The 71470-nt window shown below is 43.6% G+C and overlaps 2 protein-coding genes and 1 long non-coding RNA gene across 12 annotated transcripts in view; 2 read left to right on the top strand and 1 right to left on the bottom strand.

Annotated features, from left to right (window-relative positions):
• LOC115353175 overlaps positions 1-6181 on the top strand; it is a 17715-nt gene extending 11534 nt beyond the window's left edge. Inside the window, exon 4 of the long non-coding RNA XR_003927472.2 lies at positions 6086-6181. This is a non-coding gene — a long non-coding RNA (uncharacterized LOC115353175). The remainder of the gene's footprint in view (positions 1-6085) is intronic.
• The window catches only part of UBE2QL1 (ubiquitin conjugating enzyme E2 Q family like 1), an 18006-nt gene extending 1851 nt beyond the window's left edge, over positions 1-16155 (bottom strand). The window contains exons 1-3 of one of the 3 annotated variants that reach the window (XM_030042169.2): positions 14581-16155; positions 13690-13736; positions 1-7190 (exon numbers count right to left, since the gene is read on the bottom strand). The exon at positions 1-7190 is cut by the window's left edge and continues 550 nt beyond it. In XM_030042169.2, the coding sequence (XP_029898029.1) occupies positions 7151-7190; positions 13690-13736; positions 14581-15414 (921 nt within the window). In that variant the 5' untranslated portion in view covers positions 15415-16155 and the 3' untranslated portion in view covers positions 1-7150. Of the gene's footprint in view, positions 7191-12789; positions 13281-13689; positions 13737-14580 lie in introns of those variants that run through there. The other 2 variants (XM_030042170.1, XM_030042168.1) reach the window with 2 other exon arrangements.
• An 18038-nt stretch (positions 16156-34193) lies between these two features.
• On the top strand, positions 34194-54101 carry MED10 (mediator complex subunit 10). 8 transcript variants are annotated; one of them, XR_005930806.1, is made up of 7 exons: positions 34194-34378; positions 34660-34743; positions 35962-36064; positions 37249-37565; positions 37800-37959; positions 39067-39136; positions 53629-54100. XR_005930806.1 is itself a non-coding variant. In XM_030041993.2 (4 exons), exons 1-4 carry the CDS (start codon positions 34209-34211, stop codon positions 37342-37344), a joined length of 453 nt encoding a protein of 150 aa, XP_029897853.1. In that variant the 5' UTR covers positions 34194-34208; the 3' UTR covers positions 37345-38188. The 8 variants fall into 8 exon arrangements, 1 of the variants encoding a protein (XP_029897853.1); XR_005930803.1 differs by having other exon boundaries at positions 37249-37959; positions 53711-54101; XR_005930807.1 differs by lacking the exon at positions 37800-37959 and having other exon boundaries at positions 53629-54098.
• Positions 54102-71470: the final 17369 nt, after the last annotated feature.

Raw genomic sequence — 71470 nt, 5'->3', positions numbered from 1 at the left:
AGAGGAAGGGGGTCCCCAGGGCCCCCCCCGGCCCCCCGGGGCCAGCAGCTGGGGGTGGAGAAGGAGGCAGGCTGCTGCAAGGGGTACCGGCTCAGGGCCGGGAGGCAGAAAGAGGTTTCACACCGGTTCTGACGCCGGACTCGTACCGTAGTCCCAGGCGTGAGTATCGCGGAGTCGACGACCCTGGAGAACCATCGTAAGGGCAGAGCGTTTCCGCGTGCTGCCCGCATCTCCCCCCCGCCACCGCCAACGCGGTACGTCACTAGAAATTACACCCATCCCACAGAACGCGCTCCATTCTTCTTTTTCTAATCTGACCCGTGAGAAATGAATAGCCCTGGCATCGCTTAAAGGCAGGAGCACCTTAAAACCAACTTGCTTCCAACCTACGTGAAAAATTCTAATTCGTTTATTACCCCTTCATGACAAGTTTGATAACCAACGAAAATATACACATTTAAACATGCTGCATCTTTATTACTTTGCAATTAAATATTGCTTCTAAATGCACAGCAGTATAGAATTTCAGATCCTCATTCGGCAACAGAGACATTTACTGAGTTATTAATAGCTCTCCTTATTTTTCACATTGGTCCATGACAACTACCGACTAGCAGAGACACAAGAAAGAAATACAGCTGCAGATTTACTCCACGCTACAGCAATAACACCCTTTAAAGTATTTAAGCCTACTGGATTTGTCACAAAATAGAAGTTTATTAAAGTCACAAGTCTAAATTTTAATAACTGTTTGATAGACTGCACTGAAAGCCTTTTTTTAGAATAAATGGTATTTGATAAGCAGATACCATATTCCAGGGTTACAATCATTAAGAACCAAGTTAGTGTGTTCTCATTTTTTCTATTCTTTTGCTCAAAATGATGCATCAGGCTGCATCTTTTGCCTCCCATATTCTACTGTCAATTTGGAATTTAAACCAAAAATTTGTCATTTGTAATCGTGTGCAACAAATAATACTGAGAAAAAAATCACGTATATGGAGGGGAAAAAAGGGAAAAAAAAAGGTGAAAAAAGAAAATAAACTCTGTCCTTGGAGCATCAAAGTTATTTTTACAGACTAAAATGAGTAAGATTAGTCTGCAGTGTGGACAAATGATTTCAGTCTAGAAAGGTGTCACAATATTGCACAGATAACACTTCTGTGTTCAGCGCCACTCCTATTATAACAAAACTATGGACACATGAGATAAAAAAGCTGTTTCCTACTCCTGTTTTAGTAAGTCGTTTTTCTGTGCAGTTTGACTTCTCTTTCAGAGCCTACCTTAACTAAAGATTAGGAACAGCCTCTAATTCCCACCTCGATTTATTCACAGCCAATTTATACCCACTTGGTTTTCAGAAAAATAGCTATTCTACCTTTCGATGCTTTTCCTTGCCTTTCTCCCTGGTCGCCATTTACAGACTAGCAATGTATTTCTTCTTTAAATACCTCTTGATAGACTAAACAGCAAGACACCTTCCCCATCCCCATACTAATTTGGCAATTAATAGTTCCCAAATAAGGATGATCTGAATGGTACTCAATTTAACCCCACCAATAAATTCTCTTAGAAAATGTTCCTTTTTAGTTGTGACAAAAGGAATAATTAAATAAAACTGGGTAACATATTTTTAAAATCTCATTGACTAATTACCTTACACATCCTGCAGAAGTATTTTTGTTGTTACAAAACATGTTCTGTATTTTCTTCCTAATCTGAGCTTTTGTTGGAAGCATACTTAGAGAAACATAGGAAAGGATAAAGCAAAGTGCAACAGAAGATGAAATCAGCACAGAAAATGCTGTCCTCAAAATCTCACCAATGAAATACTTTTGAAAGTAATCTATAAACTTACTCTAGTACTTAATTTCTGGATTAGGTCCATTTGCCATCTCTTGCCTTATACATATTATTTTTTATCATTTAATGCTTCGATACTTTTCTGAACGGTGTGCATAGCACCTAGCACAGTACGATCCATGTCTTTCCCAGCTTCATCAAAGTATTAATACTAATCTGTACCTAGAAATAGGATCTTTGCATTGAGCACAGCTATTGCTCATGTTCAGTGTCAGCTGCATACTGCTTTCAAACAAGGAAAGTAAGAATTCGTTGGTGTTGCAGTAATGCAGCGAATATCATCACATCATCTAAAATGTTACTGGAGCCACAGCAGATGAAATGAGCATCGTTCCATGAGTTTATTCTCATACTTCTTTGTTATTAATGTAAAGGATCATTAAATCCACTTCTAAAACACATTCTGGTACCATCTGCAGGTTGTATATAAACTGCATCATCAAAGACCATCGAATTCTACCCCACTGTAGTCCGTGCATTTCTATGTTTATACAGAAACTATGGGTGGCATGGTTAGCACTGTCTCTTATTAACCAATATCCTGCCAGGTGTTTATAATTTGGATAAAATTTAACCTCGTGGACTGAAATTTTCCCTTGTTGGTGCCTCAAGTAAACCTGAGGTAAAAAGAAAGAAGGGTGGAATTTCAGTCGACACAGTTCGGATGCTTTTGGGTCTATCCTTGGGTGGTATCTACTGTCGTAATGATTTTTAGCTTTTTGCCATTCCCACAAAACTCTTTCCAAGTTTAACTAAAAAATGGCATTTTGGAGGCAATTATAAAAGAAAGTGCCAAACATTGTAACAGGCACTGTTACCAGATGTGACTACGGTTTATTTTCAGACTGCTACTTAAACATGCAGTCATTTTAACTCTGGTCAGGAGACTATGAGCTGCTGCATTCTGTAAATATGGTAAATACAGTGCGTAAATACAGTGCTGGCCATAGGTCAATTGCGCACAACTGTATTTTGACCAATCTCTAAACCACCCACATCACTACTGCCACGTAAGGAATACAGATCATTTGCAACACCAATGATTTGATGTGTCCAGTACCAAATCAAGAAAAGATATCAAACCGATAGCTGAACAATATCAAAACATTCCACAGAAGATTAAAACCAACAGAGAAAACCCAAGAAAGCCTTTCATAAAGATACTAATGTCGACTTTCGCTCTGAGAAGTCACACCAGGAGCTTATTTAAATACTTGCAATACTTTCAGACACTCACAGAGTGCTTTTCATAAAGGGATAACTGAAAACCTAATTAAAATAAAGAGTTGGAGAGAACATTTCAGATTTTGCCATCTGCTGTGACTTCATGTACTTATCCAGATACAATTTTAACAAGCTAGAAACATATGAAAGGTGAAAGTAATGCCGCAGCATCCAACTGGTTTACACAGCCATGCCAAAACACAGGGGGACGTGTGCTGCGCTCAGCCTCCTCTCTCGCTTGTGCTCTCACTGCGCCCAGTTTGTGTGGCACGGTGAGCAATTGCATGCCACTCACCTCCTCTTTGCCCAAACTAATAAGTTGGAACAAACAGCTGATAAGGATCCAGTCTATAGCCCTGGGAACTGTGAGGAGGAAGACCTCCTCCAGCAGAGCCTGCTGCGAGTAGCCTTCTCGGGACCCTGGCCATACCTAGGGATGGCTCCCTCCTGCCATATTCAGCAAAAGACCCGAGGTAAACCTTGCACGTGATTTGGCACCCACATTTACAGACCACTGTGGGCAAATCTGGGAGCTTTTCTACTTCTCGGTGATGCCGCAGTAGCCTCCACATTTCTCCACAATGATGAACGCATCAGCGTGTCCTCCCCTTGAGAACACTGTGTGACGCTGAAGCACATCCTCAAAAATATTCAACTCAACATCTAGTAGCTCTTTAAAGTCCTTCAGTATCATTGTCAGCAATGCACCACATCTCTTCTTCCCCAACAACACCGTGTCACGAAGTGGTCCAAAGACAGAGCTAAGCCCTGTACGGAGATACCGAATAGGAAGCCCGAAGCTCTTTAGCCCTGCAATCCCACTGCAGCTGTGGACCTGCCCTCGTCTGGCCTGCGTGTCATGAAAAACAGTCCTGACGCTTCTTCTGGTGTTTCCAGAATCAGGATGGCCTCAAGGGGTTTTCTTTGGCAGCGATGAAGGGATTTCTCTCTCTCGTCAAACCAGCTATAGCAGCTCCCAGACCAAAACCCAACAGTTTTGGCATAGCACACAGCATCAGGTGTCGCATCACTTTTGGCACTACCTGGAAGGACAGGACTACGTAACGGTGGCTGGCCTTTCAGAGGATCATACAATCCCCGAAGTGCTGGCTGGAAGGGACCTGTGGAGGTCTCTAAGTCCAACTTAGATACCTGGAGCTGAACTGCCAACACAGGTCAGCTGTGGCACTGCCTAGCCAGGTCCCGAATCCCTCAAGGTTGTGCTCAGTCCTCTCCTGATGCAAGTCCCTGCATTACTAGGTCCCAAATTTACAGAGATTTATTGTGCGCAGTCATCAGCCCTTACAGGACTGAGGTTTGTTCTGGAAACAGCTTAAGCTCCTGAGCTACACGTCTCTTCAGATGCCACAGCAAACCCTTCAGGCACACCCAGATTTCTTTCCGGGACTGGTTAACAAAAAGTTGTATTCATTGCAAACAGTACACAGCTAATAGACTCAAAAGCAGGCAAGCCTTCACGTTGTTAGCACTGGTCTTAACACAAACTCTGCAGCCCTGCATTCCTTTCATTAATCCTGGATATGCAAATAACTCAAGGTTGGTCTTCCAAGGGCAAATCATATCTGCCTTCCACACATGGGGCTAAACGTGGCCCATCATTTAAGCCAGCATAAGGGTGCACGGGTACAATTTAATTTTCTCCCTTCATCTCTCAAGAGATCTCTATAGCAGGCTCTAGTGACCCACTTCTAGGTAAATGTCAAGAGACAGAAAACAAGCAAAGGTTTAGAGCAGTACACAAAAGACTGTAGGACGTCACTGTGCCACACGCTGCATCTGTGGTGATCCCTCCAAGGACAGGAGGGAGACCCACAAAGATATGCCCATTTTCCAAGTCTGATGTCCCAGGCTTCTCCATGGATGATGCAAAAACTGTGGATTTTTGAAGAGCTGGAGCACACTGTGAGTCTCCAGTATGTAGCACATTCCACTAACGTGCCAGCCACTAATGGCTTTGGGCCTCAACTGTTCAAAGCCACATACTACGCAAACATATTCAAATCTTTTCTGATAAGTAACAGAGGAATCCAGTGCTTAAGCCTGAACCAGTCTTATTCTGGAATATTTAAACAAGTTGACAGAGAAAAATATTTCTGCTGGCTTTAGAGAAGCATTCAAAAGTAGAGCAATGCTAAAGTGAGCTACCATCATGCTCTCAGTGCAATGATCACAATGTGTCACATCACTGTTAGAGTGCAATATACACAGTCTCTCCTACCAATTACACGGCTTATAATTTTTTTCCTTCATGTACTGATGAGGCACAGTTAATCACGTCTCAAAAACTGCACACAATTTATATTGCACTGTATATAATTATTAGCTATAGCTCAAACAAAGCAGTATAGAAAATGATGCAGACAAATACTGTCAATGTTGCAGCCTAAGTGAATTAAAAATAGGATGTTTTCCTGCAAATGTGTAATTTCTGAAGCAGTATTTCCACGCCTTTTTTGGTCTCCTTTTTAAAAATAATCCATAGAAAGAAGTGAAAACTCAGCAAGTTCCGGCTTTAAAGCATCCTATAAATTGCTCCTTCTGGGATTGTGACTGTTCTTTGTCCAGGAAAAAGAAATCTGTGTTCCAGCTGGGTAATTATTAATGCTCACTTGTCTGTGTGCAGCCTGGTGCAAGTAGCTCTTGACTGAGATGAACACCTTGCAGCCCCCGTCCCTGTTTGACAGCTACGGAGCACCGCGCTGCTCTTCCTTGCCTCTCCCAGAAGTTAGCACAGAGTCAGCAGCGTGATTTCAGTACAGGTGAGGGTTAAGAAACTCCCTTCCTGCATTTTTTGGGTGGGACAAACTCTGCGTTGGCAAAAGAACAAGAAAATTTTGGCAGCCCATCACATTCTTGGAAGGTGCCTCTAGCATATCCAGGGCCAAAGGTGCTGTCTTACAACATGGTGGGCTTCTGTCAAAAGAGATGGTCCCTGTCCATCTTAGTCTAGACAGCAAAGGGACATTTTCTCTTTCAGCCTCCTGCTGAGCTCCCTGGACTACCTCTCTGTGGCATCAGGTACCAGCAGAGTTCCTGAGGGCAAGTCCAGGCAAAAAGGCTGGGAGCAGGACAGCCCCTCTTGGCATCAGCCCACAGGTCCTCCACGTCAGGAACCTGAAGTTACCCAAGTTAAACACAGCCACGGGTGTAAACCTCACCAAAGCAAAGCAAACCATCCTTTACGACAGAGTGTAAAGACAAAGGAGCTACAGTCCAGACAACAATGTCTATCTCCACATTTGCCAAAGTTTCACCATGCTAAAAAAGCAAACGGGAGTAACAAGCAGGCTACATCTGGGAACATTTAATCAAATTAAGAGCAAATTTGGTAAGATTAGAGTCACAAGCCAATGCACTTTTTCCCCTGCTATTTACACAAATGTGTCAATCTCTTGACTACGATATGTCTCATACTGATGCACGTGAACAGCTACTCATAGTCTCCACTTCCGAGTGCTTTAAGTATGTATCCTCAAATGACCTTTGGAAAGAGGATTATCTGTAGTTCACAGGTGGGGAAGAGGAATACAGTGAAGTTATATGACTTGCCCATGACTGTATCTGAAGTCAGCAGCAAAACCTGGAAGCTAACTCAGATCACCTCCCCTCAGCCTAAGTGCTCTAACTGTGAAATATCCTCCTCCCCTCAATAATTACAGAACACTTCAATACTAGGTATATTTTAATAGAAATAATCTTGTCAAATTTATAGAAAATCTGACATTTATAGAAATTCATAGAAAATTTGAAAAATTAGTAACATCAATTTCCTCTGCTTTGTGATGCTTTAGGGTTTTTTTATGGGCACATGTAATGGAAATAAGCCCTACATTTCTCACTGCAGCTGGGGTTTTGTTACCATTTGTAACACAAACCTAGAAACAGGAGAAATATCTAGTCATTCCACAGCTCATAAAGCCTGACTATGAGAAGCATCTGAGCTCCAGGACATTTTATAACGCAGGCTTACTCCTTCTTCCTCCAGTTTATTTCCACTCATCTTTGCGTGCAGATTTGGGATTGTGACTGACTTGTAACTCTATTAAGGAGTCACAGCAGAGGTTCCGGGGGTTTTGGAGAGCCTGCGCAGAAGAGGATTAAATCAATGAGGACCATTGATTTTAACAACACACACAAAATCACAAAGCAGATAAAAAGACATTTTCCAAGACAGACTCTGCACGTGCACAAGGCAGGCACGCATCTGCCACACATGGTTGAGGACAGGCACACTTGATGTACCACTCCTCAGTTTGACTTTTAACTGGAATGGGGCAAATCAGATTGGCTGGCACCTTGATCCTCTTTCAGAAGAGGAATCACCTCAATGTCCTAGGTGTGGTGCCCATTTACTTGTTCCGTGCAGACCAGTAGGGACTGCAAATTCATTTTTGTCAAAGCACACCTACACTTCTCCCTAGTTTACGCTCCTTCAATTCTCAGCGCAGTGCTGGTTTCACAGCCAGCCAGGTTAGGTGGCAGTACCATGTCCTTCCCATGCAGCATGTCCTGCAACTTCCAAACTACTCAATTACCGCTGTGCCCAGCCGGAGTTAAAGACCAACACTGCGGAGTGCCCAGCACCCTCTAGAAATGACTGCGTGGAGTACGATTCAGACCAGCCCCAAGCCACATGCTTTTCAAAAATACAATGACATTCAACAGAAGCCTGGTATTCCACTTACAAGTGAGACAACTGGATCCTGTGCACGTTAAATTTAAGACATATTTTGAGCCGTTCAGACAGCATAATCACCGCACCCCCTGAAGTTCTCCCTGTTTAACAGCGGAGTAATTGCACCTGGCAATCCTTCCATCCTCCCATCTCCCCTCGTGCCTAGCGTCAGCGTTACCTTTTTTGACAGTTACAGGAGAAGATAATTTGTAAACTGGAAATGGCATGTGAAGGACTGAATACGTCAAGGAAAAGATGAGATTTTCACTGACTCTCATCAGCCCAAAGGAGCTTAGATGGAAAAAAGAGACACAGCTAATATTACATTACTTAACCAATGTCCCACTTTGTGAGAGCAGATGCCCAGTCGGGGGACATGCCTTGAATCATGCCTGGCAATAAGGCTCCCACGATATGAGAACCAGAATTACTGTGGAGTTACAAATCCTCGATCTGGAAGTCTCCGGTCATGCACGGAAATCCCAGGGCATTGTGTAGATGTTAGGAAATCTGCATATTTGCAAGGCTAGCCTGTATGAGGAAGAGTAAATCTTCCTCACAATAGAAAGTGGGTTATTTAGGTTACTCCTCCAAGAGGACACAACGTCACCCCTTGGGACTAGGCTTTCTGCACTTGAAAAAACACAATTCTTCAACAAAGTATCTGACAAAAAACCCAAATGCTACACAGTTCTCTATCTGACCACTTCCACTGAAGAAAATAAGGACTTCTTTTATAATTCAGGAAAGAAGAATCTTGCTCTTTTGAGCAAAGTCAATTTTCTTACGATCCAAAGTGGCAATTCTTTTAAATTCTTATTTAGGAGATCAGCCAAGTATTGCCAGAAAGAATTAGTTCTACCTGCCATAAAACCATGTTTTAAAATAAGCAGTTTGTTTCAATTTAGTGATTTAACTTATCTGATGACTATTTTAACACTAAGGATGATTGTTGAAAGTATTTTAAAATTTTCCTTTTTATGCTTTGAAGAGGTAAAATGGAGATTATGTTCGCCCTGCTTTTTCAGAGAATTAAAACAGCCTCCCACTTCAATGAGTTGGAATCCCTGTGTCTTCATTCCTCTCAGCAGAATATATTTGCATAATAATAGTGGATAGTCAGAACAGCAATATACCAGAGTACATATGAACAATATTTTTTCCAGCCCATTCATCAATCCCAGCATCTCAACATAGCAAATGTATAAGGTGCCATGTAAAACTTCAGCTTGAAAATCCTACTTTTCTCAATTGCAATAAAAGAGACATCTTAGAAGGCCAATATATCTGATTTTCCTCTGTAGCTAAACAATATTCTGTTACCTCTTTGGCCCAGCATTTATACCTGTTCATGGGGAACAAGCCCTGTAATACATTCTTTGTCTCCTCTGTTATCTTTGTATGTGAGTCAATGTGTTTTTCAACCACGGACTTAAAGCAACGTTTCTTCTCTTGGTGATAACTGGCATCATTTGCCCGGGCTACTAATAGAAAGCAAAAAGCAAGCCGGTTTTATTTTTTAAGGCCCTAATATGATACAATGGCTCCAAATAATTTAGAGACCACTGTGTTCTCTATACATTTCTGCAGCCTTTGAGATTAGCTGATTTATTCATGGCTACAGTCCTCAAACCCAGCATCTGGAGTATGAAAACCCATGGATTTGCAATTAATTTCTGCTATACATATTTGAAAGACCTGGAGTCTGCTGACCTCCTGGACACCATGCAAGTCCCATCTGCTATCTGCTCACTCATGCTTTTGTTTGAAAGGATGAAGGAGGAGTAATTTAGACTATGATTAACAGCTACCTTCTGTATCTGTTTTTCATAAAATAAGACCATTTCTCCTGCTTCAGTCTGGTAGAAGTCAGCTGGGATACTCATATTTTTAAAATGGAAAGATAAATCAGTCCAACAGTCATACAAGGCACATACCTCTTGAGGCAAACAAACGGGATTCCACTGAGGTATTTCTAACATTACGGGGGATGAAAGTACTATATACCAACAACTGTTACTTGAATTCAGGAAATTTTCCAATAGAAAATTAAATCTTAATTACAAATTATATTTTGATTCTGATTTAAATCATTATACAGCAGCATTACAGCTGAATATACATTACAGCAAGAACGCTCATTAACTATGGGGTCCCTGTTCCTATTTTAGTATGTCCTGACAAAATGTTTACGCTTTTTCTATTCGCTGGAAGAATAAGGGAGTATTTTCCTCAAAACGAAGAACTTTTTCCATGACATCACCTGCAGAGTCGCCAGTTACCTGACAAGCTGTCTTTGGCCAGCAGTCCTGTCCCCAGCCTCCAGGGAGAGAACAAGGGACTCGTAAAAAGGAGGACAAGGCAGCTACTGGTCAGCACCAGTGCAAGCGTAAGCCCAAAGTCCTCAGGGCATCAGGTGCAGCTGCATTAGTTGTTCTCAAAAAAAAAACATTCCTGATGCATTATTTGGACATTGGCATACATAGCTTTGTCCTCTTTTCAACCAAACCGGCGTCAAATCATTCCTCTCCAGTGAGAAACAACACGTCTATCACAGGACACAAAGTCCTCTGCCACTTTTGGACAAACTCTGCTCCTTTTCACTTGGGATCATATCATCCACCATGTTTTCAAATGAGAGAGATGACTCCTCCCCAAAACGCAGGCGCTGGCCTCAGCCGTGTGCCTTACTCACGGAGAGCCACGAAGGACCTCCCGCTGCTTCATCACCCTCCTACGACCGGCACTGCTCCCCCTTCCTTCCTTCCGTTAATTACTACTATCGCGACAATGGCACCGTTACCAGGAAGCGGAGAGCAAGAGACTCATTTTTAAATCTCTCTCTTAAATCATCAATAAACCATTTTAAAGGGTGCTGCTAAGGAGGAGTAACGCTCAGCAGGCCACTTCCACAGCCTGGGCAGGCAGACAGACAGACAGACATGGATGCTCTGCCCGGACAGGCACGTCGAACAGTTGCCCCCAGGACAACAAACAACCGGCAGCTCTGCAGCGGCTCACGGCTACCATTTCGAGCTTTCGCCCACGATGACGGGAGCCAGCGAGCAGCTGACTGTGCAGGAAGCAAGTACAAAGTCATCCCCTTAAAACCAAGGCTACCGTTGAGTTAAGGACAACACCAAATTTTTTAAAATAGGACTCCGGATCCCAGACAGATAAACAGTCTTAGGCCTTTGATGTACTGAGAATTCCCCTCAAGATATTGACTAGAGCTGTGTGAATAATTGATTTTCTCAGCTGAATAGCTGAAGCAACCGACCAAACAAACCCCAACTTGTTTGTTAATTAACTTTTTTTTTCCCTTGAAAACTAAAAAAATAAAAAAAGAAAAAGAAAAAAAGCATAGTTTGGGACGGTTGAATCATTTCATTCAAACAGAAATTGTCTCTCTTCTATTTTAAACATTTTGTTTTCCAGACAAAAAATATCTAAAAATGCAATACTAGATTCGTGACAGGAAGCAAGGGTATAGGTCCCATAAGGTAGGACTTTTCTCAAGCAAGGTCACCTGAGGCATATGGTTCCTGCTTGGTGAAATTGGGAGAAACAGCCACCCTGCTTTAAAATCCAGCCCCTGGGAGACATGCTCAGGTTTGGGAACCCGGACCCAGGCTTCCCCGCATACGAGGGCAATGCTGAAAAGTAACGGAAAAGTCCTACCTCTTAATTTCTGCGTTGCGCACTTACATCTCCTTACGGACATAACTCCTGAGTGAAATGTTTCACGTGTGACATGTCAGAATGTCTTCTCTCAATTTTTCTTTTACTCTGCTAAAATGCCTGTGAAATCCATTAAAAAAAAATCTGAATTTGTCAAGAATCATGACTGCCCAAAAATGTATTTTCAGTGTTAGTTCCATCTGCTTTTTGATCACTTCGTCAAAAAAAGAAGGTTATGTATGTTCATAGGTCACTATTAGCTCTGACAAAATCACACAACCGAGAAGCGCTGCGTTTCTCTCCGAAGAACCGGCAGAGAACAGCACCATTACAGTTAGCTCAGCAAAACGGGACCGATGAGAAACGCTGAGTGAAATCAGCCACCTCGGTTTTATCACGCAAATCGCCAAGAGGAGGAACGTACGCCAGCGGGAAGTTCGGTCCTGCCTACTCACGCCAGCGCCCGCGCTGCCGAGGCGCGCGTTCGGATGCGTCACCAGCTCCAGTTTTCACAATGACTTCAGGCTAAATCACGGCGCTGCGGACCGGCGACACATCCCTGGAAGGTCCCGTTTACCGACTGGCACCGGCAGCGCCCCATCTCCCGCTCGGCCTCATGGCTGCCGCCGTTCGCTCGCGCAGGGTCGCTCTGGGGCGGCGGCGAACGGACCTCACCCTTCCAGCCTTTCTGATTAATAGCAAGCGTGCTGACTATTTCGTGCTATTGCAGGGTGCAGGCTGCTTACAGGAATTACACAATTAACCTGGTGTAAGCCATCGCTATTTGTTCAGGCCAGCTCCTTGCAGGCACCGAGACTACCCTCCGCACGGCGAGAGCTGCCCAAAGACAGCCCCGCAGCCCCGGGAAAAGCAGCGCCTCGGCTCTCAACGTTTCGGCGGCTCTATTTTCGTTTTCAAAAAAATACGGTCAAAAGTAGATTACCTGTAAACTGAGAAAGGAAATGGGGATAGGGGAGCGCCTGTCGTATTTTGAGCCCTATTATGCAATGGAGTCGAGATTACATAACGAGGGGAGTGCGATTACAGAAACGTGGCTCCCATGACGCGGAGCCCGGCTACGATGACAGGCTGACAACCCGTCACAGGCTCTGTAACCCAGAAATTACATTTATTGTCAGTATTACCTATCAACCTTCCCACTTGGAATGAACAAGCCAAGAGGTTGAACGGTGCACGTTACAGCTATTTAACTACTAAGTTACTGGCAGCAATTTATTTCTGCCCTTTTTTTTTTTTAATACCACACACATTCTCTTTTTTCATAATCAACTTTGTAAACTTCTGGAAGAACGTTATTGAAACTCTTGCATTTTAAATGTGTTTATTAATGATGCACACAGAAACATCCTCTGCTATCAGAAATTACCACTACTTTCTGGAAACCTCTTCAGTGGTTTAGGGAAGAAAATTGTCAGATTACATAGCTTAACATTTATTACTAATAAAACAATCTAGTGCTTTTCTTCACTGAGCCATTTGAGGATCCCAGTAAATCTTAACTTAACCCTTTTGCATTCAACATTCAACACTGCAGAAAGATGCTGAATTGTTAAAAAAATTGAGAGAATCTAGCATTGTCCTTCTAAATCCTTGTTTAAATAACGAGAACTATGATGTCTATAAAAAGAGATGGGTTAACAAATAGTGAGATGCAGTAAGAGTAGCTACAGAACTTCAACATACCCCAGGCTCAATGTAAATTAAGGCTCTTTTTTTTTCTGGTAGATGTTTTTTGTTCCCCAAGGTGACCTAGGGAAGTTGACCTCTTCAAATGAAGTGCAGAGGAAAATACTACCTGATTAAAAAAAGGAGCAGTAGGCCCAAATCAAACAGAGAAAAAGGAGGAAAAGCCACCTACAAAAGAGCCCATTAAATAACCAAAATTAATTTTCAGTCTTAAAAGAAACCAAGCCTTTACTTCTGCTCATCCAAGCAGTTCCACAGAGGCAAACAGGAGTAACCTCATTTTTAAGCAAATGAAAAACATGTTATTATTTACTCTTCCCCCCCCCTCTTTGCCAAGATATGTATTTAAGAAGTTACTTAGCATCATTTACTGACAGACGCGGAGATGTGCATGTCCCCTGGGTTCAAGGGCATTCACGAAGTGAACAGGAAAATCACCCTGTCACAGCCATGTGTATATTGCCCACTACAATAACCATAAAGAAGGACTGGCTACGAGTTTCACCAGCAATATTTACCCATTTATTAAAAACGGCTCATGAAATACTTCTCTTCTAAGGATATTCTGCAGGAGAGAAAGAAAAAAAAGCATAAAACGCATTGATTCAGCTCAGACGAGATCCTCTGCCAGGGGAACCGGGTACCTCCTCCGGAGAGGAGAGCTGGCAGGAACCGTCTAGCTGCTGCAACCGCAGTGCATCCCCGAAATTACTTGTTCCTTTCAGGCAGGGAGATTTTAAACTGGTACAACTTTGCCGGCAGCTCGGGCAGCAGTTCCAGGCGCAACGCTGTGCCACAGCTCTGCCCTGCGCGCCAAGGCCCAAACCCGGGAGCCCGGGGGTCACCCCTTCTCCCCGAGGGATGCTGTGCAGGGCGGCACCAGACAAAGACCCGGGGGCAGCAGCTCCAGCGTCGCGCCCTGCGCCAGCGGCAGCCCTTCACGCTGGAGAGCAGCCAGTATGGCCGACTAGTTGGTGAAGGGCAGGAGGCGGAGGACTCGGATCCCAACGCCACTGGAGCCTGAAGAGCCCCTTCTGCTTTGGGGTGAGGGAGATGCCCCTCGGGGCGGGGGGCAACGGGCACCACGTCTCGGTGCCACACGCAGCAGAGCCAAGCACGGGGACAAAAGACAGGCAGGAGGACACGCCTCGCCCCTCCGAGCTGCCCCATACCTCTGCTGCACCTGCCTGAGAAGGGACCCCAGAGCAAAACACGTGTGTCCCTGCCTCCTTCCCACCAGTGACACCAGGCCCTCGGGGGCAGACCTGTCACCCAGGCCTGGCCAAGGTCAGCCACAGGCACGGCTTGACCCGCCGCCCTTTGGGGTTCCTCTCCGAACACGTGCGCGCGCACACCCCCACGCACACCCGCCACACGCACGCGGCGCGGGAGAGCCCACGGAGCCCTACCTGCCCCTTGACCAAGCTGGCCGCAAACTGCCTCATGACGGCCTCCACGGTGTAGGCGCTGGACCAGCCACGGGGGGTGAGCAGCTCCATGCAGATGGCTCCGCCGTCCAGGACGTAGCCGTTCTCCAGGCGGGGGCTGAGCACCCTCATGAAGGGCGGCGAGAAGGGGAAGTTGTCGGGGAAAGTGAGGTTGAGCAGGATGTACTCCGTGTTGGTCTCCTTCATGTCCTGCCACAGCACCGAGTCCTTGTCCACCTGGTGCAGCTTCACGTTCCAGTCGAAGAGGCTCTCGTCCACCAGCTCCACCGAGATGAAGCGGTCGCTGAGCCGCGCGATGTCCTGCAGCTCCTTCATCAGCCGCCGGGTCCGCACCTGCGTGCAGTGCTGCTGCCGGCCCGCGGGCGCCAGCGGCCCCGACCCCGACGGCAGCGGCACCAGCGGCGCCGGCCCCGACCCGCACCCGGGGCCGGGGCCGGGGCCGGGCCGCTGCGCCGCCTCCTTACCGGCGCCGGGCTCCCGGGCCGCCTCCCGCGGCTTCTCCCTGCCGCCGGCCGAGCGCGGCTGCGGGGGCTGCTTAGCGACCTCCGGCGCCTTCTTGTTCTTGTGGCCCCCGGGGCTGCTCTCGCTGCTGCTGCAGCCGCCGCCGCCGCCGCCGCCGCCCCCGGGGGGGCCCTGCGGCTGCGGCTTGTTGCTGCTGTTCTTCTGGTTGCCCCTGCCCCTGAGCGAGGAGCCCTGCTGGCTGCTGCTGCGGTGGTGGTGGTGGTGGTGCTTGGGGTCCTCCGTGTCCCGGTTGTGCAGCCGGATCAGCCCGATTTTCCGCAGCAGAGTGGCCATGTTGTGCGCGGCTCCGCTCTCCCTCTCGCCTTTATGGGTCGGTGCGGGTTTACGAGTGTTAATTTAAAGCCCCGCTCGCCGGGTTTGCTGTTCGCGGGCGGGGGGGGGGGGGGGGGGGGGGGACGGCGCCGGGCGGGCGGCGAGGCCCCTCTCCCGCCGGTCCGGGCGCGGGGGGCGCGGGCGGCGGGGAGAGAAAGGCGGCGGCGCTGCCGCGGGGAGGATGTGCGGCCGCCGGTCGCCGCTCAAACGCCTCCCCTCGCTAGAGCTGCGGCAGGCGGCATTGCAGCAGCGGGGCCGCTCCCGGGGACATCACGGCCCCGCTGCCGCGGCCATGATCCCGTGAAGAGGAGAGGAAAAAAAAAAAGGGGGGGGGGGAGGAAAAAAAAAAAAACCCAAACCACCCGCAAGGGAGAGCCCCCCGCTTCCCCCCCCCCCCCCCCCGCACGGCGCTCGGAATCGCCTGCGCTGCAGATGGCTTCCCCCAGCACCTTCGGCTCGCAGCCGGCCGAGCCAATCGCCGCCGGCCCCCCGGCGGGCCGGTCCCCGCGCCGCGCCGGCCGCCTCCCCCCGGGGAGGGCGGGAGAGGCCGGCAGCGGAGCGGGAGCCCCAGCCCCTTCCCCAGCCCCCGCCCCTGCCTCCGCGCTTCTCCCGCGGCGGCGGAGCGCGCTCCGGCCCGTTGTTCGGCGCCGCCGGCGGGGGGAGAGGCGCCGCGCGGGGCGCCCCTGCCGCTGCCGCCGCAGCCCCCGCCGCCCGCCCCCCGCGCTGCCTCCGCGTCCCGCGGCACAGCCGCTGCGGGCCTCGGCGGAGCGGCGGGCGGCGGGCGCCCGTCGCGCAGCGCCGCCGCCCGGCCGCTCCGCTCCGCTCCGTTCCGTTCCGCTCCGCTCCGCTCCGCGGTGCGGCAGCGCGGGGTGCGCGGGCGAGGCGGGCCGGGGGCGGCGGCCACGGGGAGCGGCGGGTCGGGGCGCGGGCCGCCGCCACCCCGGGAAGGAGGCAGGGGTACGTGGGCAGGTGCGGCAGGCCCACGGGCACGGACGCGTGTGTCCTCGCTCGCGGGGCCAGAAAATGACAGACCGGCCCACTTGGGGCTCGGTGCGAACGGGCGCACGTGTGCGTAGCACATACACAGTGCGGGTGTGTGAAAACTGTACGGTCATGTGTAAGGACGTAACCGCATTTAAAGGCATCTGTGTGTGTGCATTTACCGTGCGTACACCTGCCCACCTGAAGACTATCTGTAAACGCGGGTTGAAAGCATATGCCTATAAAAATCGTATGGAAACGTGGTTGAAAAGCAGATGCAAATACATGCATGTATTCGTGTATTTTTTGCGTTGGGAACGATGTGAAGATCTTTGTTTCACCAGCACGGCAGATACACGTCCCCTCCCTCCGACACCCGCTCGCCTACAGACCGGGTAGAACCTGTAAAGAAAGGTCAGGAGGTACCAGCGGAGCTGACCCACGTGTGATACCTGGTGCATCTCTCACTAGCCTGCTTTGAACAGCAAGAAGATGAAGAGCTGTGAGCTAACTGGAGACGATGGCCCGGGAAGCACAGATGCTACGACGCTGTCCTGGTTCGCTCCTGCCCTCCACGCTAGTGACCTGCCCAGTCCAAAAGCCTGGCAGCGTGATAACCCTTGGGGTTGCATTGATCCTCCCCTGTGTGCAGATACCCGGGGTCTGTTGCAGGAGATGTTTGCTGAGCTTCCTACCCTGAGAAGATGTGCGTGTGACAGGGTGTCTCCCAGGTGGTCAGAAGTCCTGGGGAAGGTGAGGTGGGTGGGCTGAAGCATCTGGGAATGTTCTGTCCGTCTCACATTCCTCTCCTACCTTCCTTCTCCCTATAGCCCACCCTGCCTGAGCGAATGAGGAACCTCCAGTTTACAGGATACTGGAAAGCACGTCCAAGCCTTCCCCTAGGAACCTTCTGGAGTGCCAGACACGCTGCCCCCCACCCCCACCCCTGAGCTATTGACAGCCCATCCATGGAGCTGGGAAGTTTCTGGAGTGCAGACAAACTGCATGCAGACCTTCCGTGGTGCTTGATGCTTCCAGGTGACAAGTAATCTGTGCTTTGATGGATAAATGACTCCAGCAGGGCTTGCAGGGAGAGAAGCTGAGGCACAGAAGGAAATTTCTGTTCCTCTTGTTAGCAGATGGAGCAGGGCACAGAGAAATGTAATGGGACAGGTCGGGAGGCTCCTCCTGCTCTGGTGCAAAAAGCTTGAAGTCACAGAAACTTCACCTGCAGCTTCAGCCCTGGCAGGCGGTCGTGCAGAACAAGGCGTTCAGTGGTTGTCCCTTGTTGGGTATCTAGCGCAAGCCAGGATGGTGGGGCACATATGCTGAACTGAACCAGAATGCCAATTAGCAACTCGAGCCTTTGTGTGGGCTACATTAATGTTTTAAACTGAAAGGTCTCTGTGTGGAGTTCCTGTGACAGTTGGCAGCAGGAGCCGCTGTCATAAATTTAACATGATGAAAGTTATTTACCTGTCTCATATAACTGCTGAGGTATCTACCCAGCGGTGAAGCCATAAAAAAGAGCAAGGTCTCTGCAAAGGGAGACCAGAGCGAAGCGGCCCCTCCGTGGCCTTGCGCCATTGTTTTGTAAAATGGTACGAGGTTAACGATGGAAGTGGTGAGAAAGCTCTTCCAGTGACGTGAAAGGTGGTATAATAGGTCTGCCCGGCCAAACATTGTTCTGCTGTGACAGGGGACTCTGATTGTGCTGGAAGTAGTGAAATCTGGCACAATCTGTGTCTGTACTGTCCGCAGGGTAAAAAAGCTGAAGTGGTGTAGTGAACTCCTCTTTTTCATACCCAGGCTTTCTCAGCGAGGGAATTAGTTGGTTAGTCCAGGATGGACTCCGGATGGCTGCAAGTGTAGGGCCTTGAAGCAGAACGGAGTAAAACAGCTTGCAGGGGAGACTCCTCCTGTGTCATCTAGACTGTCCTCATTCACACATTCATTGACTGACAAAAAACTCTGAACAAATTTGGGCCATGGTCTCTCTTTACAGGGATCCTCATCAATTCTTCTTCCATAGTATCTTACATAGTAGAAACATGTCTATTAACTCTGTTCATTATTACACACTCTCACCAGTTTGCCAGGTGCAGGAGTCAAACTGAACTAGTCTGCCATCTCCCAGACACGGCCCTCTTACCCTTGCCTTGGAGCAGGCCTGGCTGACCCACTTCCGGTACATAAAGGCAACCCAGAGTGATGCAATGACTTCGGAATCGGGGAGGTAAAAGGGCATCTGGGTATGAAAAACAGACTGACCCCTGGCAGATACTTCTACATATTTAGCTGGAGAGCTGCTTTCAGCCTCAGCCGTTGTATGCTGATTAGTGAAACAGGACAGCGCTCAAAGCTCGGGTCTAGCAGCAGCCTTCAGCTTCACGTAGAGCAGACTGCAGCTGAGGAAGGGCATCCCAGACTCTTCCTGCAGTAGAAAGGCATCTGTCACTAGCTGGAGATTCAGAGCTCTGAACTGCTATTGCAATGCCAATTTGGTGTTGTTTGGGGCTACCAGGAAGGTGTGGGGGTTTTTTTCTAGCAGGATAATATTGGCCAGTGATTTTCTCATTTTTGCAGGGTTTGCAAAAAAGGAGTTACCTGGGTCTCAGCAAAAAGCTTAAATGTGTGTTGCTTGCTTCCACCTGAATGCAGCAGAATTTTAAGGCCTGAGTGTGTTAGAAAATGTTACTTAAATTGAACAAGTGCAAAGAAGCATTTCTAGGGTGGTTAGGGGAACAAAATGCACATCTTCTTAGGAGAATCAGAAGATCTTGTCTTGTTTAGTATAGCCCAGCAAAGAGTGAACGGGGGTGTGGTAACACTTTATAAATATATTTGAGAAGTAAATGTCAGAAGGGGATATTGACTCCATCACATGATCAAATGGCTGTATAGTGAGTAATCCTGAATACATTTGGACTGGAAATCTAAAGGCTTCCAGCTATCTGATGAATGAAAGGCTCGAATACTCTCCCGAGCACTGGAAGCAGTAGCTTTCAGTCTTGTAGGATGGAACCTGAGAAGCTTATGGACACAATTGTACAACACAATAGAATAGGAAAATGCCTGAAGATAGAAAATTGAGGCTGTATTATGAGTCCCTGGGCATCTGATATGTCAGTATCCCCAAATGTGTGAGAAAATAGATTAGATCACTGACAATTTGCATTATACTTATAATAATTCCATGCCTCAGGGCTTCCACTGGAGTTGGGAAAGATTTTATTTTATTCCTCTTGATGCATGATTTGTCCTCTACTGGTCTTTCTCGCCTTCCTCTGCAGGTCTGCAGATAGACTGTTATAGGTGGCATTGAAATCTTAGGGTTTGTGTGTCCTGCTCATATACTCAGGATTCAGCCAGCCTTTAGACGTGGAACTCTTTTAGAGTTATTTACCTAGATCAGCTTGGTAGGCACCATTGATTTCCTTTATAGCATGGGACACAGCCTCCTTCCTAGAATCAAATGGAGTTTTATTTAGCAAATTCCTTGTAAACCTGCAAACACACACCTCAACAAGCAAGCTATTTATTCATCTCTCCCTCTTTTGCCTGACTGAGTTGTCCCAACGCTTACTAGTATCTCACTGGGCACCTTTGATTATTCATTATTTGTCTGCCTCCTTTTATCCTCCAAAGTGACAACATCACTTATTTTTAAAAGGATATTCAGAGGAAAGGCATTTCCAGCAACAAACATCAAGAATGAGGAAACACACAAAAATGTTCACTCCTGGAATGTAAAAGCCTGTAGAGCTGCATGTGCAGTCCCTATGTTAACTGTTGACACATTCTCCAAAGTTACCTTCCTCTCAGTGTTGGAAGTCCATCTGGCATTTCTAATCTCCTTCACTGAGTTAGATAAACAAAATGCTTGAGGTAACCTCTGCTCCACGGACATGATAAGCCCAGGTCAATGCAAAGGATACCTGGGTAAGTGAATAAATGAGGTAAATGAATAGCCATTATATCACAGCAACAGCTTTTGAGAATGAGCGAGGTAAACAATATCCCTGAAGAATATGATTGTCTGTCTGCTTTTTGAGTCTGCACAGCATTGGAAATGTTCAGGAGAGGTTTTTTATTTTCATGGGGTTCACCTTCATGTGTTGCTACTTACCGACTACAAGAGATTTGCATCCAGGAATTCTGAATCATGGAACTTTGTGCCAGAGGTGACCATCTCATACACACACAGGTATTTTTAAACTCTTGCACTCATACACAAATGCAAGATGTGGTCAGTAATCCTGAGAAAAGTCTTACTGTAAAGCACAGAAATCACTCATAAATTTCTCCCGAAATAAAGGTACAATGCATCCTTTATCTTGTTCCACCTTCAGCCTTGACATCTTCTGGCCAAATTTTCATCTTACAGTATCACCTTTACAGTCATTCTGTAGCTGCTCAGTGAGGAGGCTGTACCTCACGGAGTGGTTGGAGGAATGGCAACTATATGATGGTCGCTCTACTCTGGATGCAAAAATTCTTGTTTGTCATGGCAGGCAGTGCCTGTCTGGATTTTCTGGCTAGAACTTCTAAAGGTCTGAGATCACGAACCTTTCTGGGCTCCTGCATCTCTGGCTATCCAGAGAACCAGGGCCATCACAGAGGCCTTACAGCTCCCCTGCTTTTGACTGGGGACAAACAATATGCATCTGAACCCTAGGCAGGCCCTTTTTTGCAGAGCGTCCAGCTAGTGACGGGCGGCTCTGTACTCCAGGAAGAGTCTGACGGCTGTCCTGCATCAGCTGCAGGCTGCTCCACACCAAGTTGAGGGCTGCTGCCAGACCTGTTTCACTAGTCGGTGCACGGTGGCTGTGCCTGAAAGCAGCACTCCATGTGCTCCAGTACTCTGGTGCACAGCACCAAAGGACACACACACACACACACATGGCTTATTACCAGCTCAGAGCGCCGGGCTAACCCCCAGCTAGACAAAGGCACTAAGACTCTAGGTCACCTAAGTAACAGGTGGATGTCAGTGTGAACCACACAAAATTAACACAGGGGAGCAGAATGCTGGAATTTTGGTACTTTGGTCTCAAATACTTTATGGTGCCATCAAGTAATTTTTGGCTCCTGAAGTCTTAAAACAACTGCATCGCAGACCTCCTGCTCACCTGAAGTGACAGCAACAGGATAAAGTACAATAGTACAAAGTACAAAGTCATGTGCTGAGGGGCCAACGATAAGGAATTTTTATGTAAATCTGGAGGAGCACACAAAGAAAGAAGACATAAAGAAAGAAGAGTGCATCGGTAGAAGGGTTTAAAAAGGATGTGCTGCCAAAGTGAGGCAGCTTTAAAAAAAAAAGGCTGATGTGACTGAAGACGGCACTCAGTGAGGTACTTTTAGTAAAGATGGGGAAGTATTAGCGCCTTTGTATAAGATGACGGTAAGATCATATTTGGATCGCAGAACAACACACTCTCATCTTTGATGCCTGCTAAACACACTTGCTTTGACTCTGGTCAATCCTTTTACCTTTGTGTTCCCCTAAATCTCACTATATACTCTCATTTTCCTCTTTACAGCACACAGCCATAAGAAAGGTCAGTTGCAACACATTTACGGGTAATTAATTCTTCCTCCTTTTTCCCAAGATCTTAACATCAGCATTGTCATCACAGTAGTAAGAGACATGCTTTAGCTTCCTGTTTCTCAATGCCAATTATAAATCCCAAGCTACTACGGAAAAAGTTCAAAAGGGGTGACAAAAGATTAGAGAAGCTAAATTCTTTAAAAAATAGTTAGATTAGTTGCAAGGTTACTGGCAGTGGCTCAGTTCCTTAAAAGTGAGGCATGTGTATTTACATACACTGTCACACACTGTCGCCAGGAACTGTGACCAAGTCCTCACACCCTGATCCTGGAGAAGCAGCTGCTGCCACCAGCTGGTAGTTCACTGGTCCTCGGCTGGAGAGGTGAATACACAGCTTATTCGAAGTCCCAGGAAGACAGGTAGGCCCTGAAGGAGGTCACATCTACAGAAAGTTACGGAAACATTGCTCCAGCCCAAAGTACGTTTTGGAATTTGAAAAGAGACAGGACCTGTATTACGTTAACAGGACCAACCAGTGACAGCATTCACAGGCAGCAGTTATCCATGGGCATGGCTAGAATGGCAAGCATACTAATTCACAGCATCAGACATGCAACACTGGTCCATTTTACAATTGGATGACGTTCATGTGCTTCACCACTTAGGTTCCAGAAATACATTTTGGGGTGGCAGATCTTTTGTACTCTGGATCTAGAAATGGCAGTTCCTTGCATGCTTCATTGCTGCTTCTGCAGAGCCAATGTAAGGAAGAATCTAGTGAGCACTGTTATACACCATGCAAAGAACAAATGGTTCATCACCCTGCGGCTGCAGTTACAGATGTAAGAGAAGGGCTTTTGCCCCACCTGTGGGGTCAGTGCAGGTCAGTGGTCCTTTCCTGCCCACTCTGCACACACAAAGATGCACACACAGATCAGGGATTATCAGAAGCTGTATACCTGGTTGTAGATCAGTTGTTGCTGCGTTTGTCCTTAGCAAGCCAAAAGATGGAGGCTTCTCTCTATTAGGTTGAGCAACAACATGCACTTTCTTCTGCAACATCCTCTACAAGAGGACAGTAGGAGCAAAGCTGTGCTTGAGTCCTGGAGGCACCGGGAGGTACCACAGTCACTGGGCTGCTGTGCTCTTCGGAAGATGTTCACCAGGACTGGGATGGCTGTACTATAGAGCAAATCTCAGCTGGCTGTTTCATACCTGGTTGCCCCTGTGAAAGCTAATATGTTGCAATTAACCATATTAGAAGAAATCAGTAACTTCTCTGGTTTCTAAAGAATACTGCTGTATCTGGATGTCTGAGACAGAATGGATGACCCCAGATATCCTTGTTTCCAGACTAAGATATGGGAAATAGAAAATCTTCTTGGGTTTAAGACATGCCTTCATAGCAGATTAAGTTAGGTCTGTTGTAGACCTAAACCACAAATACAACTGTGCTGATGGATAGTGCTTGTTTTAAACACAACCACTGAGTCGTAGCGGGCTATCACAGCAGAATCACATGCAACACTACTGCCTTCACAGTTTGCCTGACTTATGATGCCTCAGCCTTTCTTTCCCAGTGAGGCCAAGCTCTCTTTCTCACCCACTGACATCAGCCTTTGTGACCTCTGGGTGTATCTGTGCTGTACCACGTGTTGCTTACCTGCTCCAGCCACTTTCAGATACACATGTATACTGATCTCTGAACATCTGCAATCTCTGTGGCATATTCATTTGCCCAGCCATTCGTGAGGTGGCAATGCCCAGCAAGCCCCCAATGTGCACTTTATATTCCCATTGCACCTTATGCAAAAATGCTGGTTGGCCATTTCAGATTTTGTTGTTGTTGCAAGGGGTGCTTCTGACTCTTGTAGTACCAAGCCTGGTACTACCGTTGCTAGGGTTGCCAGATCCAAAGAGGCCACATGAGCACATCTGATGCCGAACCAATGCTCAGCAGCGTAGCAGCAATAATCCAGCACCGGATTGGCCTCCCTTCCCTTTTCTCTACTCCTAGACTCTGTCTCCATACCTCTGTGACACCAATCACGTACAAGATGCACAATCCTCTATGAACCCTCGTGAAACCGGTACCTTTCCTGCATAAGACAGATAGCTTCTTGAAAACTGCCACTGTAATTTCTGGCTTTTACCTGCTTTCCCTTGGCCCAAACAACATTTTGCCTCAGCTTCCCGTGCCAGCCTCCAAGAGGCATCCACCCATGACCCACACATCAGGATCTGGGAGCTAATGCCTAGCTAGCGTGGGGCTTGGCTCACAAGGAGGTCCAGGCTGGGAAGGACACGACAGGCCCAGCACCGTCGTGACTGCATGGGTGAGCTGGATGTTCGAATGTCATTCTCACTGTGACCACAGGAGATCAGGGGAAGGAGAAGGCAGGGGCTGCACCCTGAAGATAACTTCTTTCCTTCTCCAAGGCTGGACCACTCTACCAGCTTCCCAGCTTGGTCTCCTCTCACCCACTGCAGACCATGGACAGATGTTTTCTAGCAGGGAGGAGGGCTGCCAAGTGCAGGGTGTTTACTTCACTTTCATGGCACGTAGTCATAGCCACAGAGCTGAATAGTGGTTTAAACTGGATCTTCATCTACCCACAGCCATCCTTACAAATCATACATGTTCTTGAACTCTGAGTCAGTGGTGGCAATTGTATATGAAATGCGAAAGGAGAAAAATACGTGAAAACAAGAAGGAGAGGATTTATCCGGGCTTCTAGGTAAGGTATGTTTATTTTTCAAAGTGTCTCATGAGGCTTGGCCAAGGCCTCGTCCCTCACCTGTGGTACCTGTCCAAGGAGGCTGTAAGCAAGTCTGCCACTGTGGTTCTGGTGGCAAAGGGAAGACAGAGTGGAAGAGTTGTTGTCAACCCAGTAGCAGCAGGGTCTTGAACAGGCAGGGGACCAAACAATTCCCGAATCAGTTTATCTTACTTGATTTTCCTCTGTTCTGAGAGCAGACGGTTCTTCCCTCAGCCTTTTTCTGGCACCAGGGCAGGCTGTTCCCTACCTGTGCATGGTCAGTCTTCTCTGTCATGGCCCCTAGGACACCCAGTGTCTTCTGTTTCTCCATCCTCTGGCAAACAGTATGTGCCCGCTGGGGTGAGGTCAGGCAGAACTTGCAGCTCCCTTTCAGAAGTGTCAGTGCAGGGAAGAGAATCAAGGAAGACACGTTGGTCCCCAGCATTGACACACCACAGTGAACTGTTGCTCATATTGATTTTCTCTGACGGCACCTCCATCTCTAAGCCACATTGTGTTTCAGAGGCATTTTGCCTGTACTCACTGAAACCCTATCCCAGAAGAACTGCTGGGGCAGGAGGGTCACCAGGCATTCCCCAGAGGGGTGGTCGTGGCAGTGCTCTAAGGTTTTGTCTAAAGACCTGTGCTGGGGAGCAGAAGGGAAGCAGTAGGCAAGAGGGGAAGAGCCAAGCTATATGGTCTGTGAGATGGTTGTGGCAAGAGAGGGCTTTTCCTGCTCCATCTTTTCAGCCTTCATAGTACAGACAGCAGTCTGAGAGCCCGTGCTGCTGCTACAGCTGCCCTCTTAGAAAGTGAGGGACGCTGAGTGACCATGAAAATAGTGCTTTTATAAGATGATAAGGGTATACATGGTATAGCTTGTGGAGACATGCAGGGACACAAGGCCTGTTGGGATAGTGTTGGACTAGTAGGCTTAGCAAAGCAAATTTGACACAATCTCATCCATGCAGTTTGTAAAAAGAGGATGCTGGAGCAATGCCTTATGCCAGACTTCACCTGGAATTTGTCTCACATCAGGCTGGTCCAATCGCTCTGAAATCACTTGTGGGACCAATGTGGCAGACCAGGTGATCTGCTCCCTGGACCACTCCCGAGTAGGATTTTATTTGGCAATGTTGCCAGCAGAGTTCCCTGGGGGACTGCTACTGGCATAATTTAATAGTTGTATTGATGATTTGGAGGTAAATATAAAATTGCAAATAAAAGAAAGAGTGTACAGAAAGGCCAGTGAAGTGATAAATACTGTGGAGGCAGACTAAATTTAATAGTTGTGTTTGTAAAATAAATACATTTTAATAAAAACAATTTGCAAAGTCATCTTTCTAGGAGCAAATCGTGCAAGTTCATGTAACTGGAGACTATATTCCCTATAGTGGCAAACTTTAAAGGAAATTACGGTTATAATGTACCGGATCACCATGAGCTTCCCGTGGAATCTTGCGGCAAAGAGGAATTTTGCAGTCCTGCAAAAAGGATACGTGAGCAGCGCAAGGCATGGGAGAAGAGGGACCAGTACCTCTGCAGAGACCAATACCAGATGTCGATGTGCAGGTCATCTTGCCTCTTCCGATGATACCGAAAAAATAAAAACACTGAAAAAGCTGAAAGTCATTAAAGAAAACAATGTAAAGATTTCAGTGTGTTTAATTTATCATATAGAAGTCTGAGAGATGATTCAATTATTTGATTAAAGCACAGAACAGATATCTGAGAACAAAACTAACTGGACAATAAAGCATTTCTTCATCAGGTAGACAGAGGCATGGAAAGAATCGATAGCTATAAATTAGAGTCTTCCTCAGGTGACTTCTGTAAGTAAAACCTATTTAAAGACTGGATGCTGGACACGAACAGTAAAGTATCTTTCCCAGGGATGCAGGCACGCTGTAAAGAGGGTGAGATATGAACACACAAGAGTGTGAAGAATTAGTTTAAAATTGAAGAGTTACTTGAACACTCCCCCCTAACCCCCCCGCCAAAGAATAGTAGAAAGAGAGTCTTTAGCTCAATGCCTGCCTGCCTTATAGTGCCTTTCAGGAAGGAATGCCTACCTACATGATAAGGTATACCAGAGACCCGACCAGCTGTCGTTGTGTCCAAAGCGCACGCATGACAGGGCGGACTAAAGGACCTACACGTTCACGCCCTTTGCCCCCCTGTGTCCTGAAGCCCCCACAGCCTACAGCTGCCTGCGCATTCATATACTGTGATCGGCTTGAGCCTGAGCAGTTCAGAAGTAGCTCGGGAGACCTGGTAGTCCCAGTTTGAACTGGAGGCATCTTGCGGGCTGTTCTGGTGAATGCGAGACCCTTCGTGTCGATCAGGCTGAGCCCTGTAGTGCTCGCTGATTCCAGCCTCTCCCGCACCACATCTGCGCAAGCCCCAGGGCTACTGCCAGCCCCAAGGCAATAGCGCCCGCAGCCCCATCCTGGCTGTAACCACGGCTCTGCGCGACTCGACTGGTTAAACGCTTTTCACCACAGGGTGTAACTGTGAATGCTATGCAATTTTTCTGATTTTCTGATTTGTTCTGGTTTGAACCCATGTGGGCATTGCTTCCTTTTTCTTGTACACCATGAATAATAGATCTATCTACCTTAGAAAAACGAAAAGTGCCAGGGAAGGGCACAAACACAGGAACACAGGCATCCACGCTTGTTTAACTGTTACAAAGGTACTCAGCCAGCTTTTTCATCCAGACCACCAATATTCTTCCAGAATTGCTTTCAGATACATAGCAGGAGTTGAAATACAAATAAGGGCTGCTCCATGCCAGTTGGACTCAGTGCTGGAGAACGGTCCCAGGTCCATTTCATTTGCTAGCACAGATGTGGTCTGGGAATCTTAGTAAACCTTACTGCCTGGGATATTCCTATGCCTTCTTCCCTGCATTGCTGGTAATGAAAAAAGTACCAGTTTTAAATACAGTGCACTAGTTATTCTGCGTTACAGGGCCGGGGGGGGGGGCAGCAGCAATAGGCAAATCAGCCTTACTGTGGGGAAAAAAAAAATCACATGAAGCTACTTGATAAATATTGAAAGCATCTCTGCATTTCAGGAGAATAGATCTTAATTTTGCTTTAAATGACATAGGGCAGCAATACGGATGCAATATAAACTAAGTCTGATGAATAAGATTAATATTCCAGGGGAAAAACCCCAGATAATTCTATTGATTTCTCAGCATATTTTTTAAAAACAAAATTAAGAATCAATTCTTTATGGGATATTAAGGATACTATGAAATAAAAGTTTTCAGTATTGCAGATCTAGACGAATTGTCATTGCACTATGGAAATAATATTCCTGTCCTGAAACACAGATATAAGTCCTTTGCTGTGTCTTGCTGACCTCCTTGGAGCCAGAGTTGTGAGAATAGACTCTGTCATCCAATATCCTTTACCATGAATAGAAGGAGTCTCACGGGGCTCAGTTATCTTTGGATCAGGTCCCAGAACGTCTCAAGATCTACAGGACTTGGAAGAGCAAAAATTATTGTATGAACAAAATCCTGATCCTGCTGCTTCTTAGATAAATAAATGTAGATGATTTCAGTAAGACTGAGATCCAGCCATGATGCATAAATGCATCATCCTGCCAATTTGTGGTAAGACGTGTATTATTTCAAGTCATTACAAGCAAGTTGCCAAATACCAAATCTGTATGGAAACGATGATTACACCTCTTATTCAGCTAAATAATGGGATTTTTAAAAAATTGTTTATTTTATTGTATCACATTATTTTTATGCAGTAAAATGTGAAAATACAGCATGCTTCTGCGTGAGTCGAAAAACATCCTAAACATAAATACCATCAGCCTGATATATTAAAAGCAGGTAAATGGTATCCTCTGTGCTGCTCACATCTATCTTCCCTGCTTCTCTTTTGCTTATGACCTGTTGTAATTAAAACAAAGAAGGGTAGCTGGCTCATAAAATGGAATTCTTAGGCCGGTGATGCTCCCAGTTAATGACCTGACATTTCAACCTCCATTTCTGGGTCTGCAGAATGAGGAAGAAGTGATTGATGCATCAGATACAATCATGCAGAAGAAAATAGTAACAAAGACAGAAAGTGAGAAAGACAGAAGGAGAGAAAACATACATAATTGGAACTCCATGTGGTTTATTTCCTTTATTCACTTCTTCCACTTTATTGGCCAGCAGCAGAAAACAGGAGGTGGGAGGAGAATCACAGTTCCAGAGATGGACAAACAGATGAATTATTTGTTGCTTTTTATATTTCTGGGAAGAAAAAGTGACTATACCAGCACTTTCAGTAATTAATCTTAAACACTGCATTGTGCCATGATACTGGAAAAGTCATTTATCTGGAATATATATACTACCAAATAAGAAAACAGTGAGCTGAGCTTTTTCCAGACCTGAAGGCCATATAAACTGTCTCAAATCAACCTTTTCATGCTCTGCTTGTTAAGAAACCACTACACAATCTGTCTACATCCTACACAGCACAGGCCATTCTTTGACAATTCAGGCAGGCAGGACCTCGTAACGGGAACCACACAGATTCAGATAGAGGCTCCATCTGGGCCAGCATGCTCTGCTCAGCAGTAACTCAGAAGCAAATGCGAAGGAGTGAGGACAAGAAAAACATCATATGAGACCACTCCTGACTACTCTCCTGGGCTTGGGCTACCTTTGGTTCACGGGATTTCCTGAGTGAGGTCTGGTTTATCTACCTCCCTCTGAATCTCTCTACCAAGCATTTGTCCCATTTCCCCTTCAACCCAGCTAAGATTTTGCTGTCCATAGCATCCATTGCCAAATAATTCTACAAGGCCGCTAAACCTTGCATGACAAAAATAATCTCTTTTTGCGTGTTTTGAAGCTGTCTCCTGTTGGCTTTAATTTGATGGCCCCTAGTTTTTGTTCTGGAAGATGGCCTAGGCTCCAGACCACTCGTGGCTTTGTAGATACAGCAAAGTATTGGTCATAGCTCTCATCAACAGGCTCTCTCTCAAGCTGAAGAGTCCCTGTCTATTCGTGTTTTCCTAGTACAGAAGCCATTTCACATCTACAGTCATCTTGGCATCCCTTCTCTGACTCTTCTCCAGGTCTACTCCAGGGAACCAGAACTGCACACAGTATTCAAGGTTGGGGTGACCTGTGGATTTATGCAGTAGCACAAAGACATTTTCTACTCTGTTCTCAAATTCCTTTCCTAACAATTCCTAACTCTCCATATGATTTCTGACCACTGCTGAGCACTGAGCTGATGTTTTCATGGAACTTTCTATTGCGGTCCTCTAGTCTTGCTCCTATATGGTAATGATCAATAGGCTATGAATCTTCATGTGATAACGAGGATTTTTTTCTTGCTATGTGCATCGCTTTACATTATCTGTCTGAATTTCTTCTGACACTTTGTTGCCCAGCCACCAAGCCTTTTCAGGTCCTTTACACTTTCCTGCAACCTGTATTCATCTTTACTCCACCAAATAACTTTCTCATAAGCCAATTTTCTCATTGCACCATCTGGTCTCTTTTCTGGGTCATCTATGAACACATTGAATGGCACAATTTTCAGCCCAGTTCCCTGCAGAACTCCTCTGGGAATGATTCTCCCCTGCAAGAATTAAATGTTTGCCCCTATCCTGCCTTTCCTATCTGGCAATCAGTTCTTTATTCAGTCTAGGATTTCTCCCCTATTCCATTGCTTTAGTTCCTTAAAAGACTTTGGTTAAGGATTTCACCAAAAGCTGATGGGAAATTCAAGAAGACTGCATCAATTATATCACTCTTATCTACATGCTTGCTGTCCCCTTGATAAATTCATTAGACGTTTACCAAACAGGATTTTCTTTTATGTAATCTGTGCTACTCTTCCCAAATAGGTCATATTGATCCACATGGCCTCTCATCCTATCCTTTATTACAAACCCTACTTAACTGCCCATTGCAGATGTCCAGCTTACAAGCCAGTAGCTGCCCGCTCTGCATGAAATTCAGGGTAGGAGTGCAATCTGCTTACTTACATCATGAACCATGAAATTTTCTTTCTAAATCTTTCTGTCTCTATGTACCTATTGATCAATTATTTGTCAGACTTACTTTCTTTCTTTCTTTCTTTCCTCTCTGCCTCTCTTTCTCTTTCATTGGAACACAAGTTTCTTTGTTTTACCTTTTTTTCCGCTGAACAGGAAAACACTGCCCAAGTTGGTGATCATGAGAAAAATTTAACAACTGGTAATATATTTACAGCAAATTCTAATCTTAAAAGAACTGTGCACATTTATCTAACAAATTTAAGATGAGCTGGATATCTCTACAGTTGATGTTAAACTTCCATTATTTTTTTCCTGTCAGATACTTTACCTGAGTTAGATGTGGTAATGGGCATCTATCAGATTTCAGTCACCACAAGCAAGCTAGAAGTCATGTTTGCTCAGTTCCAACAGCCAAAGGCTTTCCCACAAAGAGGAAGTTTTAACAGTACCTCAAAGCCCATTTTTGTTACTGAATTTAAAGCAAGTTATTCTGCTCCAAACTTCTGCTGAATGTGTTTGCCCATAAGCAAAGATGGTTACAAAGCAGCTCTTCTGTTTGAATCCCAAACTCTTGTGCCTGCAGAGCCATGTCTGACACAATCACATGTATTTAGGCTGTTCTTTCAAAATTTGCTCCCTCCCCCACCCTGTTCCTCATATTCAGATCTAATCTGCTAAGTACACCATATTCTACATTCTTCCTTCCCAAATATTAGAAAAAGCTGTTCTGTTCCTCAGACCAAGATCTCTCATGTGATCAGTGCAAAGTTCTTGTATTAAAATCTCACAATCCTGGGACTTCTGCTATCCAGAGAATGTTCTGCCGACTATGGAAACAGGATGGTCAGTAACTGCTGATCAATAGACAATGGATTTATTTCATCGTAGGATGAAATACTTGTCAATGCCTAGGACTGATTAATTGCTTTTTGCAGCCCAGGACTGCTTTTACAATTTCACATTTGCACAGTACTATATTTTCCTTAATATTTAGTGCTCTTTACAGTCACTTGCGTTTTAGTTTTGGGTTAGCATACTTAATCTTGTGAACTCCTGAATAGTACTTTGTGTTTAGCAAAGACCCAACTTTCTGCTACAGAACTGGCATGGTAACCCAGAACAGAAACTGACCATTAGAGGTTTTTTTCACATTTTTGTTGTTGTCATTGATATCATAAATGGAAAAAATATAACTAATAAAAAGATATATCCAAGAACTTAAGAATTGCTGATTTTGATGGTTCTCATTGTGGAACAGAAATGGTCGCAAGTTATAGCTACAAATGCATGAAAAACATTAAACCTGTTGATTGAATAGCATATCTATTTTAGTTTAGTTCTTATTTCAAACATTTGTTTAAATCCTTCATTGTGAATCAAAGCATCAGATTCTTATCTGCTGACATTACTGGACTGATCTTCTCAGATTCAACTGAAAACAGACATACTGGAAATAAGCTATTTATGAAACATACAGTTATGGTGATGTGCCATGGGAATTTAATCATGTCAGATAATCTTCCCACAGGGAAAATGATAGATGGATTATTTAGTATAGACTGATATTTTGTCATTCCCCAGATAATTCCATTGTGGTTTTTATTATCAAGTGAACCTCTGTCTGTTACCACTTCTATTTCTTACACCATTTAGAAAAACACTCATAATTAGCAGATGTAAGACAGGTGGGGAAGATAAAGAGCCCTTATCAGATAATCAGTGACTGGTTCCTCCATTTATTTTTGTGTGGTATGCCAAACCCCGTCTTCTCATTGCTCAAGCAATACTTAATTTTAGCACGAAGTAGAACAGCCATGGGGACTAAACGGACCCCGCTGCCAAATATATCCTTGCCTCTGAAGTCAAGGCTTTTTGTAGGCTCTGATCCTTGTCGATAAAAAAGAGAGATTGCAATGCAGGTATCCTGAAGTCCGGGTGTGCATTTTCATTTCCAGATAAAAGGGAAGGCTGAGGGCTCCCTTTGTGAGTGGGATCCGGCATGGGCTGAGCACATCTGCTGAGCAGACACAGGGAGCGGGACAGGCAGAAAAGTATCTGCTCTGTAGATCTAGGCAGTTACCCGTATCCCAGTGTATTTATGACCTTCACCCACGAGTTAGGTCCTTTTGTGCTAAGGACTTTGCAGGGATGGTCTCTAACCCAGAGCCTGTACCAGCAGGCAGCAGCTTGCTGCTGTGGATAACCAGGCAAGTAATTTAAAGAGGAATTTGATGGGATGCCGTGAAGTGATAGGATAGTCACAGGCAGCCGCACCTAACAGTAAAGGGCAGCATGGGAAAAAGCATGAAGCCACCTTTTTGAAAAGCTTTCAGGAAGGGAAGGGGGGTCTGCACTGCAAATGGATCAGGACCAGAGTTCACCCTCTGGGAAGGGGGTGGGAGGTAAGCAAGCTGGAGCCAGACACAAGTTTTGAATGGGTCTGAAAACAAGGAATGATTTTATGGCTGTGCAACACAGGGTGGCGAACCACTCAAAAGCAGAGAGATTCCAAATGACGGTCTAAAAATGTAGGCAGCGTGCTAATATTTGTTGAGAGTAGAGGAAAGGAGAATTGACAGAAAACCAATGAGAGTCAATTATAGCAGTTTTGTAGAAGTGGACTGGCAGGAAAGAATATGACTTTAAGAAGACAAGCAGAGAGACACTTCAAGGTCTAGATGCGGCAGTCCATGTCTGGCAGGCCAGAACAATTAGTAGTGAGTTTTCAAATCTCATCATTTCAAAAGTGGTGCTGGCAATTTTTTCCAAGCTGTTACTAATCACATTGCATGCTTCCCACCCCACTGGGATCTACTGAAAAATTCCTAGAGGCGTTACATGGTAACAAAAGAAAGGAAAGCAGTGCTGAGGGCTACTGAATGATCCATATTGTCGAACTCCGATTATGTGGCATTTATAAAAGATGCTAATTATAATTTTGTATCAATTACCGTCAGGGTGAAGAACAGTTCTCATTATTTGCGATCACGCATTTGATAAATCCGGAATGGCCAAAGCAAACACTGACTTGTGCAACTTAGGGTTTCTAGATCTTATTTTCATCTCAAATTCATTTTGGGCAACCGCTGAGCTGAGAGCATCCTTCTATAAAGCGAGGCGCGGAATTAAAATAAGCCATCAGGCACGACGTAATCGTGCCGGAGCTCAAGGCGGGAAGGCCAAAACTCTCACATTGCTCCGTGGTTTTCGCATAGCACGCGCAGATGCCGAATTTGCGCTGCTCCTCCTCCTCCTCCCCCGCCCGCCCCGCCCCGGGCGCGGGGTCGGGTCGGGGCGGGCGGGGTCGGTGTGGCTTGAGAGGGCGATGGGCGTGGTCTGACGCGGGGGCGGGGCTTTTGCGAGGGCGACGGGCGTGGTCTGGTGCGGGGGCGTGGTCGGCAGATGGGCCCGCCCCCTTCTTTCCGCGCATGCGCGGCCGGCCGGAAGCGGGGTGGGGGAAGACGGCGGTGATGGCGATGGCGGAGAAGTTCGACTCTCTGGAGGAGCACTTGGAGAAGTTTGTGGAGAACATCCGGCAGCTCGGCATTATCGTTAGCGACTTCCAGCCCAGCAGCCAGGCTGGGCTCAACCAGAAATTGTGAGGGGCCCGCCGTTCCGCCACCCCTGTTCGTTACCAGGCCGCGGGGCCTTGCCGCCGCCCCCCCCCCCCCCCTCAGCCCCAGCCTGGTGCCTCAGGGTACCGGAGGCCCGGGCCGGCGGATCTGTCACCCTTCCGCCGTGGCGAAACGTGAGAGGAGCGGCAGGGGGTTTCGCCGGAATCGTCCTCGCTGGGTTTCGTGCCAGTGGCCCCGCAGCTGGGATGAGGGTTAGCACAGTACGGCCCTTTTTGGCTAAAACCGATCTGTTTTCTTCCTGCAGGAATTTCATGGTGACGGGCTTGCAGGATATCGACAAGTGCCGGCAGCAGCTTCACGATATCAGCGTGCCCTTGGAAGTTTTTGAGTAAGTAACTTTGTACCTGGAAGGGCAGGTGCTGTACTTGGTGTGATTTGAGGTAGCATGTCTTTGCAGCGTGGATATCTTCTCTGAGGGCTGCTCGTTTCTTAAACAACATCTTCTGAATGCCTCATGAAAATGTGAGCAGGCAGAAGAAGGTAAGAAGTACCTTCAACCTGTGAGAAGGCAGAAGGGTACGAGAAGTGATAAATTATACACCTGCTTTCAGAAGTCTCTTGTTTGTTTGTTTTTGCTTTTTTAAAATTATATTGACTTTACATATGTAGCCAGTAATACCGATTCTGCCAAACCTTGTGATTTAGTAAGTAAGCTTTCATTTTGTAAATACACTTTTACACTAGGTTAGAATCAGGATTTAAAGTTGCAGGTGAAAATAAATTAGGCCAGTACTTAGGTGTTTAGTTTCAGTAGCAGCAGTCTTCTTGTTGGCAGAGAATTAGAACATTAAAAGCAAAATCATGAATGTAGAGGGAGAGCTATACAAGATGGCTTTTACGATATAGCTGACAAGTTAATTTACTAGTGTTTCTCGTAAGTCCAAATGTCACTGGTTTGCTATATTCTAGTGAGTTACTGGCTATACAGGACTTTTTTTCAGCTGGGCGTTCACTTTATCTGTAAATCTGTGATGACAGTCTTAAATGTTGGATTTTCTTTATTCAGTGATGGAATTTCCTTCTGTCAGGCACTTATATTGCAAAGCAAAAATATGCTTACAGGTTTGCCGATGCAGGTGTGTTTAATTTTTACTCTTTGCTGTGGTATGTACACTTGCTCCTCACCTTTGAATTGCTGGGTGCCATATTTCTATGTGCTTATTGCTCACCATGTACTAAGCAAGCTGCTTTATGGTTAGTGCCCTTTCAATTGCTTTGAAAAGGACCATCTTTTGTCATTCATGTACCTACTGCCTGCAAGGAGCTGGGTAGTTATAATTTTTGCTTGCTTTTAATACTTTTTTCAAAGTTCCAGGCTTTCTGGAAACAAAGATTTAAAACAGTGTACCAAGACAGCTGTTTGCTGGCCACTGCCTAGTCCTCCTTGAGCTGTCTTTTTGAAAATGGCTGAGTCAACCTGTGTTTTTTAAAATGCACACTTCAGATAATAGTAGTAACAAAAAGGCAGCAAGGTGAATAATTCAGTACCTTGGAGAACATCCTAGTAGGAATATGATCATTTAGGCAGTATCTTTTCTATTTTCAGATACATAGATCAAGGCCGCAATCCTCAGCTTTACACTAAAGAGTGTCTGGAGCGAGCTTTGGCTAAAAATGAGCAAGTAAAAGGAAAAATAGACACAATGAAGGTAAGCCAGAAATAATGAAAGTACTAATGTAATAACATATTTGATAAGTTTTTACTTTTCTGTAAATATGAGGGGGGTTTCACTTGTGCAGTTGTTAAATTCCCTTATTAGGTGATTTGTATTAGGAATTGCTCTGCATTGCAGTATCTTAATTGATGCTAATATAGCCTGTTCTGGAAAAGAAACTGTCAATTCATCTCACAGTTGGAGATGCAGATGTCACTATGATTTTATTTTGGTTAAAGTTGTATGTAGCATTACAGATCTTTGTTTTGTTTTGTTTTCATTTTGAATACTAGTGAGTACTTCACACTTACAGATCTGTAACTGTGATATGTGTAAATTTAGAAATAAGCAAAACAGAAGGGGTGTTTTTCCAGTCTTGAATGGATCTCAGAGTATTAAAATGTCAAACGTGCTATATAAGCATGGGTTAATCTTTATAAAATTACTTAAAATGTATGCAGTGTTTAGGGTTTTCTGAACTTGTACTTTCATCTAGTATGAACCTAATCATTCTGCTATACTGTTTTTAACTGCTAGAATTACTGCTGAAAAAGAGAGTCAGAAAAGGAAGTTTAGTGACATTTGAGAAAAGGCTGGCTGTGTTTCAGAACGTTCTTTGGCTGAACTTAATACTAGTGTGGAGGATGGCAACTTGTGCTGCAGAGTGTAGACATATCTCCATATGTTCTAAGCTTCTCTTTCTTTTGATATGCTCTGTGCTTGTAAAAGTTGTTGGCAGAATTATGTATTTCTAAGCCAGGTGTGAGTTCCTTTTTGGAGGTGGAGGGGATTCTGTATCAAATCAAGAGCACACGTCTTTATCAGCTTTGCTTAGTAAGGTCAGACAGATACTGATGCACCAGAGTTTACCAGAAAGGTCCAACTACTTTGTATTTCTTAGGTGAAAATGCTAGTTAATTTATGGGAAATTAAAAGCATTTTAGTTTGCCTGGTGCTTTCCTAGCAGATTTCACTTAAGCATTTTCTGTGAATTTTGTAAACGTAACTTTCTGTGTTCGTGTGTGTGGTTTTGAGGAGTTTTTTAGGTACCATTCTCTTAGGTCACTGAAATGTAGAACTGTGTTGTATACAGACATTCCTGTTCATCAGATAACATTGCTTGATGAAATCTAAATAAATTGTGCAGTTGATGTATGTACATTTTTTTCTCTTTCCAGAAATTTAAAAGTCTGTTAATTCAAGAACTGACAAAGGTGTTCCCAGAAGACATGGCTAAGTACAAAGCTATTCGAGGAGAAGATCCTCCTCCTTAAGCAGGCCTTTGATAGCTCTAAAAATGTTAATTCCATAAACTGACACCACTCTATAAAAACACTGATTGGAGAGAGGAGGAACCCAAGCCGTCATAACAACTGTACTAAAAATGGCAGTGATGGACTGTAAAGGAGGTTGATGATTGCTGATGGTTCTGGTCTGAAGCTACTGAATCTTTCTGAAGACTTTTACTCAAAGATTGCAGTTGAAACTTCCTATGGTAATCTGTTCTTCTTTCCTGAAAGGTTTTGGAGATATAATTGCCTACAGGTCACCAATACATAGCATTTCCCACAGAGTACATTTCCAGAGCAAAAAATCTTGTTTTTTGTCTTCTGAAAAGTGTGCTCCAGGATTGTGGGCTCATCTGTTTTTAAGAGAAATGTATGTATTATACTTGATTATTTTCCAGTTGTAAAATACTTCTTTTTTTTTTTTTTTTTTTTTATTACAGTCCAAACAGTTGCCTGCTTTCATCTTGCCAAATTGTACTGAGCAGGAGCCTGTCAAGGGCTGCAGTTTGCATGTGTCATGGTGAATTGCAGCCAAGAAAACGTTCAGATATTTTTGTTTTGTTCTATGAGCTGCAGTGCGGATGGCTGAGGATATAGAAAGTGAGCATATTTGGGGACTAGCTCCTCAACAGTGTTAATATTTTATGTAGTATTTAATGTAAGCTTTTGTTTAATTCTATTCATTTTCTGCAAGCAGGTTGTTGAATAAAAATTTGAAAAAAAATCTAACATTTTTCTGTTAGCTACTCTCTGCAGAATGAATTGAAAGCTGTGGAAAAATAGCGTATTCCTCAGTCTCACAGTGATAGAAATAAAAAGTATATTGGAACTTGGCTGTTAAAAGTTTATATGTGAAGATAATGTCAACTTGGTATTTTGGTTTTGTGGGGAAAACCTCCCTCTTAGTACCCAAAGCAGGAGCTTTTGGGGATCAGGGATTGTCAGCTGAAGCATTTCCGATCAGCTGTGAACTCATCTGTGAAATCTGTAACTGTTTATGTGTGAGGTAGTCCCAACATAAAACAGCATGTTGGGTTCACTACCCAGGGGCATAGTGCATGTGCAGAAGACTAGTTTTACAGTGGAAGCAAGAGGACGTCTTTCAATCTTGGGGATTTGTGAAACTTGAACTATTTGTGCTTACATTTGTCCTTCCAGATGTAACTTGACTTTTTTTGCACTAGCAAACAAATTTATTGTTTTGTTAACTTTTAGTGGCTAAACTTTGTGGTTTTGGGCAGGAGCTCCAAAATAGCACTATATGCATGTGCTCTGTAGCAGACCTACCTAGTCCATTAAAGACCTTAATGGGGATTTAGGTATCTTCACGTTGTTGGTGCCATAGTTCCCATGCCTGAAGAACTCTCTGTGCTGTTACGTAGCTGAAGCAAAGCCCATCCATAATGCCAACCAACCCTATGCCTGACCAAGCTTTGGCATAACAAAGGGAAAAAGAAAAACAGAAAGCTAGGCATTCCTCCGTATTAGTTGTTTAAGACTTGTTACCTGGCAGTCTAAACTAATCTAGTTGCTGCCTGATATTACCCTGCCTTGCCCTAGCATGCACACATGCACACTGGCTTTTCCTGGTATTTGCTCCACTGCTAATCACTCTCCCCTTCACAATGTTACTGTACTAACTTGGCAGAAAATGGCAATAAAGGAAAAGCATGCCATGTTTGTGTTTTGCTTTGCTTGGATTGCCAGGTCCCTAGGAGCTGTTGAAGCAAGGCTTGTGACTGGCAAGTGGGATGTATACAGGGCATGAGCAAAGAAGGTAAGAGTATTTTTCAGGTATGTATAATGTGGTGGGCAGCAGAGCTTGAGAGCAATAATGTTGGCAGGAGGCAGGTGAAACTGTTTAAACAGTAATTGAGAGAGAACACTTACATGACAAGAGGCCAGTAGATACTGGTCAGGATACTGGAGTATTCTGGCTCCTAGCGCTGATACAAGCTTGTGTGTCAGACTTGGTGGGGTAGCACACTTAAAAACTGGTGCTTCCAGGAAGCCTTATTTTTATTCCAAAATACTTTACTCTGGTTGTGCAAATTCTCTTAGAAATTCACATTAAAAAAAAAAGTTTCAAATAGCAAGGACAATTTATCTGTATGAATTTTTGTATCTGTAAACTTTTCAGGGTGAGTCTCCTAATTCTTTAGAGCATCCTTGGTAGCTTTAATTTTTGTAACGTCAACTTAGGAAAAAAAATGAATGCACTCTAGAAATCAAACGAAAACAAAACACTTAAGATTCCTCTGTAGAGCGAGCTGGCATTTTGTTTGAAAGTAGACTCACTGGGGAAGCACTGGAACAGGTTGAACATATAGGTGGTAGCATCTCCAACCATCTCTGGAGGTTTTGAAGGCTCGCCTGGACTAGGTCCTGAGCAGCCTGATCTAATGTAGCAGTTGGCTCTGCTTGGAGCAGGAGCTGGGCTAGGTGAACTCCAGAGGCTTTTTCCAATCAATATGATTCTGTGACTGTGATTCAAATAATATGGTTCGTAAGTATAAAAAGGATAAAGGGTAGGGGCTAAAATTGTTGGAAGAGAAATCTGGATTAGGCATTAAAAACCAATCTTATCATAAAGCTTGCAAAGCAATGGTATGTTGAGGAAGTATAGTTTCCATCAGAAGAACATCATTCATGAGACATTGATGTAGTTGATTGTATCTTAAAGGTGGGGGAGAAACAAGATGACTTCTTGATGTTCATTCCAGCCCATTTTTGACCATAGGATTTTGCCATTTGGGAAAAAAAAATCGGTATGGATTAGCATGAAGTATTTCTTGAAGGAGAGCAAGGACAAGAGGCAGTGAGCCTGAGTTGTAAGGACGGAAATTTGATGGACAGAAGGAGTAAGTGCTTCCCTCTGAGACTGGTTTAGCACTGGAACAGGTTCTCAGAGTGGCTGCAGAATTGCTGTCCTGAGAGATTTTCCTGTGTTGTCTGTACAAAGCTCTAAGCGATCAGACATAGATTAAAAGTTAGCCCTCCTTGGGGAAGGCAACTGAACTAGATAACCTGCAGAGGTCCCTTCCAACCAATTTTTTTCTGTTTTCTATGATTCTATTACCTTACCTTGTCACAATGAAAGGTTTTTGACTACTCGGTCTTAATGCTGATTTTTTTTTTTTTTGTTGCAGTATGCTGCACATGATAGTGGGTATTTAACCAGTGCCAGGGACCTTTGCTTTTATGTAGTGTAAATTGTGATTAGTACCTGTGCCTGTAGGTGAAGCACTGAAGAGGTGTTGCAAGAAGCTTTTTCATTTCCTTTTCAATGCGTTGGGTTGCGAGCAAAAATGGTTTTAAAGATGTTTGGGATCAGAAACAGCTTAAAGTATATGCAAAGTCAAGTTTACTTTGAAACAAAGATGAGGCCTCTGGAGGAACTGAAAGCTCAAGGTAATTCTGTCTGTGTAGTACATCTTCATATATTTCTTAGCCTGCTGCATTTAGTGGGCATCTCTGTACCTGTTTCCAATTCTTCACGCTAACTAGGATTTCCCTGCTGGTAACTTTAGAGCCATTAATGTTGTTACATAAGAGAAAGGTTTTCAACCAGGAGAGACTTTATCTTTTTAATTCTTTAGTTAAAAAATAAAATACTTAGTTTTACATTCTTCTTCCCCCTTTGATTCAACTCCTTTGCTGTGATGCCATTCAAAAACTTTTAGCTTATAATTTTTGGTTTAAACACCATATTCTAAAAGGTAGTCGTCATTTTTCAAATTAGTTTTTACACATATGGTTACTTTGAATTTTGGGCCTAGTGTATTAATTTATAACAATAGCAACAGCTGGTACTCTGAAAATACCATCACGGGATTTATATTCTAGATGTTCTGTGGAGATTAGTATCATATATGTCTCCATCAGTTGGCCCTCACCAGCTCTGTGTTGATAGGTTCAGAGCTAATGAGCTTAATATGGTAGGGCTTTTTTGTAATGTTTTCTTTCCATGTCTATATTCCATGCTGTACATTCCATAGAAACTAATAATGGATTAGTAGAGCTTATAATGTATGGATTCACTCCTACTGCTGATAGGAAGAGAAGGCGTGAGAAGGAGAGGGGCACTCTTACAACAGATTTGCTGGAAAGAGGATTTGTTCCTTGAATATAAAAACAGTGAACAGAATTCAAAATTTAACTTTCTGAATATTAAATATTTTTATGCTGAAAAATTCCTTTCCTTAACAGAAAAAACCCAAGTTCTGTGTGGTGTTTCAGTGCATCACAGCTGCCCTCTTCCTGCTATGCAGCTGAATCATTTCTCCACAACTCTGCTGCTTTCCACCTCTTAAGAGCACCAGCAGTTGGGCAAGATGAGGTATTTTTGGCAGAGGATGGTGAAAGAGAAACTCTGTTCGTAGAATCTGTGAATTTTCCATGTTCTGGTGGGCTCAGTGTGGGAAGCCCTTGAAATTAGTTGAATTGTCTAGTAAGCATCCTTTTTGTCTATTCTCAGCTACGGCCTTCGCCTCACTCCACAGGAGTACCAATGTGCTTTTGCATTAGGCAGTCTCCTGTACCTTGTGGAAAAGGCTGTTCACTTTGCTACCGTTACAACCCCATCATCCTTGTAGCAGCGCTGCACCAAGGACTTGGACTAAATCTATGCATTTGATTTGTTTGTGAAGCATCATTCAGTTTTGGCCATGCTCTCCTGATTTTGGCACTGCATTATGGATTTGGTTGTGCCTGCCCCAGGCAAGGCCTCGTGTGTTCTCTCTTCTCAATGCTGTTAATGCTGTTACTGCAACATTATTAAAGTAGTTGAGTAAGTTGATTTTTGCAGAATGAACAGGAGTGGCAGACGATTCTGAAAAATAACAACTCTCACACTTCCAAAACCAAAATCACAGTAGTGTCTAAGGTCTATTTTATGAAAGTACAATATGATTTTTATTTTTAAATTTTATTCTATTTATCCCAATTAACAAAGTTTCTTCTATTCTGAATTCCAGTGTTTAACAATTAATTTATAGTATAAAGGGTAATATTTTCCTCAGGCTGTGCATTTCTTTCTGCGCCTTGCTTTTCTCCTCCACCCACCCCATAAGAATTGTTACCCAATCCTACTTAGTGGGCGTTAATGAAGAATATTTTGCCAAAACAATATAAGGTATTCTTTTCTTTCCAAGTTTTGTGATGAACAAGTGGAACTTTTTAAAAAATTGTTTTGTCCCTTTTGGCCAGTGCGTATCTTTTAACTGCTTTTAGCCGTAGAAGTGTATCTGCTCCTGGCTTCTCCATGGCTTCTCTGGTGAGACCCCACCTGCAGTACTGTGTCCAGCTCTGGGCCCCCCAACATAAGAAGGACACGGACCTGTTGGACCAAGTCCAGAGGAGGGCCACAAAGATGATCAGAGGGCTGGAGCACCTCTCCCTTGAAGACAGGCTGAGAGAGTTGAGGTTGTTCAGCCTGGAGAAGAGAAGGCTCTGGGGAGACCTCACAGCAGCCTGCCAGTGCTTAAAGGGGGCCTACAGGAAAGCTGGAGAGGGACTTTTTACAAGGGCACGTAGTGATAGGACAAGGGGTAATGGCTTTAAACTGAAAGAGGGTAGATTCAGATTAGATGTAAGGAAGAAGTTCTTTACTGTGAGAGTGGCGAGGCACTGGCACAGGTTGCCCAGAGAAGCTGTGGCTGCCCCATCCCTGGCAGTGTTCAAGGCCAGGTTGGACGGGGCTTGGAGCAACCTGGTCTGGTGGAAGGTGTCCCTGCCCATGGCAGGGGGGTTGGAACCAGATGATCTTTAAGGGCCCTTCCAACCCAAACCATTCTGTGATCCTACGGGTTATGAGAACTACCTCCACAAGCTCCTCTTCTGCGAGGGAGGGTGAGCAAGGGAGATGGAGCAAAATGTAGCTGGGCTTCTGCAAGCACATGGGTATGTTCTCCGCAGTGCATAGCTGTGGCCTCTCCAGAATGAAACCCAGGTCTGGCAGGCTGGCTCTGGGGCAGTCCAGCCCTGGCCAGATCCTCTTTGATGGCCTCGGTCAGCCCTAACCTTTGGCGGTAAATAAGGGCTTGTTTTTCCCATGCAGTTTCTGCAGCTAGGTTTATGAACTGAGTTATGCCTGTCAGCAGCCAGCTGAACCCCCACAGGGGCTCTGGCAGCAGCCTTGACCACAGCTGAGCAAAACAGCTCTAAAGTGATAAGTCATCAGGATGCTGGAGCAGGGATCTGGTCATGGTGGTCCATACAGGGAGTGACACAGTCAGAGGCTGTTGGTGAGAGCTAGGGTATTCTAACTGCTGAACAGCTAATGCCTGCTGGGTAAGTGCCTGAGTGGGCAGTGAAGATTAGCTGTATCTGGCTGATAAATCACCATAGCCCTGCCCCATCCCCTCTGAACGGTTTGGGGAGCTGGCGTCACCCTGGGAGATGTTAAGAAGGCTGAAGGTCTGCAGTCTGCCTCTGCATGCTGGCCATAGCTTCCTGCGGGATTTAGAGCTCAGCCTGGAGCGGTGGGGGAGCTGTGGTGGGGCAAGCACTCCACAGCCACAGGGCCCTAAAAATGTGTGAAATGTCTGCTCCGTGAGTGTATAATTTGTTATCATTGTTGTTTGTTAGTTAATAAAATAAGTACCCTATGCTGGCCACAGTGAAGATAGTTACCCCCCTAACACTGAAGTCCATGCTTGCTGATGCGAGGAAGGTCCCAGACTTCCTGGGCTCAGAGAGATGTGATTTATAGACAACACAGGGACCATATACTTCCTCCGCATATCTAGGTGGTCATGGTAAACATGGTGACTGGGATAGTTAGTGGAGATAGAGGACTGGGGAATGGTACCCTTTATAGGCGACATCATCATGGGAACCCAGCAGCTTGTGTTTCGTTGGGTGTCTGGCTGTGTGAGAGAGCTTTTTTTTTTTTTTTTTTCCTTGGGGGATCTATACATCAGTAATAATAATAATAACAAAACTAAACAGAAAAAAACCCACTAAACCATCAAGTTACATGTTCTGCTCAGCTCATTCTACATTTGAAACACTTTCTTATTCCATTATTTTATGCTTGCTTCACTTACTGTTTCTAGGCTAGCCATGCACAATATTACTATTACTGCTACTGCCCCAAAGAGTCTATATTTAGCATAATATAGAAGAGAGGTAACTATTGTAATTTATGCATGTGTTAGGGAAGAAAAGGTAGCCACAATAAGGGTATTTGGAATTTTATTTAAAAATAACATCAAAATAACATCAGTCAGTCAACAAAGCAGCTAAAATAATTAAAGGGCAATGCAAATTTATCTAAAAGGAAGGTATGAAAGCCTGTGAGCATTCAGAATTTCAAGTGTGTCCTTAAATTTTAGTAAGCTTTTGAAAATAAAAGGTAATATGTAATTACAAGTAAAGGCTTATTTTTTTAAGCCACTATCCTTATTATATATACTATGAAATGAGGAGATATTAGATAATGCTGCTGGGCACACACTTCTTTAAGATAGAGAGCGTGGTCCTGTACTCCATTTAGGATAAGCAAAGACAGTATAAAATTCTTTTGTTCAGGCTTGAAAAGAAACCAATCAAGAAGGTGCAAGGGATTTTACTGCAACCTATTCAGGTTCAGCATCCTCTCTGTCCCCTTTTCTACTGAAAGTAGAAGCAGTTGGGTACCCAGCCTTCCCTCATCCTTGAAACCTCTTTTTGCTTGAACCTCCCTATGAAGAATGCCTAATGTAAAGCTGTGACGTCTAACAGGTAAAGAGATACCTGTTACGGGAGATACGGTGCTACAGCTGATCAGCTGTTTTTGTATATCTAACCCATAGCTCTCACTAGGTTTTTTTCATGCAGATAAGGCACTTCCATTGTTAGCCAGTTCTCAGAATAAGACAAAGCACCAGTGCACCTGAAGCAGTCTGTTACTCTCATAGCATTCAGACAAGAGTTTCTTGATGCAAAAAAATCATTCTAGGCAGAGCATTTTCGTTTTCATTGATTGACCTTTCTAATTCAGTGGGTTGATTAAAGTACTGCTAAGTGCTGGTAAGGGTTTGATGATTTCCCAAATATTTTATATTGTGATGTTTTTATAAATTACTGTCTTTGATGAATGCAATTCCCAAGTGATTGAAAGTGCTTTGTATGATTCCAGTAAAGTTATCCCAGGTACTCTGTAAACTCATCTTTGACTCTCCTATGATCATAGAAACAGAGAAGATAAACCATGCCATCTATTTCTTTTTGCCCTGAGTGATCTTTGAGATTTTAACTGGATCAGTTAAAAACTACTAACTGAACTTGCATTTTTACTGAAACCTCTGTAAATCAATGTATTTAAAAGGTAAATTATATAAACAAAGACTTAAAAAATGTGTAAGAAGTGTCCCAAATACTGAGCTTAACAGCATGTTAATAAAAGAGAAATATCACTGCCAAGAATATTTCTGGATTCTCATGTTTCAACACAAAGGCATTTCTTTCTTTACTGTGATTAATAGCTGTAGCATTTCTGGGCAGTTGCCAGATGTCCTTACAGCTCTGCAGGGCACAGAGTCAAGGTGACATGAGTATCTGCCCTGCTCTGAGAACACTGTGTTTACTGCATGTACTTCAATTACTTCCCTATGCTTAAGATCCTTCTGTATACTTTCTTAATTAAAATAAGGTAGGAGCGCACACATTACAAGATAGTTCTGTAACAGCTCTTGCAATACTGTTAATTCAAATCAGGAATCTGTATTTTCTGTATTGTGATGTATTTCATACTGAGAACTACATTGTATTTAGTCTCAACAAGATGTGATGGAGGCAGTAAAAAGGAAACATCTTTCTGCACAGTATGAAAAGTTTCAAAACAATTCCTTCTCTTCTCCTAAAAGAAAAGTCCCTTTATGTGCTAAGAAATAGCATGTAATATTCCCATTCCTAAAGATCTGACGGGAATCTAATTTACTTGCTATTTGTAATTTGGTTATTATATTAAACAAACTTCTCCAAATATTCCTCAAAGGAAGAGGAAGCTACTTTTATATATAATCTGGGAAAAGGCGATTCAAAATTATTGTCATATTGCATTATTGTCATATTGCATTAGTTACTTTGTGGGAATCTGGGCCATACTTACATCACTTCTGCTGCAAAAATAGCATTTACACTTTATGTTAATTGTTGACATTCATAAACTTTTATTTGGAATGTTGTTAAGGACCCAAAATTCCTGTGATTATATAGATGTAATGATATATACCAAGCTACTTCTGTACTGTCATGAAAATCTTCAGTCCTAGTCAGTAAAAAAAAAAAAAAAAAAAGAAAAAAAAGCAGCTTATAATTGTCACCGAAATCACTGGTAGGTGCCATTTTTGTAGGCAAAATGTTTTACCCATAGGCACCTTAGAAACACACTGCTGAAGTAAGAGATTACAATTTAAATATATAAGAAATTCCATCTTCAAGCTTATTATTTGATTCAAAGTATTATTACCTTTTAAATAATAGACTTATCTATTCTTTTATTACATTTGACCAATACTTTTTTGAGAGATTCTCTTATATGGTCAAAGCGCAAGACCCAAGAAGTTTCAGCAGGCAAAAATGGCTTTGAAAAGATCTCTTATCAAACATGAGACATTATTTGGTCTAAGACTATTTAATATAATTTAACACATTACACAACACATTGCAGAAGACACATAGCTTCATAGATGCACTATGTCCTTGGACAGGCTTTCTGCTTTTATGTAAATTAACTTCTTGGGGTTGCTCAGTGTACGTGTAAGCTCTGTCATCTCTAGAGGTTGATATTCATGGTTACAGAGCATTAAGATTGCAAGAAGAATCTAATTTGCTGCTCAGCAATGATGCTCTATTTTGATCAAGTGGAGGGGAAGGAACCATTATGATTGCATGTTAGAACTCACTGAGATTATGATGAAAGCAAAAGAAAGGAAGTAATTAGTAAAAACACTTCTCTCGTTTATTGGGCTTCAAATTTTACAAATCAATCGGTTACAAAGCTTATCATGGAAATGTTGCTGTTACCTTTGTTACTGAGGAACACAAACAGCCTGAAGAAACACAATAGACATGTGAAGAGAGGATTCCCAGGCAGAGAAAACTAGGACTCAGAACAATGCAGCAATACACAGGTGACTCTGTGCTCCCCTAGCCTCCGCTGATTTAGGATGTAGGGACATCCTCATCCTTATGTATATTACCTTTGAGCTTAGTAAGTCTCACTGGATTATTTTTTTTTTCTCCATGAATTTGGTGGGCTGCACTTTGAACCCCCTTAAACTTTAACATCTATCAAATCTCATGGCGAGGAGTTCCACAGCTCATATTTGCATTCTGTGAAGAAGTGTCTGCTTCCATTTGTTTCAAATCAGCCATCCACTGATTTAATTCTTAGCTCTTGCACTAGAAGAGATAGGGAACAGGCACGTCCTATCTCTCCTCTTCGCATCATTTGTGGTTACATAGATTACTGTAATATTCCCTTCCCAATCACCTTTTTTCCAGGCTGAAGGCTACGTTGTTTAGCTGCTCCTCATATGGAAGCTGCTTTGTACTTCAGATCATACTTGCCACTCTTCTCTGAACTGTTTCCAATTTTCATTACTGTCTTTTTAAAACCAGAGATTCTTTAAGATTCTTTAACAAGGGATCTTGTTGAAGGCCATCAGGGAATCCAAACAGAGTTCATCTATGCATCATTGATGTCCAAAAACTCACATACACCTTTAGAGAACTCCAGCAGCCTTCCCTGTATGTATGTAAAGCCTTCCCTATACCAAAAGCTGTCTCAGCTTTTCTCTAATACCTACTTTCCCTAACATATAATCTTGCTTTTGCTGTTCCTGGATGATTGAAATGTTCTTCTTTATCATTTCAGGATTAAAAATGTAGTTGGGCAAGTCAGATTCCTGTGCTAGAAAGGTTTCTGCACACACTTTATTTATCCAGAACCATGCTATTTAAGGAAAAGACAACGTACGCAGCTTTTAAACAAACATTTGCATAAAGTATATGCCAGTTCAGGGTTCATATATAAAATCCTCCAATATTTTTTCAGGGGATGAAATTACCTTTTGTCAACATCGATAGATGTTTTAAAATCCTCTTTTATATTTGATGGCAAGGGACAACAAGGAGCATTTTCTTCTTCTTTGCTGCATCAGGTACATGTGCTTTTTAGGAGTAAATGTTAAACTGAGAGATACAAAGACATCCTCCTTTGCCTAGGGATCCTCCAGCATAAAATCACATTGCTTTGTCTAAGTCCTCTTGCCACGGATATAAAATTAGGCTTGCCTTGAAGACAGCTTAATAGACCAAGTTTTAATATTGTATCATGTTAACTCACCCCTGTAAACCACCTGGGAACTAGATCAAATGCATTTTGAAAAGGACAGGAAAAAGGAATGTCTATCTCACAGCTTTGGCATTGCCTTTTCTTATCTATACTTATCTATACCGCACTCTGGGGCTGTTCAACTAAACCCAGACACATTTAAACGAATATGTAAATTTGCACCATATCGTACTGTACATACCATACTGTACTGAAATTTTCTAATGTAAGAACCTGGGAGCCTTTTTTTGAGCTATAATTCTATATTTTATAATAATTTATATTTTTATAAGTGAATATATATACTTTGTGCAGTAGTATTGCACATTGATCCAAAAGCTCTGGTCATATTGTAGCTTCATTAGCTGTTAACAGCTGCTTTCTTTACTCAGTGCTTTAGTAATTTCATACAGATTAAAGCTACAGCACAAGAGAGCTATTAAAAATTGAAGTGAATTATAACAATTTTGCTAGTCTGTTTTCTGCAAGTGATCTGGTACACTGAAGAGCTAGAAGACTGCAGAACAGCTTCCATACAATTTTGTCCAGTTATCAGTAGAATAAGAGGGGGTTGAAGACAGTCCTAATAATCAAATACATGGTTAATTGGATATGTAATTCCCTTCACAGAAGGCATCCTCAAGACTTATCAATAATTATAAATTACTGGAGCTGATTTATCTTCTGGGCATAGCAACAGAAAAAAGTATTGCACAGGCAGCAGTGTTTGGGGAGAGGTGATATTAATTTGAAGGACAGGCAAAAAGGTTACTGATCCATTTTTATAGTAGTTGTCTTTGCAGCAGTTCTGAGGCAGCATCAGAAAGGGTAGGATGAAAGATTTAGATTTGCCTGAAGAACTGACAATATTCTCCCATTCTTCCATTGGTCTGAATTGACTCCGTATGGTAGAATAAAAATCTTGTTTAATTTTGCAGCTTTTGCAACAACTGTAGAGCCCAGGGACCTGAGTGCATGCATTGATTTACTGCCTGTTTCTTGTTTAGGCACGCTGACCAGCAAATTGCTTGCTAATTTCAAAGGGCCAGTGTGTCTTAAAGGAAGATGCTGCCCCATCGCTGCGGAAAGAATATGCAAATTGATTGGATTTTTTTTATACAGTTGTAGCTCTTTTACAAGACCACCATTTAGTACTATTGAAACCAAGATAAAAAAAAAATTACAAAACCAGAGTGACTACAAACATTAAACCAAAAGAATTAGAAAGAAGATAAAGAAGCTTTAAAAAAATGCTTACATAGAAGGCCAGAAGATACTAGATCATCTTACAAGCCTTACTAGATTCCTGCAAAATTCTTAATGTTGGAGACCATAAAGTTTCACTGAGGCATTCTTAGACTAAGTTATAAAACTTGAGCTAGGTTAAAACATTTCACTAGAAATCAGGCAAAGGCCAAAAGTAGGTGTTAGACACAGTGGTTCTGATGTAACTTGAAAACTAAACCTTTCGACCCCCAAATTTATAAGCAAGCTATATCAGTTATGTACCTGATCTGAGCTACCAAAGCAATGATTCACCTTATCCAGTGTTTTCTCTCTGCAAGCGACTGATCCACGTTGCAAAAGGCAGGCAGGAACAAAGGCTAAACTGTAAGAGAATAAGTCTTGTTAATGGCATGCTGGGACATGGCCTGTGAGGGACAGAAGTCCATCCTGATGTCCCTGTCAACATCCCGGATAAACTCATTAGATGCAAAATATTCTACTTGCAGATATGCACATGTAAAGCCCAGGTGCTGTGAGCAGGCATGTCAGGCTGCGCATTCACCGAGGGGCCCTGTAGTGTTCTCATGGTCCTGTCTGCAGGTACGTGTTCCCACAGCATCCTACCCTCTGTCGGGAAGAGGCCCCGGTGCGGTGTGAGTCTGCCATGCATACACCCTGTACAGTAAAATTCTCCTTGGTCCTCATTTATGTGAAGCAGCATTTCAAAACTGAAATGCTTACTTACTGCATAGATAAACCACCAACCCACTGTCATCAAGAAAACAACAGGAGTGAGGGTAGAGCATCTCCAAAGAGCAGTGCAAATACTAATTTTCACAATATTCCTGTGGCAAGTGCATTTCAAATTGCAGAATTATAAAGTGAATCATTGTCGTGGTTTAACCCCAGCCAGCAACTAAGCTCCACACAGCCGCTCACTCACTTTGCCCCACCTACCCAGTGGGATGGGGGAGAGAATCAGGGCGGGGGGGGGGGGGGGGGGGAGTTCGTCGGTTGAAATAAGAACAGTTTAATAGGACAGGAAAGAAGAAAATAATAATGATGATTATAATAATAATAATAATAAAAAATAATGTAATGAAATTACAATACTAATAATAAAAGAATTGGAATATACAAAACAAGTGCTGCACAATGCAGTTGCTCACCACTCACCGACCGATGCCCACTTAGTTCCTGAGCAGTGATCCCTCCCAGGCCAACTCCCCCCAGTTTATATACTGGGCATGACGTCACACAGTATGGAATATCCCTCTGGCCAGTTTGGGCCAGCGTTCCTGGCTGTGTCCCCTCCCAACTTCTTGTGCCCCTCCAGCCTTCCTGCTGGCTGGGCATGAGAAGCCGAAAACCCCTTGACTTAGTCTAAACACTACTTGGCAACAACTGAAAACATCAGTGTGTTATCAACATTCTTCTCATACTGAACCCAAACCATAGCGCTATAGCAGCTACCAGGAAGAAAATTAACTCTATCCCAGCCAAAACCAGGACAATTAGAAACATAAACATAGGCCACAGGTGGAGGAAATGTAGGAACCAGGCTCCAGCTGCCTCCATATCTGTTCCTCAGGTAGACTAGAAATGCTTTACATATACGGCACAGATAATCAAAAAACATCCCAGCCTTAAACTGAAAGAGCGCTGAGCTGATCAAGATCACAAAATATTTTGAAGCAGCATTAGCTTGCAGAGCTGCTCAAATCCATTTCATTCAGGCTGTGTTAAAATTAATTTTAATGCATTTTAGCAAGTGTGTCTAAAAGAATTCTGAGGATAGAAGTCCACCGATACAAATCGCTCACCAGACCCAGAGTGAACGTTTTACAGTCTGGCTCATAAAAACAACTTTTCTCTATTTAGCAAGATGACCCAGCAACCAATTTTCTAGAGCCATTGCAATTGCATACCATGAAAATTACAGGTTATGTTCAAGAAAGGGTAAACACCAGAAGAACCTTTGGGCATTTGTTCCACTTTCTGCTGAGCAGCTTTGGTCACAGCTTTCAGAGCATTGTATCTCATTTACAAGGTGACCCAGAACACAAAACCTTTTAATTAGCCTGAAAATCCAACCTGCTTTATATACATGCCTGTCAGCCCCTTGCCTTCTGCTGCCCTTCGTTGCTATGGCAGCACTCTCCCAACAAAGAAGGGTATCTTGTAAGAGAAAAGCATAGCCAAGATGCTCAGAGCTTTTGCATGCAGTCGAATAAATATTCATGATGCAACTGTGTGCTTAAGAGCTGCTCTTTGAGTAAGTTCTAGGGCTGTTGTTCACCCTCAAATAACACTCAGAAGAAACTTTTCCTTATTAAAAAAAATAAACAAATCCCCAGGTAGACTGCAAATGTTAAATCGCCTTCCTTCCCCAAGTAGCAGTTGAGAAGTGCCAAGTGAGGACATTGCTGTACAAAGAAAAATAAACCAGGTGCTTGACCAGGGTAAATCGATCTGTTGAGATCTGTAAAACCTCTCCACTTTTTACTAGTTGACAATTTTCATTTGGCCCATTGTATTGATGGTACAATCAAAAGCAGAATCATTTTAACTGATGAGAAGTTATGTAACGGTCTCGGTATTACTATTAAGTACGTGGTACAGATTTATTTTATGATACAGATCACAAAAAGACTTAAATAGATATTTACATCTGCAAGTATCTTAAACTGTTGATCCTCTTTTAAATAATTTCCCCTCTTATCCTGTGTGGCTTTCTCTATGGCATCTTTCTTCATGTCACTGAATTATTTTGTTTATCTTGAGGTGGTAGAACAACCTTCAAAATGTCCGAACACACTTTGTCAACTATCCCAGCACTACAAACTGGGATTTGTAAATTATTTTAATATGTCATCATTAAAAAAAAAAATAGTAATCTGGGATGGTTTCAACAGCATTTTTTGAAATAGTTAACATCTATGCTGACCAGGACTCATTTTAGCTCATAAATCTCACAAGCATCAAACAAGATGCTGTGCCTTTAGCGGAACACTGATTACTGTAATATGTCTTTCTGTCATATACTGACAGAGATGCAGATACAAAAAAAAGGAGACCTGGAGTGGTAGGGATCAGCTTCAGGTTTGGTGACATTAAAACATCTCAGGGAAAGGGGAAAAACTGAGGAAGAAGGCTGCTTCTTATCCGGGTATCCAAATTTGGATTAAGGATTTTGTATTCCTTAATTAGTGTATGAAAATGTTAGTGGCAGGCTACTGTCAAGTGAAAGCATGAGAAGTACTATATCACTACAAAGTAAATTTTGGTTTCCTCTAAGTAATACAGAGTAGACTGTAATTCATTCTTTAAATGACAAAATTTACTTAATCTTGAAATGAATAACTATTACATAGTTGCTTAGCAACTCAGACAATACTAACATCCTTGGCCAGGTGGTATCGAGTTCCGTTTCTGAATTTCTGACAGTATCTTTCCATTCGTTTAAAGCTCTGTAATAGCTTCCTAGCCTCTTATGCTTTAAATCCAAGACTGTCCCCTTCTGTTTCTCTGCACAAGAGAGAGCCTTGATTTAGGGGAAGTGATTCCATAGAATTGAAAGCTGTAATATATTTGACATATCTGTATGTTGCTATAGTCTCTTAGAACCATTTATGGGGAAATGCAGCTGAATTCTCTTTTCATTAAGTAATTTGGTTAATTTTCATTGACTTTTTCCCCTGGTCTTTGTCCTGAACCAGACACACTGCTGATGTGAATGGGATAGAGAAAGCGGAGTTCATATGGTACAAGAGTAAACTTCCCTTCCATGCTGTGTTCCAGGAAGGCATGAAGGCACTTGGAGCGAGCCTGGTGAAGGGCCACCACAATGGTCATGTGGCTGGGGCTGGCCAGAGGGATGGATCTGGCTTATCCTGGAGAAGAGAAGGCTAAGAAGGAATCTAACTGCTGTCTTAGAGTAACTAAAACTGGGTTATAGAGAACATTGCACCAGACTCTGGTCGGATCTGCACAGTGAAATGACAAGAGGAAACTTTTCCAGCAACAAGGTGCAACAAGAGAAACGCCAGTGACGTGTAAGGAAGCAATTCTTCCATGGTGAGAGCAGTTAACCACTGAAATAGATTGCCCAAAGAGAATGAATTTCCTTCCTTGGCAATTCTCAAGACTCACCTGGATGACCTCCAGAAGGCCTTTCCAACCAGGTTTTCTATGATTCCATGCAAGGGACACAGTATTTGTATTTTTCTGTGATTTCTGCACCAGGACACATCATAGGTTATATTCTCCACTGAAATAGTAGGGAGATGACTAGGCCCCGTCCTGAGGCTTGAATAACAGAACACACCATGAGAAAATACTGAACATCACAAGAGAAACTGCCAAACATAACAAATAGCAGAGTGAGCAGCTGACAAGACATTACAGTGTAACACCATGAGAAATGGCTGGATTTCACAGTCCATTATGGAGAATTATGTGAGAGATGGACAAGTGCCACAGGTAACTGGAAGGGAGTATTGGGGACCTTTTGGGGAGTGCAGTCTTGGAAGGAAAACAGTGTCCAGGTTACCATATCAATAACCTCACGTGTTGTGGTTTAAGCCCAGCCAGCAGCTAAGCACCACGCAGCCGCTCGCTCACTCCCCCCCCACCTTTGGCCAGTTTGGGTCAGCTGTCCTGGCTAACCTTCCAACTCCTTGTGCCCCTCCAGCCTTCTTGCTGGCTGGGCATGAGAAGCTGAAAAATCCTTGACTTAGTCTAAACGCTACTTGGCAACAACTGAAAACATCAGTGTGTTATCAACATTGTTCTCATACTAAATCCAAACCATAGCGCTATAGCAGCTACCAGGAAGAAAATTTAACTCTATCCCAGCCAAAACCAGGACATCGCATAAAGGCTGAAATGTTATAGGTAATAGTATCAGAAATACCAAATGTGGTTATGGATGTAGCAAAACTGGGACCAACAGAGAAAAAGTAACTAGAGTAGGTTGTTTACATGGGAGGAGACAAGGGTGGAAAAAGAGAGGGATCAAGATGGGTGGGGGAATTATAAGCATGGGAAAACGGAGAAAAGTGGGAATAAAAGAGGACAGTCATGTATAAGCAAGCTGCTGGTTGATATGGTTGTCTGATCAAGTCCTGCATCAACTGCAGTCTCTCTTATCCTCTTACTAAATCCTATTCTTAACTATTTTTTCCTGTGTAATCTCTCTCTTTAGCCTGTGCTTGTGTGGAGAGGTTCAAGCGTCAGCAACCAGAGAAGGGGCTGTGGGTCATAAGGGCCCATAGTACCAACAACTGGACAGCATGGTATACAGACATTGCCGAGCTAATTCAGCCCTGTGTGCATGAGTGTGCCTGCACGTGTGTACGTGCAATTCACTTCACGCTGGACTAGCTGGCAAGCAGAAGACCCACATCTGGAAAGACTTAAGGTCTGAGCCAATGACTAGGTAAGGGGCACCTGGCCCAAGAGCGGGTATCAGGAAGGCTTAGAGCCTGTGCTAAGGTCTGAGGGATTTGTGAATGTGCCATGCTTGTGAGCCTAAAGAGCGAAGGTATGCAACATATGCTTGCATTGGTGAACTTTAAGCCTGATAAACTGGAGAGGAGGCACAGGACACAGCTACCTCTATTTACATTTATGCGAGCACTGTTGCATTCATGCACATGCCAGTAAAGGCACCCGCCATTTGGTCTGCGTCAGCCTATGGGGCTGGCCCTGTTAGTGCAGCGCATACTGCGTGTGTGCGTGTCTGGAGCACATGGTCAGTCTCACTGCTGGCCAGACCTGCAAACAGAAGAGCATTAGCCACAGCCATTATGCTGGGACAGGAGAAACCTCTTGGGCTTCAGCAGGGAGGGGAATCTCCTGTGTCCCAGAGGCTACTAGATTCCTCAACTCCCTTAATAGTCCCTATTTTGGGTGGTGTAATACCCACAATTAAGGTAAAAGTGACACTGGTGTTCAGGGCTGTGGCTCATGAGAGAGGCACACGTCTTGCACCTCTGATGGAGCCCATCTCCCTGATGTTGTTTTTTGGCTCTGTTGGCTCATCCAGCATGAGGGAGTCCCAGGTTTTGGAGGGAAGCCCAGTCCAGCACAGGAAAGGTGAGTCACTAGCTCTGTGATGAGGGAAACAAGATGAGGGCTGGGGCGTATGAACTGCAAGTGTGAAATGGAAGACTTGGCAGACCTGCTTCTGGGAAGAGCTGTTAGCTGATACCTGGTAGTTATAATAGTCCTTAGTCCCTCCTCTTTCCAGATTGGACAGGATCAGGCTGAATAACTATAGCTTCAGCAGGAACAGAACTTTCAAGAGCTGGAGATAAAGTGTTTTGCACTGTTAGATAACATGACTCTTTTAACCTTGACATTTTCTGATCCAGACATCATAGCATATATTACTAGCAAACAACAGAAAGCCAGGAAGAGGGCTGAGAGAAGTATGCAGCAATAAGTTGTTTGCTTATTCTTTTCTAAATTGCTTAGCTGCCATGGAGATAAGCATAACACAGATACCAAGAGGAACTACTGTTATTCCCGCACATGTCATTCTATAGCACTGTGTACATTTATTAAGCTTTAAAAATAGAATATTTTAGAAGAGATTGAATTTAAGAATTCTGAACATCAGATCTGCAAACTGTATTGCCTTTCAAGAGAAAAAGAAAGCTTCAAAAAGCACAAGACTTGAGACCAATGGCTGTCTCTCCATATTTGCGGTTTTGAAAGGGAGCTTGGAGAACAGGAACCTTGTCTGTGTGTTGCTGTAATAATTTGTTTTATTCCATGGGGTTTGTTTAGTGCTTTATTTTCTTCTATTTCAGTAAAGCTTAAGCAACTGAGCAAAAAGGGGGAGGTAGTGGCAAATTAATAACACTTTATTTGATATTTGATTCTTCTTTCCATAGGGAACTCTTCCAGAAGGAGGATATCTACACTTGAGATCTCCGGTCTGGTTCCACAGTTGGGAGGAATATATCTGCACGTATAGACTGCTGTTCTTGTTTGAATTAATGCCTCCGGAAGGCTTAATAGGAATATGCTTCTTTCGGAGACTGGACCTAGCATGGCTTCATAAGACCACAGACCCTTGATCCCTACATGGACTCTGTTCCCTACAGATGACAGTCCAGACAGCCCAGTGCCTTGGGAGCCTCTCCAGCTCATAACAAATGTTGAGGAGAGGCACGTGCTTTAAGCCCTGCTCTCAAAGTTTGTCATGACTTCACCCAGGTTGGAGAAAAACATCTAACCTGCAGTCAAGATTCATAACTTTGAATTGCTTCTGGCCAGCTTTACTTAGGAAATACAGAACTACCTCTGGGGTGCATAGGACCTACTCTGGCTTCCCTTGTCTTCTTGAGAAAATCTGAACGCCCTGCCAAACCAATACTGTACTGTCAGGATACCAGCTACTCCAAGAGCAAGGGAGTTTACAGCCCCTTCTGATAGCAGTGCTCCACTTCACACTGAAGTGGAAGCTGATGAACCAGTGAACTGAACAGTCATCAGTTGAGAAAGAGACTGAGTTTGGCCAGGGTTGTGGTTAAAGCACTCTGCTGTGAGAAAGGACATGCAAAGATTTGTAACAGAAATATACAGATTGAGATGATGGCATGAACAGAAATGGATTTATGTGAAAGCACCACAACAAACACTAGAGCACAGGTTGGAAGAATGGCAGGCATCAATAGCCAATGACTTATGTAACAGCAATGAAATCAGTAGCAACAAAGGAAGGCACTGCTTGCACCAAGACAACAGTACAATTGACTCATCATCAGAAGACCTGCACTCTGACAGCAGGAGGATGGCAGCACAGTTATAGCACGTGGGTTGTGCCTTTCCTCATCCCGGTATTCCAACAGGAAAACAGACTGCAGCCACAAGGCACCCAAAATGAGGAAATAAAAGAAAATGGGCAGCCACCTTGCCTAACATTTTTTGGATGTTATCATAAGCAGGCTCCTGAGGCAAAAGATTATGCTTCAATAACTGGTGACTCCTGACGGGTACAAAATAACTGCCCCAAAGCAGTTAATTGTCAAAATTGCAAAGAGATTCAGAAGACATAGTGAGGACTCAATAGCCGGCACCTCTCATCCTCCATGTTATGCACAAGTGACCCATCCTAAACTACTAATACACGTCTTGATGTTTGCATGAGTAAAACTGAGGAAAGAATGATTGGACGAGAGGAGAGTAAGTTTTGTTTAAAATAAATATCACCTTCCCTTCTCATAAGATCTTGTATTGATTTTCACTACCTTGATTTGAAATGGTTCCAGTCCTTGTTTTGTGAGTATATCACTGTCATATTAGGTATTCAGCAGCTTCTAGGCAATTGCTTTAAAAATTAAGCTATAGTTGCTGTAACTCTGACTTAATAACCAATAATTATTCCACACAAGTAGGACAGGTTGAGATGCTGAGGGCTTTTCACCCCAGAATACCTTGTATCAAGACTGTCCCACCGATTTTTTTAGTGGGGAGTAAGATCTGGCAAACTAAAGGAAGGTGAATATGCATGTGCAAAGAGTTGGATTGAGGGAGCAAGGAACGAGCATTGGTACTCCAGTTCTATTTCCTCTACTCTTGCTGCAAAAATCTAAACCAATCTCTGCCCTTCCCTCATTCACATACATTCATCATGTCCTGTGAAGTGCTTGGTGCAGAGAAAGTCTTCTGCTATCAGCAGGATACTTGCTGGTTGCTTGCAGTCCAAATGAACCCGCGAGCTGCCACTTGAGAAGCTGCCATATAGTTTCATGGTGAGAATGTTCAATAAGAGCTTTAGATCCAGATTTCCACAGGCAGAAAAACACCATCACTGCAGCATTGTCTCTGATGTCAACCTCAGGGTTCTTCTGTAAAAGGGATGACAGCAGTGCTTTCTCTACTCACTGTGTTCTCCTTCCTCCTCAGCTCCTGTCTATGTACTAGGTGAGACCACCCTCTACAGGTGTTTACAGAACATGAAGTGTTAGCATATAAATGTTGGCACTTTTAGCCAAAATTTTTAGGGCTTAAGCATCAAGCAAAAAGGACTTTTGAGAATCTAAAATTCCAATCTAGGCACCAGGAGGGATAGTTGGACAATACTTAAATGCATAATTCATGTAACTCTTGCCCCACTAAAATTATCAATACCACTTCTTCCTTCCTGCACTTTGACCTTCTCAGAAGGTCACCTGGTTATTCCCAGACCATGTTCCACTTATGAAACAAGAAGGGAGGCCAAGGTGATATATATATTCATGCTTAACACAAATGCAGTACTACTAAACCTGTAATTCAGAATATAGATGGAAATTGTTTAATTTCCTCCTCCTAATGAAATAACTCATTTTTACTTTTACTTGAACACAAAGAAGTTTAAATAGCAACGCTAGCTCCAATGGTTAGCTATTTCATTATACTTTCACTGTGTAAGTAAACATGCAAAGGGAACACTGGAGGCTGTAGCTGTAGAAATCAATGAATGGAACACAGTAACTTATTCCACTACTAAATATTTATAATTTTATGAATCCCTAACTCACCTTTGCAACAGTCACTAGTTTTGTTGTAAAGAATAATTTGCTGGGAGCATGTCTCTGCTTTGTGATAGAAGCCAACTGTGGATTACAGTAATAAGCATTTTAATACAATGTGTACAGAAACAGTAAAAATCCAAGCAAGTAATATTACCTATGGACAAGCAAATGCATAAGTAAAAAATAAACATGTAATAAGCAACACAGATAAATATCACTGATTCCACTGAAAACTGGGTAGAGATCCCAGGTCAAAAGCTGTCTATGGAGATTTTCATCTCTGCTTACACAGACACTGTCCCTCTCTGTTTAATGGTATGGATTAAGAGTTTTATTGTCTGGCCTGGGTAAACTCTTAAGACTGTAATGTCTGGAATATGGCTAGCTGGTTATGGCTATCCTTAGTTTGCACCTTCCTATCACACCTTGACCAGTGGAAACCAGATTCAAATGGGGGATTTATGGCTTAGGATACCACGCACACACTGGGGCCCAGGAAGAGAGGGGGACACCATGGAGATCTCCAAGCGAAGACCATCAGGGAGAGAGTTTTAAGGTGTCTGCCTTGTTCACCTCTTAGTGAGCACAGGGGAAAAGGGTTCCTGCTGTTTAGGGTTGATAGGCCTAGGTTTCATCTGTTGTGTGCCTGGTGCTGGTCTTCAGAGAGGACAGGCCAAGAGGAAAAGACAGAGCTTCCTCACTGTTAACTCTAGAAAGGCCTTGAGAGGACTTCATCCCTTGGGCTTATCCACCTCCCTCAAGAGATGCAAGCTCTGGCAGTCCCCAGAGTGGGACCTTCTTCCCCAAAAACACCTCCAGAAGGCATCACGCAAACTCCTAGGAGGCATCATATTGTGATAGCCCTCTCAAATAGGATCTAATCCTGTGACCTGTATAGTCACGGATGTGCTAGAGGCTGCTGTCTTACTCAATCCTAAAGGACTGTCTCCTAATTTAAGAAGAAGTTTCTTCCCTTGTGGAAGTCCTCTTGCTTTCTGATGCCTGCCTAGTACTGTTGGTAGCAAGAAGCACAATTTCTTCTTCAAGCCGTGTGGTTACCTTGAATGCCAGGAGCAGAATTGTTCAGGATTTTCTTTCTCTAAACCAATGAGAAGGCATAAATAAATATCCTATGCCGGGCCTTTCAAGGAGAGATGGTGGAGTGCAGGCAGGAGGATTTAGACCCCCTTGCGTGGCATTACATTCAAGATCTTGTTTATGTGCAAAGAGGAAGCACACCTTGTATATAAAGACCAAGAAGTTATTGCTAGTAAAGCTGAAGTCTTAACAGTCTAATTCAGGAATCCTTATTACTCTAGATGTAATTACTACAGAAAAAAGAATAATAATGCAGGTATAAAACTTATGTACAGGTAAAAAGCCATAGTAACAGCAGTAATACAATTTTAATTGTAATGCACACACATTTTAGTTTCTGCCTTTTTCCTGGTGTTATCCTCACCCTTCCACTGCTCTTCTGGGTCCGAAGGTCAGTGATTTCATGCTGGTGTTGGCAGGGGCGGGAATATTACAGCGGGTGGACAACACATGGAGTCCTTTACCAGGAGAAATATGATGTTCACATTGACAGGTTTTTTTTTCCTTCCTTTCTTCTTTCTCCTATCCTTTTCCTTAGTTTTTTTTTTTTATACATACATATATATGTGTGTATCATATACATAATACTGTATATACATATGTTGTATGTTTGCTAACATGCCTGTACACCTTTCTCTTTCTTCCTTGGTCTGCAGCTCCCTGTTACGTAGTACCATATATACTACATTTGGATTTCCGTATCTTACATACTATTTCTTTGCCTTTCTCCCTAGCCCTAAACCCAGGTTTGTCCAGCTCCAGGTCTGCAGTTTAACTGACCATTACTGAATTGTTTATAGCATGGGATCTCCATGTTCCCATCTCTTCTCATCCCATAGCTGTAATCCCCTATGCCACATGTTGTGACTCCACCCGTAAGCCTCTGCCATCATTGCAGACCTGCATTTCTCTCCTCAGTATCATTGCATTAGAGTTGTAAAAGTCTCAGTCTACCTGGAACAACTGCTTGTTACTGCCACCTATAGCAAGCTGTGGTTGTATCACAGAAAGATAAACAAAACAAATTAGATATAGATACCTGGGCAGTTAGAAAAATTGCTGCCACATCCAAACAATGTAAACTAAAGCTACAGGCAGGTCAAAAGAAATTTAGACAGAGCAGACTTGACAAGCCTCAGTCCTGAGCCCTCGCAAACTCAATACAAAGCTTATGGCACATTACTAGCAGTGACAATATCATATTACAGGGCTACAGTACAGTTATACTGGCATCATGCCCAAGGGAAAAAGCAATTAGGCAAAACCAACACAAAGGCATTACCTGAACTGCTGGCACAGTTATGACAGCTTCATGTATGTGGCCTCTTGATGGCAGGAGGATGGCCTTGTGCCACGCAGGGCAAGAGGTGTCGGGGGCAGCAAGAACAAGGCTCCTCCACAAGAGAGATGACCCAGGAGCTGAGGATGACCACAGGACAGGCAGGGCCAGTGCCCTCTGATCAGGATACAGATCTGCAGCATCCAGACACAGCAGGTAGGGTATGGTGCTGGTAACAGGCTCTTCTGGCATTCCCAGGAAAAGTGAGGTGACAAATCAGGCCCAGGGTGCACCACGAAAGCTGAGCCAGAAGCAAAAGAATACGAGGCTCAGAGGGAAAGCTACAAGTTCTATCTGATATCCACGCAAAAGAGAGGGCCAGAGGCAGAATTGGAGACCAACTACCTAGAACATAGGTCTAAGATTCAGCCAGGAACTAAGTCCAGAGACCAGATTAGAGGCAGGTGTATCTACACCATAGGTCTGAGCTTAAATAGAGCTCCAGATGAATGGGTGGAGGATGCATTGATGGAGATCCCAGGTGAGGCTGATATGGTCCATTCAGGACTATTAGTGTCCTCAGGGCCCCTGACAAGAGAGCCAGAGGAGTAAGGAGTGTGTTTTCTTCTGCCCTCTGACAGCTTGTCATGGTTAAAGCCTATTTCAAATGGGTACAGAGCAAAGACTGAGGAGTAGTTGTTGTAGATCTTGCATAGCTCTGGAAGCTAGAGGTGGGACTCCTCACTGAGACAGAAAGTGTTGAAAGTATTCTAAGTGAGAGGAAAAGAGCCTACCCCAACCAAGGTGAGCTTCCTCTGAAAAACTTACAGGTGTATGGGAAGGGTTAGTGAAGGGATGAAGAGGCAGAAGAGGCATATGGATGGTTAGTCCAAGTGTTTGGGGGAATTTTTTGCTGATGACAGAGCCTAAAAGAGAAGAGAAAAGCTCTGTAGCTTTGCAGAGGTTTGCTAGGTGAAAGTTCTCGTAAGTGCTGAGTAGTGAGACTAGGGGTAGAAGGAGCTAGGAAAGCTGACAAGTTTGAATCTAGCTGTGACTCTCCAAGTTGAGAAGTCAAAAGTTGAGGATGAATAGTAGCTTTCCTCCTCCCCAAGGACCAACTTTGTTCTGTATTTGCTTTGGTGGTGGTTTTCCTTCTTACCAGTGTCCTCTCCTTTTCAGGTCTTTTGCTTCTACTCCTTTGAAGCCATTCATGCTCCTGGCTTCATGACTCTCTTGGTTGTGGGCAATCACTGTCTGGTGTGCTTAGACCCTGAGAAGAATTCCTCCTTTTTCTTAGGTTTGAGGAGGGTGTTACTAAAGGAAGGAATGCTAAAGAGGCAGATGTGTAGGGACAGTGATTTACTGTGAGCCTCCAAAGGACACATTGCCCTTCTTCAAAATGGGTGGAAGTAATGATGGAGAACATCCTGGCAGAGACTTGATGGGGAAGTAGGTCAGCACAGGCATGCAGAAGTGGTAGAGTGAAAAGGGAAGGTGTGAGTGGGCTGCCAGCATGGGGGGAGAGCTGCTCTGTGGTTGTGTTTCCTGCTGTTGTCTTCAGGAGTCAGACAGCTGGAGAGCTTTTGCCCCATATGAGGGAATGATTTCCATATGCTGATGAGAGTGTAGGTTTTGCCATACAGAGAGCAAGCACCTGTGCTCTATGACCACATCCAGTGTCTCACTGCCATCAAAAAACACCCTGAAGTCAGTGGCTCTTTCTGGAGGAAACTACTCCACTGAAACAGGAATGGTCTGTTCAGGCCCATGTGAGTGTGTATGTGGGCAGAGTGGGGTGCCCTGCAGGGATGAATGTGCTGCTTCACCTATAGAGATCTGTAGGAGAAAGCTTCAGATGAGTTCACCTGGAAAGTGAAGACCCTAAAAACAATGGTGAAGAAAGTCAAGAAGAAGAACAGTAAGTGTTGATGGCACCTGACAGAGCAGGTTCTCAAGATGCCAGCACATCTCTATGCAACGCCTTGAGGCACCCAAATGGGGAAATTCCAGGAAAGACAAAAAGAAGGGGAACCTCCACTCAGCCAAAGAGCAAGGACAGACTGCAGTCTCCAGCCAAATGCTTCAAACCTGCAGGTGTGATGTTGTTGGTGACCAGCTATTGTCAGGGTGAACAGAGGCTCAGAAAGTTTCTTCTGCAGCTACTGCTCTGATATCTTCAGTTTCTCATCCTGTTCTTGACACTTTAATTGTGTTTTTCCTCTCCTCATTTGTGGTGTTACCGCAGGTGCTGGGCCAACCCATATCCACTCAGCATCTGCTTTTGTACTGCAGAAAACTTTCCCTTGCTGGATTGCAGACCTCCACCAAGAGATCTGGGTGCATACCGTTGCTTCTCTGCAGGAGAATAATCTGCCGATGCAATGAAAATCTGTACTGTTTTTTCATGGAAGTAAATATGAGAATATCTTCCCTATAGCTGCAGCACGGCAAAGCCATAAGTTGACACACATAACTGTTTGTGTAAATTCTTCGTTCACTTCAAGTCACTGTGGTCAGAAGCTGCCGAGAACCCAGGTGCTAAGTCGTAGAAATACTACAGAAATTTATCAGATGTAATTTTTATTCGTTAAGTCAAGAAAAAGTGTTTTGAAAGGGGCTGACAAGTGCTGAAGGCAAGGTCAAAGTCATCCACTGCTCTCCCTTTGTCCTCAAATCCAGTCATTTTATCATAGAGAGCAATCAGATTGTTCAGGCATGACTGACTCTTAGTAAACCCATGCTGAGTCTTCCTAATCCCCTTCTCCTGCATGGGCCCAGAAACATGCTCCAAGGAGCCTTGGTCCATGATTTTTGCAGGTGAACAGGGAGGCTGGCCGGTCTGCAGTTCCTGATCCTTACTCTCAGATCCTTGTAGTCACTCTTGACTCCCGTGGTCTCCCCTGGCAGTATCATTGGCACCCATGCAGATAAGCAGCAGGGAGTAATAGCCTGAGAGCCTTGGTGGTTTCTCTGCAACATCTTGGACCTGAGCTCCTGGCAAGAAACAAATCGCTCTAGATAGCAAGCCAAGTAGGCAGATGGGGTCTTCTGTCCTCCACAAATGGAAACCTACCACTACTATCCCTTGCCATTTCCTCCTGTCGATAATAGGTGGTTTATGCTTGGACAACTCTGATGCTTCCCCAGGTATGACATTCTGCTTCTTGCCTGCTGCCAGGGCACTGAACCTGTTCTGCAATTGTAGATCTGCAAGTGGAGAAGGAGCCATCTTCCATGTGCCAGAAGTCAGGTTAGGCGAGTCAATTATATTTAATTCAGTAGAGATTCTTTCTTAATTGTCTTTCCTTTTGATGTTTCATATTACAAAGAATAAACCCACACATTCATGCTACGCTGTTACTTGTGGCCAGTCTTGATTCTTCAGTCAAATAATGACAGGAAAGTCAGTCTACAATTTCCAAAAATACATGCAAATCCTTGAATAGCTGAATGTTTTGCTGTCTTCAGCATTAGAATTGTGGAGGAGGAAGATTATTCTAGCCAATACAGGGTCTAAACCTGCTGGTTTGTTCTCTCCTGCAGTAAGAAGGCTCTGAATACTTGTCAGATTGCAAGGAATCATCTTAAAGGCTAGTAAACCAAAAATACTAAGGACACTGCATAGCATGCTTCAAATCTGGTTGCTCTTGCAACTGTATTTTTCTATTAAAATCAGCTTGTGAAGTTTCGGCATTATTTTTATTGTTTACTTGCTTCTAATTTAGTTGCTATAAACGAACTACATAATAAATTCTCCACAATTAAATATTTGTGTACTATTGTATTCATTTTGTGTTATACCTGCTTTTAGGAGCTTTTCACACGTTTATGTCCTTCGCTAAATGAGTAAGACAGAAAGATTTTAATTTGGATCCCAGGATGTGGGGCTGGCCATAAATAAGTCTTGCAAGAAAAACTCTTGAGTCTGGATAAACATGGGAGAAACTTATAGCAAGTAGATTTGTTCTTGAAATTTCCCTGCTTTTTACACAAGTCTTATCTTCCCATTTTGTAGTACCACATGAACAAAAAAAAATGCTGCAGAGCTTATACAGGGTGTTTTATTGTTTTTAAAACCACAAGACCAGATTTATGGACCTTAAACATAATCGATGCCTGATAGTGAAAACAAAGTCTACAAAACCCCAAACAACTCTGCCCATGAGAGCAGGCACAATTTTTTATTGAGGAAATGGGGCTGGTGCAGTCATGCCCTATGCACAGCAGCCACATCCAGTTGTTACTGGTTGTACACTGGCAACCTACAGATGCACTAGCTACCATCACGATTATGTTTTTACAAGACACCTCAGATAACAACCAATGTTTAGGTTCATTAGGTTCTGTGATAAAGCCATGCCCTGTGCCTGACCAGCGCAGTCTGTCTTGTCTTCCCATTAAACTCCATTTCTAACTCTTTTCCTGGGTATGGAAAACTAACTCTTTTTCTGTGTGCATGTGTGTGCATGGGGGTCTGTGTGCAGCAGCTGGGGTATGGCCATGGGTCACAGGGACCTGCGTCTGTGGCGCAGCAACCAGAGCAAGTGAGAGCGTGTATCAGTGCACTCTCTTCCAGCTGCCTTCCAAGCAGTCTGCAATTCAACTTTAAACAGCGCAGGTTTCCAAAAGGCAAAGATGGGAGGTGGCACTTCTAATCCAAACCTTTCCTTCTTGTCCCTGTCTCCTAGCTGCTATGTCCCAAACAGTCAGTGGCCTAATGATAAGGAAACTTTCTGAGAAGACAAGAAGCTACAGTCCTGATTCTTGCACTTTCAGGCAGAAGAAGGAATGAGTCTGAGTGCTGAATTATGAGGGAAATTTTCTACTTTTCTACCCACTGTTCCGGAAGAATGATGGAATACTTTTTACTGGGGCTTTTTTTTTTTTTTTTTAGGAGTCAACTCTGCATTTTTAAAAGGAAGGATTTAGGATCATCTTCAACAGAGAATCCAGCCTGAGGATTTTACACAGATGGAGATCTACCCTGGAAGCCTCCAGAGAAATATCTGAGAAGACTCAGACTTAAGAGTCATATGTGTACCAAATATTCTCTGTCAGCTTACTCTGGGTAGACTTTAGCTATTCCAGGTAGGATTAATTTGACTAAAAGAATATGTTTACAATTTACATATTTACATCTGAGCTAACCACTTCAGGCTCCATTTCTAACCAGTGGAGAGATTGATTCATATTAGTTTGAAGCAAATATTCATACCAGGTTATCTGTCTGAGCTGGCTGTTCAGTGTCACATTTGAATGCACCTTAACTCTCCTCATGTTCTCTGTAGGGAGCCCAGACAGCGCAAAACATGCTCCTGGGCTCCACACTGGAAATGAGATACTTTTAATTAGACTTGCACAACTGCTGTGGGGAATTTACCCAAGCCTTTGTTTTCTGAAAGCAGACTGACATTACTTGTGCACTCTTTGGGAAGACTGAATGCCTGAAAATATTCAAGGCTGTGAGGAACTCAAGTATTACAGTTATGTTTTGAATAGCAGACTAGAGAATCAGGGAATCAGTGTTTGGCCTGTAAAATTCAAGTAATTCTTGTCTAACAACTAGAAAAAGGTCATATCATGCTACTGTAGTGATTTCTCTTCCTTCTCCTCTTTCCCTATGCTGTCCTCCCCCTGCCCCACCCCCAAAATAATTCAGCTTCTAACTGTGTTTGCTCTCTAATCTTGAAGGATGAGAATGGAACAAATCAATCAAACTGCTGAAATCAGTTTAGTGTTGTTTTGTGGTACATATAGTAGCTACTGAAGACGCTGGTTTGCTGCTTCTTCAGAAAAGTCCTTGTCTTTGCAATTGTCCTGGTTTTGGCTGTGACAGAGTTAATTTTCTTTCTAGTAGCTGGTATAGTGTTGTGTTTTGGATTTAGTGTGAGAGTATTTTCTTCCTTTCTGTCCTATTAAACTGCTTTTATCTCAACCCACAAGTTTTACTTTTTTTGATTCTCTCCCCCATCCCACTGGGTGGAGGGGAGTGAGCGAGTGGCTGCATGGTGCTTAGTTGCCAGCTGGCGTTAAACCATGACAACAATTTATGTGTTTCTACATTGCAAGGCAAGATGAGAACTTTTTTTTTTTTTTAAGGATGTTAACTAAGTTTTCAAAAGATTATGCTATAAGATTGTCTGCAACAGAGCAGGATATTGGGCTATGAGACCCTGTATCTTTAACCTTATACTTCAAGAGAATGTCATGATTCAGAAGTATGGAGAAAATATAAATGCAAAGGATATTAACAACTTCAAATTTGTAATAACAGAAGTGGGACAGAGGCAGCAGCTGAGAAGGTTATACCTAAAATCTTAATGATAAAAATCATAAAGTATAAAATCGGCTTCTTCCCATACAGTTCAGGTTCCTGTTTTCTTGCATCTCTTTCTGTACTGTGGTTGCAAGTTGCTGTAACTTCCACACTTTAAAAATTCTGTAAGCTCTTCCAAGAAGATGTCACCCCGAATTGCTTGACCAATAAAACTGCTTATTCTGTTCAATAGTGCTGTTCTGCTGAAGAAGATTTGCATTTCTGGAAAGAGCTAATTCTGCAGTGGATTAATTATTTTTGAATTGGTGCTGAGAGGAAATGAACCTGCAGAGAGACAATTGACTTGCAAATTTCTTGTTTAAGGTTACTTAAGGTCTCAAGGTTCATTTCCTGCAACTCACCAATATTGAGCAGATCAGTATTTACTTAACTGAGCATACTAAGCAAAGTTACTATGATTTCACTAAAACGGCAATGCATTAATAAGCACAATAACCAAATTCAAGTAAAAATTTAAATATAATCCACAAATCAGCAGTTTCAGTTAATCAAACACCATACAAATACAGCAATTGACTCAACCAGTGAACCACAGAGATTGCATTGTGCCAGTCTTGTCTTGGATAATTGCAGATAGATTTCTTTCAGTACCTAGACACAGTGTCTTGGTTGATTTATATCAGTAAATAGCTGTACTACTGTCAAAAGTGTTTGGCTCACTTTCCTCCACTTCTGAAATCATACTAGGTATAAAATTTAAGCACTAACCTGCAAGAAATTATTAGTTTCTGCACACATAATGTTGGCATAATGGTCTGCACACAGTTTCTACACACATAATGTGGGCACAACCTACTGAAACAGCTTTCAAACAAAACTGCTTTTGAATCAACAGCTACATTGACTTTTTAAACACCAAATTTACCTTTAGAAAATTGGTAAATTCTATGCCATTCCTCTACTTCTAATTTATGACCTTCAGCAAGCAGAAAGTACTTCACAACAGCTTGTAAGAGAAACAGTGTGGTCTGCCTTGTTGAGCTTCTGGTTGTTGAAGTGAGTCTCTCCAACAACTTGAGTCTTTAATCTCATCTTTCTTTGCCAGACTTTCACAAGCATGGAAAGGCTTGGGGCTTTTTAGGTCTTTGAGGGAGAGACAGAAAGCTACTTTTCTTCTGTAGGATCTTTGTTTCTTCTTTGAGTGCCATTGTTTATTTTCATACTCTAGTGATACCTCTGTGCAGGTGGTTTAAAAAAATGTAACTTTTAACTTTAGTACTGCTATACACCAGTGCACCTTCTTAACCTTCAAAAATGGGCTTAGAGTGCTCTTACTTCTCAACACTTCTTTTCAGCTTGTGCTCTATTGGTGTCAGATTGCCTTGTCTCAGAGTTTTAAATTATTTTCTATGCTCTCTTTTGATACCTTTGCAAGCAATCTCTACAAATCCTTCCCTCCAGTTCTAAGACAGCCTTTTAAGTAAGTTGTGTGCTGCTGATATGGCTTCAGTCTTCCTACCTGCTTTCAGAATGCTTACAACTAGATCACATGGGGCAGCTTGGATAGGAAAACCATCCTAAAACTGTAAAAATACTGTTTGGAAGGGACCTCCTGGGGTCTCTACTCCAACCTCCTGCTTGAAACAGGACTGCGGCTATGCCAGGTTAGGTCAGCCATGGTTTTGTGTAATGAAGTCTTGAAAACCTTCAAAATCAGAGATTTTCAGCCGCTCTATGAATAACCTGTTTCAGTGCTGCACTACCCTCCTGGTGAACATATCTTTTTCTAATGTCCACCTTGAGCCTCCCAAGCTACAACTCAAGTCTATTACCACTTGCTTTATCACCAGCTTCTACAAACAAGAGTGTAGCCCATCTGCATTTAACTGCCATTTATATAGCTGTAGGCTAATGTTAGATCACCTCTTCACAAAGTGAACAAAGTTCAGCTCCTCACATATGCTCTGCATCCCAGACCATCTTAGCTGTTCTCTGCTGGACCCTCTCCAGTTCCTCCATGGCCCTTTTAAACTTAGGGACCCATATCTGCACACAGATGGGGATTCGTCAGTAATACCAAGTAGAGGAAGCTAATAACTTCCCTCAGCCTGCGTGCCATGATCTTAATGTGGCACAGTACATAATCTGCCTTATTTACAACAAGCCCACACTGTTGGCTTGTATTCAGTCTGCCATTCCCTGTTGCCTCCAGGTCCTCTTCAGCAGGACTGCTGTTAACGCAGTTAGTTTCAATGCTGATTCAGTATTTTGCACTTCTCTGTATTGAACTTCATGTTTCTGTTCTCCCTAATGATTAGTTCAGTGTTGAAGAGCTAGACATTTGTCACAGTCAGCAAAAATCTCCTTTTATAAAAATATCTGACAACTTACTGAACACATTCACTTTATTATGCCCTCCTTTATGACATGCATACAAGCATTCTTCAGCTTTCTGGGCTTCTAGCAATAAAGCTTTTGGGATGCTAATAGAAATTCATGACTTGTCATATTGGCTTGCACCTAAAAAACCCTAGACAATCCTACTTCTATATTCTGTCAGAATAAGTCCTATGTACAATTACATCATTACTATTTGCCTTGAGCTAGCTCAAATCTGAGTTCCTCACTGAAGTGTCTCTTCCCAGTCTATTTTATTCACATGAAACACAATGTTCCTGTTCATCTCAAATACCAATGGACTAAGCAGAAAAAACTGTGATGTACTGTACCTGTACTGATACACTTCCAAAGAACCAACTAAACAGCTTCCTATTGACCCTTGTAGACAGCTGCAGTTTTCTGATGGTTCCCAAAGACTTTCTGTCCTCAGTTCAAAGTGTCTCTTCATGGCTTAACTAAATTTCAAGTCATTATGTCTGGCGTCTCATGGCTTGGACAAGTGTACTCTTTGCTGGGTGAAAAACTGGCTGGATGGACGAGCCCAGAGGGTTGTGGTGAATGGGGTTAAATCCGGTTGGCGGCAGGTCGCTAGTGGTGTCCCCAGGGCTCGGTGTTGGGCCCTGTTCTGTTTAATATCTTTATCGATGATTTGGACAAGGGGATCGAGTGCGCCCTCAGCAAGTTTGCAGATGACACCAAGTTGGGACGCAGCGTCGATCTGCTTGAGGGTAGGGAGGCTCTACAGAGGGATCTGGACAGGCTGGATCGATGGGCCGAGGCCAATTGTATGAAGTTCAACAATGCCGAGTGCCAGGTCCTGCACTTCGGTCACAGCAACCCCATGCAGCGATACAGGCTTGGGGAAGAGTGGCTGGAAAGCTGCCCGGCAGAGAAAGACCTGGAGAAGTACTGGTCAACAGCTGGCTGAATATGAGCCAGCAGTGTGCCCAGGTGGCCAAGGCAGCCAACGACATCCT

This window comes from Aquila chrysaetos, chromosome 18 (assembly GCF_900496995.4).
Source record: "Aquila chrysaetos chrysaetos chromosome 18, bAquChr1.4, whole genome shotgun sequence".
Lineage (NCBI taxonomy): Eukaryota > Metazoa > Chordata > Aves > Accipitriformes > Accipitridae > Aquila > Aquila chrysaetos.
This window is presented reverse-complemented; position numbering and strand designations above follow the sequence as displayed.

What these genes read in the sequence shown, in the direction of transcription:
- MED10 (XM_030041993.2), top strand. Translation starts at nt 34,209, where the DNA reads ATGCGCGGCCGGCCGGAAGCGGGGTGGGGGAAGACGGCGGTGATGGCG. An exon ending in GTGCCCTTGGAAGTTTTTGA is followed by an intron (nt 34,744 to 35,961) that starts GTAAGTAACTTT and finishes TTCTATTTTCAG; the next exon opens with ATACATAGATCAAGGCCGCA. An exon ending in GAAAAATAGACACAATGAAG is followed by an intron (nt 36,065 to 37,248) that starts GTAAGCCAGAAA and finishes TTCTCTTTCCAG; the next exon opens with AAATTTAAAAGTCTGTTAAT.